Source organism: Pteropus medius, unplaced genomic scaffold, assembly GCF_902729225.1.
Source record: "Pteropus medius unplaced genomic scaffold, Ma_sr-lr_union100, whole genome shotgun sequence".
Classification (NCBI taxonomy): Eukaryota; Metazoa; Chordata; class Mammalia; order Chiroptera; family Pteropodidae; genus Pteropus; species Pteropus medius.
The window spans coordinates 413,999-484,033 of NW_024356336.1; the positions used below are offsets into that span (position 1 = coordinate 413,999).

At 48.9% G+C, this 70,035-nt stretch overlaps 3 protein-coding genes across 7 annotated transcripts in view; 1 reads left to right on the top strand and 2 right to left on the bottom strand.

Moving 5' to 3' along the window:
- Positions 1–7,591: 7,591 nt before the first annotated feature.
- Positions 7,592–27,160, bottom strand: MVK (mevalonate kinase). Of its 3 annotated transcripts, XM_039861961.1 has the most exons (11): positions 26,925–27,160; positions 26,142–26,233; positions 25,247–25,394; positions 22,346–22,490; positions 20,741–20,896; positions 18,039–18,142; positions 17,387–17,432; positions 13,002–13,092; positions 12,507–12,626; positions 9,459–9,612; positions 7,592–8,387 (listed from the first exon to the last, which is right to left on the bottom strand). In XM_039861961.1, the coding sequence occupies exons 2-11, from the start codon at positions 26,217–26,219 to the stop codon at positions 8,236–8,238; spliced, it is 1,194 nt and encodes a 397-aa protein (XP_039717895.1). In that variant the 5' UTR covers positions 26,220–26,233; positions 26,925–27,160; the 3' UTR covers positions 7,592–8,235. The 3 variants fall into 3 exon arrangements, with proteins under 3 accessions (XP_039717895.1, XP_039717896.1, XP_039717897.1); XM_039861962.1 differs by lacking the exon at positions 26,142–26,233; XM_039861963.1 differs by lacking the exons at positions 17,387–17,432; positions 18,039–18,142.
- A 226-nt stretch (positions 27,161–27,386) lies between these two features.
- Positions 27,387–40,597, top strand: MMAB (metabolism of cobalamin associated B). Of its 3 annotated transcripts, XR_005652609.1 has the most exons (10): positions 27,391–27,647; positions 28,844–28,905; positions 30,776–30,869; positions 32,635–32,692; positions 34,774–34,846; positions 35,092–35,189; positions 35,509–35,573; positions 37,313–37,372; positions 39,236–39,604; positions 40,062–40,597. XR_005652609.1 is itself a non-coding variant. In XM_039861966.1 (9 exons), the coding sequence occupies exons 1-9, from the start codon at positions 27,538–27,540 to the stop codon at positions 39,314–39,316; spliced, it is 675 nt and encodes a 224-aa protein (XP_039717900.1). In that variant the 5' UTR covers positions 27,387–27,537; the 3' UTR covers positions 39,317–39,670. The 3 variants fall into 3 exon arrangements, 2 of the variants coding, with proteins under 2 accessions (XP_039717900.1, XP_039717899.1); XM_039861966.1 differs by lacking the exon at positions 40,062–40,597 and having other exon boundaries at positions 27,387–27,647; positions 39,262–39,670; XM_039861965.1 differs by lacking the exon at positions 40,062–40,597 and having other exon boundaries at positions 39,236–39,670.
- A 13,503-nt stretch (positions 40,598–54,100) lies between these two features.
- The window catches only part of UBE3B (ubiquitin protein ligase E3B), a 51,071-nt gene continuing 35,136 nt past the window's right edge, over positions 54,101–70,035 (bottom strand). Inside the window, 9 exon segments of the mRNA XM_039861868.1 lie at positions 54,101–56,331; positions 57,336–57,428; positions 59,018–59,129; positions 59,608–59,790; positions 62,256–62,314; positions 64,075–64,140; positions 64,475–64,612; positions 67,206–67,316; positions 67,431–67,607. Of these exon segments, the coding sequence (XP_039717802.1) occupies positions 56,140–56,331; positions 57,336–57,428; positions 59,018–59,129; positions 59,608–59,790; positions 62,256–62,314; positions 64,075–64,140; positions 64,475–64,612; positions 67,206–67,316; positions 67,431–67,607 (1,131 nt within the window). The 3' untranslated portion in view covers positions 54,101–56,139.

Here is a 70,035-nt window from a genome sequence, read left to right on the forward strand (position 1 = left end):
CAGCTCTAATCCCCTGTCAGTTAAACTGGATATCAGAGGAGACAAGCTTCCGAGCGGGGAGGCCTAATTGAATCGAATTGAAAAGGCGGAATGGGTGGCAGGGCTGAGGAGGCGGGATGCCAGGGAGCAGGCAGGCGCGGCAGGGCAGCTGTCTGGGCCTCCCCTGTGTCCTGGTCTGGGGGCGCTCCAGCCCCCCGCCACGGGGAGCCGGCCATCGGAGGGCACCCCAGCCAGAGCACTCCGCCCCCTCTGGCCTCGCCTTTATCTGCTGGCTCTGCCATTTTCTCTCCATCGCTGACCCTTTTTCTGTTCCCTCTGTTATCTCAAATAATGTCACTGCCTCTTTAGAATCTATTCATCAGAGCAGAAAGAAGCCAATGCTGACACTGATAAAAAAAAAATACCATCTGTGCCTCACGGGGAAGAGCTCTCAACCCAACCTCTGGCGCCCCCGCCGCCCCCACCACCCGCCTGCCTGCCATTTCACGGGGTGCCCAGGGGTAATCAGATTCCACTGGGGGCGGGATGCCCTCCCACAGGTGGCGCCCCCACTCCCTCTCTCACTCTCCAGAGCCAAGGGCAGACGGGCTCTGAAAGAGGTCTCAACCCCACGCAGTTTTCCATTTGCAGAAGAGCTTCATTTGGCCATTTGGTTTTTTTTTTTTAAATTGATTTTTCTTTATTGGTTAACAATATTGAAAAAACAGGGTACTTGAGCAAAATATTCAGATTTCTGAATTCCCTTTTAATACTAGATAGAAAGGCTGGGTGACAGTGGGTCCTACAGGGCGACAACTGGCTGGAGCTTTGCGGGGGCGGGGTGGGGGTGGGTGGCACTGATTCCTCCCCCAAGCCTGACTCCTGAAGGCCTGTGAGTGTGAATCCCTGAGTGGGTGGGGTTCCTCAGAGTGGTGCTGACCACAGCCCCAGGGCACTTTTATGGAGCTGGAAATAATCTCCTCAGAAACAACGGGAGACCGAGGCCCAGAGAAGGGAAGCCACTAGCCTGTCACAGAGCATTTCAGAAATCTCCCAATTACTGGATGGTGCTCTCCTCAGCCACACAAGGCAGGTGGAGAGATGGGGCCGGGGCGTGGGGGTCCTGACTCTGGCACTGCCTCGCCTCACCTCCCTGCTCCCCATCAAAGCTATTAAGATTCCCGGACCTGTGTGCCATCACCCCTTCAGGGAGCAGACTACGGTCAAAGCTCCCTAGGGGCATCTAAAGAGGAACGAACATCTCCAGGGCAATCAGAGACAGTCAGCAGCCCTTCTTTCTCCTTGCATTGCCCCAGCTCAACCTAGTGCCCTCAGCTCGTCACAAGCGTGAACCCCAGCACTGCCATAAACATGTTGTGTGACCACAGGCAGGTTGCTTTCCTTTTCTGTGCCTCAGTTTCCCCATCCACAGAGTGTAGGTCATTGTAGCACAATCAGGGAGTGCTCTAGATGGAAGGACATCTCTTCTTAAATGGTGGACTGGCCTCTCTGAGGCAGATAGCAGCATATGGGAACCTGGGGGTAAAAAAGAGCCCTCTGATGCCCACCAAGGACAAGGCCAGCCGTGTGCACTTAGGGGTGCCAACGTGAGCTTGTGAGAGGGCCATTATATGCACTCCTTACCAGCCCTAGCCCAGCTGTGGCCATCTTGGCAACAGAAGGCAGGTGTCAAGTCCCAGGAGCTTCTTCCACCAGCGTCACATCTCCCAACTCCCAGACCCGTGATAATCACTGGCTGGCACCATGGACTTGGAGACCAGTGTCTGAGGCAGCTCGGCCAAATCCCCCTGGGCACCCCAAGTCCTGCCCTATCTTATTCTTGGGCTGGATGAATGTGTCAGCAAAACCTAGCCTCTCCTGCTAAGGAGAAGGGAGGGAGGCCCAGGCTTTGGACCCGGATGTTGCTGGGTTCCAATCCCAGCTCGGACCCCAAAGCCCACAAGATAGTGATCACTGGGAAGACGAAATGAGGGCTTGAGGACAAAGCTTCTGGCACAGGGAATGGGCACCATTATTTCTAAGGACGGAGAAACCAAGGCCCAGAGATGGCAAGAGACTCCTTTTGGTTTTCCCCCCATAGCTTGGGTGCCACAGGGCGAGCACTGTACCTGGAGTCCAGAGACACATCTCAGGGCCTAGCCTCCGCACTTGCTGACTGTGTGGTCTGGAGCATGGACTCCCCTTTGGGCTTCAGTTTCCTTATCTGTCAAATGGGGCTTACCACACTTCGCTCATGGGCTTGCTGTGGGTGTGGGTGTGGGTGGAGAGAAGGGATGTGAGGGCACCAGAGCACAGGCCAGTGTGCCCACAAGCGTCAGAGCAGCCCTATCGGTCACCTCACCTCCCGAGGGCCCACGCCAGTTCCTGGCATGTAGTAAGTGCACATTTAATATTTGCTGAATTAATAGTGTCCATGAGCTGAGGGGTCAGGATCTGCTTGCAGACCCTGGCAAATGTGGGGAGGAGGGCAGCAGTTCCTCTCCGGGCAGAGAGGACACCCAGAAGGTCCTAGGTGGCCAAGCGCATCCTAGCAAAGCCTCCATGGCAGTCAGCATTCAGGGGGATACCTTGGCCTCAGCCAATGCATTATGCAAATGCCTTAAAATGGATGTTTTCCTTATCAGATTTAAACATTGTGGAAGAACAGATCCAGTTAATCTCCCAAGCCAGGGGGGTTTGGCAGAGCAGCCTGTAAAAGAGGCCAAATTCCCGTCTCTTCCCCTGTGTGTGTAATTAGGCAGCTGTCCCCTCTGATGCATTTGGGCCTCCCCACTCCTTCCCACTGTTTGGAGGGAGTGGAGAGGGGGTGGCCCAGGACAGGGAGGCCCCTTCTCCCTCCCTCAGGCTGTGGGCCCCCCTATTCCTCCCCCAGTTTGCAGGAAGAAGCAAATCCCCAAGAGGGCCCAGCAGCTGGAGGTGTGGGGCAATCACTGAGCCATCTTCCTACAGTCTCGCTTGTCACATTACAAGCTTGAGGGTTAGAAAAAAAAATAAGATGGATGATTCTGATTTGACTTACGAATTCGAGCCAGTGTACCCAGGGCCTGCCGCCCTTTGCTTTCAGCCTGCACTCTGCGGGACAGCGTCCAGCCTCAACTGGCCAGTGCAGAGCCTTCCTAACGCAATGGGCAAAGATGGGCCCTGGTCAGCCCCTGCAGCATGGGAAGTCGTGTCCAGCCTCATAGATGGGGTTCAAGCCTGGGTTTCACCCTTCTTAGCTCCATGGCCTGGGGTGAGTCACTGAACTTCTCTGAGCAGCATCTGTCTGCTTCTCTGTAAAACAGGAGGATCATTCAGGCCCACAATCCAAGACACTCTGAAACCCAGAAGCTGGCACCGAAACTCATTTGGCAGCAAATGCAACATGGGGTGGTATATACTATGGAAGATCTTTACTCTTCATACCTTTCACTGCAGAGTCTGGGGCGGTGCTACCCCAGACGACAGAAGGGAACAGAGAGCGTCTATCCCTAAAACTGCAACTTCTGAATTCCAAATCACGGCTGACCCCCAGGTTTCAGGTAAGAGATTTTGGTTCTGTCCCAGCTGGATCACAGACTTGTGACAGTGCCTGAGGGGTTTAGTGCCCTGCCTGGCATTTTACTTTTGAGGAAACTGAGGTCCGTGGGAGAGCTCCTGCTCCAGGACAGTCAGCAGAAGCTAGGTCCTGAGTCAGATCTCTGGACTCCAAGCACCGTGCTCTTTCTGTGACACCCTGGCTGTGAGGAGAAAACCCAAAGGTGGCTTGTTGTGTGACCTTAGGCAGGTCTCTCGCCCTCCTTGGGCCTGGGTTTCCCCATCGACAGCAAATGAGACACTGGACTATGATTTCCGAGGGTCCTTCTGAACTTGATGCTTTTGGATTCTAATTACAAGCAACTGAAACATCCATCTGGTTGACTTTGGAGCCTATTGTCCTGGTCCATTTCAGTTTTGAGAAGACTCAGGGTGTGATGCTTATTCAACCCAGTGCCCAGGTTTTTGTTTGAAGTGGGGAGACAATGGCTTTGGGCAATTGGATCAGTTTGCCCATTTGTTGTGTTGGGAGGGCCATGGGGGGGCGGTCCCAAGGTGTGGACAGCAATGAGGGCCAAAGGGGCAAGAGGGGTGAGCTGGGCGGGCACCGCTGGGACGGATGTGATAACTCAGTTATGTCAATTAGGCAGGGATTGGAAGAGGGGGCTTTGGGAGGTCACTAGTTATCTCCCAAGTAGTACAATATAATGAGAGCCAAGTTCTGAAGTTGCACAGACCTGGGTTCAAATCCCACTCTGCCACTTGCTTGCTTGTGACCTTGGACAAGTCCCTTCCCTAGGCCTCAGTTTACTCATCAACAGAATGGGCATCAGAACAATACCTATCTCACTGAACTGAGTGGATTCATGGGGATAAGGCACACAAAGCACTTGGTGCCATGCTGGGCACGTAGCAGGTGCTCAGGAAGTTTGGCTGTTAGCAATTCGGGAGATGCCAAAGCCACGGGGAGGGCTTTGACTGAATGACCAATGCAAGAGATGGGACATTCTACAGGATGATTGGCAGGTCTCTTGAGTAAGCCACATAATGGAGAAAGAAACACGTGTATGCATATGTGCGTATGTAGGGTCGCTGTGCTAGATTAAAAGAGAATTTAGGGCTATAACAGCCAGATGTATGGTCCTGAACATGATTTTGGACATTTGGAGGCCAGCTGGGAGGAAATGTGACTCTGGCCTGGGCATTAGAGATGAAAACATATTGTAGGCATGTTGCTTAACTTCTTTGGGCCTCAGTTTCCTCATCTAAGACAATGACTGGGAATGGCACACAGTAGGTGCTAAGAGACAGCCAAGGAGCTGGTCCAAAATTAGCTGGAAGCCTGAAAGGGCCGGGAAAGGGGGTGCCTGCTAGGTCCTGGACACCAAGCTAGGTGCCTTACAAAAATCTCTTGCAGGTGAGAATGAAAACAGAGACCTTGAGAGGCAAAGGGACCGGCCCAAGCACACTCAGATAGCAGAGCCGACCCCAACCACATCTACTGACCTGCAGCCAGCTGGCAAACTCAACAGGCTGCCGTGGCCCATGGGAGATATTCCTGGGGAGAAAAATCCTCACCAACAGAAAGAACATTGGTGCGACTGCAGCAGCTTCTCTGGTGTGAATCACAATATTTGCTGCCTGTGTCTACAAGAGGCCTCAGCCAGACTGGGGAAATTTTCTGCAAATTTCAGGCTGTGAGGGTGGGTGTTAAATCCACAATCAGCTGCAGAGGCTGGGAGCAGCTCCAAATGCTGACTTGAAGAATTGCTGTCCTCTGCTGGCAAAGAGGGCACCAAGACTATGTGGCCACCTCTTCGGAGAGGAAGCTAAGAGGGTGGATAGCCAGCTGGCATTAGCTGTTTCTTGAACAGCAACCCCAGGGATATCAACCTAAGAGGTTTGGACAAACTGGGCTAGAAACTTCTAACCAGCTCTGTGCACCATCCTGAAATTTCTGGGCTCTGAAAGACATTTAATTGTTTAGCACAGGACAGTTATAATAATGAGAATTTATTGAGTGCTAACTATGTATGAGGCACTGTGTCAAGACCTTTATGTGCATTTTCTCATTTAATCATCACGAGATCTCTATAAGGTGGGTATTATTATTTTCATCTTCTGGATGAAGACTGTGGCCTCCAGAGGTGGATTGGCTTGCCCAAGGTCACATGGCTAGTGGGTTGGAGAGCCGAATGGGAGCCCAGGCAGAGGTGAGCTCTCAAGCACCATGATGACATGCAGAAATGACCTTAGGAGTCATCTGTGTCCTCAGCCCTGACCACAGGTTAGAATCACCCGGGAGCTTCAGAAAACTACCTCTGAAGGAATTCTGCTGAAATCAGTTAAATCAGAATATCTGGGGGTGGCACCAGGCATTCAGGGGTGGTTTTGATGTGCAGCTAGAACCACTGAGGCAGGCAATGAGAAAGGGTGACGCTGCAAATGCAGATTGTCTGGAAATGTAATATCAAGGATGGGTGGTCCATATGGTAGCCAGTGGTGGTAGCTAAGGTGAGAGGCGGCACTGGCCAAGGCATGCAGGTGGCTGCTTCATTGGGGCAAGAGTAATGGTGGGCTTCTGCTCCAGGAGTAATACCTGGTCCCCAGGGAGTGAGGAATAGGGCAAGTCTCAGTGAGCAGGTAGGTTCTGGGGGCCTGAATCCTCTGGACACCCACTCTCTTGGATTCCACACCTGCCATGGGCACCTGTGGGAGCCCCAGGGAGGCTCCTAGGCCCACTTCCCCCACAAGCTGGAAACACTCTGAAACAATACCTTTCAGCCCTGGCTGCTCATTCAAATCATGTCAGGAACTTCTGGAAAATGCCCAGGCCCAAGACCCACTCCGACCCAGTACATCAGAAGCCAGAGGAAATGCCGAGCCCAAGCATGGAAATCAGCAAGAATCGCAACAAAGCCCCGTCTACGCAGAAGCTCATCAGAGCTGAGGGGAGACACTGGAATCAGAACATCTGAGTTGGAATCCTGCCTCTGATGCTGATTGGCGGATTAGCCTTAGGCGAGTTACTCAACCTCTCTGAGCTTCGGTTTCAGGATCTGTAAAATGGGGTTGAGACTAGCAATTATGATCCAAGGCTGGGGCAGATTAAAAGAGATGATGTATACATCATGCTTAGAAGAGTGCCTAACACATGTTAAGTGCTCAGTATTAATATTGTTTTATGCATTGTTTTGTTTAAACGGCGGGGGCAGGGAACTCTCCATTAGTGATGCTGGGGCCATTTTTACAAGTTAAGCTGGGTCAGGTGTCTTTCCTATCACCATCATGTTCCTGGCAGTGACCCCAGGCAGAGCCCAAGAGAGGCCTGGTGTAGGGTGGGCAGAGCTCAGAACCTGCTCTTCAGGTCAGCTCCCACTCACCTTCTCTGTCAAGATGCTGGGAAAGATGCCAGCTGCCCCCTAGTGGCCAAGGGCAGAAGTGCACTAAGCCATTTTAACCAAATCCTGAAACCCCCGCCCTAGCCCCGCTTCCTGCCCTGCCTCTTACAGGTCCCGGGCTCCAGGAGTTTCTGTTGGCAACGTGCTAGCTACAAAGGTTTTCGATGAATTCTGCCATTTCAGAAAGAGCCTTGCTTGATTAATAATATAAAGTTCAAATGAGGCCAGGCAGGTGTCAGGCCCTGGGCTATAAACACTTGAGTTGGTTTTCTCTTCCCGGATAGCTAGTTTCAAAAAGAAAGGAATACTCCAAGACCTACGGCAGGTTTTTGTCTCCAAGGCTTATCAGTCTGAATTAATGGGTGCTCATGATTCTAGGAGCTAGGAAGCTTTAACTTCACCTTTTTGGAAAAGCAGGCTGGAGCTGTGCTGCTGGGTGGAGGGCCTAGTGTCCTGGCCACCCTCTTTCCAGCCAGGGCCATCTGGGAAAATGTCGCCCCATCCCTGAGACATACAACCAAGTGACCCAGAGCCCTTCCTTCCTTCAATTTCTGAAGAGCTCCCCTGAGAAAGTGGCTGGAGAAGGGACAAGGACATGGGAGGCAGGTGTAGGGGAGCTGGAGACTACCAGACCAGACCCTCACCCTTTTTTCCAGACACAGAGGGAAGCACTGTTTACTCAAGAGCTTTTTATTCCCCCTTTGCCATATTTTCTGCAAACCCCTCAGATACAGACTGGAAGAAACTGCACATCGACCCCGCTTTCAGTCAACCTTTGGGCCGCAGGACAGAAGGAAAGACCACCGGCCCAACACTAGACTATGAGGAAGCCCACAGTCTAGAGCAGGCCATGCAAATTGCTGAAGGTTTCAAAAAGACTGCAGGTGTGAAGGAAGAAAGGAGGAACAAGGGGCACCCTGCGAGTGATCAGAGGTTTCCTGAGAGACAGGTGGAAAAGCAGAGATGGAGTAGAGAGAAGGCACGCTGCTCCAGGAACCTGACCCCTGCATCTGAGCATCCTGCCGGGCTGGCCAGGAGTCTGAGGTAAAGGCAGAGCCCCAAAGTGAATGGGTCTGGCAGAGCCACCGAGAGGACAGGAAAGAGCACATCATGTCTCAGGTCTGCAGTCTCCATGGACCCACATGGCCCCACTGTCCAGCTGGCTCGGGAGAAGGCAGAATACAGACCATGTCTTCTGGGCAGCCCAGCCCACAGCAAGTTGCAGGTCCCACCACTGGGGCTGGAGGGGCATGGGCAGAAGGAGGGACATCAAAGGAGGCTGGAGCTTCTCTGTTGGTGTCAGCAGCATGGGCTCATTTCAGAGGCCATCCAGAGCTTGCCGGACCGGGGCATCCAGGGAGGAAGATGAGTGGATGGAGATGCCAGGGGCACCAAGGCTGGTTTCCCAGCAGTCAAACCCATAACTGATCAGCGCCTGCTTTGCAGCCTCCACCTTTGGACCCTCCAGATCTGTGGGGAGGGAAAGCAGCAGGTCACCCCTGACAACTGTCCACTCTCTTGGAGAACGTTTGTCCCAATTCAAGGAACAGGTGGGCTCTCAAGTCACCTGGCTTTGTCACATACCAGCTACAGGGACTCAAACAAGTGACTTCTCTCTGAGCCTCAGTCTCCTCATCTGGTAATGGGGCTGATAATGTTATCTACTCCCCAAGGGTCACTGTGAGGATTATATGGGTCAGTGCAGGTAAAGTGCCTGGCACAACACCGGGTACACCGTACGTGCTTAAGAAATGTTCTCTCTCTCACCATTGTCATCGACTCTGAACTAGCAACCAGTGGTCAAGGCCTGCTGAAGTTAGGATGTGATGACTTCCTGAAGCCTGGGAGTCCCACTGGGGGTAAGGGGAGGTCTCTGGGGCCACTGTGGGCTAACTGCAAAGTGAAGGAGAAAGGCAAAAAAGAAAGGAGGTACAAGAGAGATTGAGAGAAAGGAGACCAGAAGGAGTGGGCAAAAAATACAGAAGGAAATGGAGGTGGGCAGGAGCATTTAGTTCCAGGTCATGATGGCAGTGTGGTATGTTAGTGACTGAAGACTACTAGGAGCCCCTTGCTGTCCCTGGGCCTTGCTCTTTCCCCAAAGACTAAGGGGGAAAGAAACCCCTTTGTTTCAAAGCAGGTTAGTCCCCATCCTGGCCACATCAAGAAGTGACAGTAGGGGGTTTGAGGCTGACATGGGTGGTGACAATGTCTTGGTTATTTCTCGAGCTTGTTGGAGGCTTGGCAGGTAAGAAGGTGGTAGAAACAGCCACCAAAATACGAGCTTTTACCACAGTCCAGCCCTGTGCCAGGCTCTCTCAAAGTATTTTTTCTCCTTGAATCTGGACAATAATCTTATAAACTAGATGTCAGCATCCTTAGTTTACCAATGCGGCAACAAAATCCCAGAGAGATAAATTACCTTGCCCGAGGCCACAGAGCAGAGGCAGGACTTGTTTACAGGCCTCTTCCTCCTGTCACAGGAAATGCCCAGGTAGAACTTCTGTAGAACCTAGGCTGGCAACCCTACCCACCCCCAAGTACCTGGCCTGAGGAGTGTGATGCCACAGCCACCACGACCAGCACCAGTGAGCTTGCTGTGCAGTCCATGGGCCATGGTCATTTGGCAGAGCTGGTCCAGGGAGGTGTGGCCCATACCAAGGGCGTTCAGAAGGTGCTGGTTCATGTCAATCAGCTCCTGGAGGAGAAGATTCAGTCTGTTCTCTCCCGGCATGAGGCCGAGGTCCTGTGCTCGCCCTGTCCATCTGACAGCCGTTGATTAGGGACAGCAAATGGCTTTGACCACTTAGCATAGGGCCCCTCTCTGTTGGTAAAAGAACCTCTCCTTCCTGTAGGACTTTCCATAGGGCTGAGATGGGGCTGGCCACAGAAGCCTCTGGCCATGGTGACTGGTCAGGGATGGGCATGTGGGCCAATCAGGGCCCTCCCAAAGTTTTCTCTGCCTCTTTCCACTAAAGTTGTCACACCTGGTTGACTTCAGAGGTAAGCTGCCAGAGTTATCTACTTTGCACAAGGTCAAAGATTACATAGAAGACGAAGAGATTTCAGATCAGGTTGTCTTGGCCCCTAGATTAAGCTATGACTGAAGCTATTCCCTCTGGTGTTCTCAGTGATGAGCCGATAAATTCCTTTTCTGGTTGGGATGGATTTCTGTCATTTACAGCTGCCTCAGGTACCAATATTCAGAATAAAACCTGGTTTGCAGTTCCAGCAAGGTCACACACAAGTAGGGGAAACAGTTCAGGTTTCTTTGATTATGCATAAAATTCATTCTCTTCTGAGGATCAAATGTTGATGAAGTAACAAAACTAAGAGCTGCCACGGCCCAGGCATCCGCCTATTTACATTTCATTTACTCCATCATTGCTTGCCAAATACCTACAACGTGCCCGGCTGTGGTTCCTGCCATCGAGAAGTTAGAATGTGGGATCTGGAGTCAGGTGGGCCTGGGTTTGAGTCTCAGCTTGGCCACTTCATGGCTGTGTGTCCGTGGGCACGGTCTTTCACTCTGAGCCCCAGTTTCCCCCCTTGTAAAACAGGGATGGTAAGAGGAAACGCCTCATTGCCATGAGGCAAATGAGGTGAGTCTTCCATGCAACACCTGGCAAGAGGTCAGTGCTAGGCAATAGCAGCTGCTATTATTAGTAATTTTATGATTATACCATTGTCTCCACTTTACAAAAGAGGAAACTGAGGCTCAGAGAGAAAAGGTACTTGCCTAAGGTCACTGAATTAGTAAGGAACTGAGCTGGCACTGGAAGCTGGGTCTGCCTGACGGGAAGCCTGTGACTACCCTGCCTCCAAGAGTGCCCTCGGCATCCTGCTGCCACCCATCTGCACTGTTCAGCATGACAGCACACAGCTCTGCTCCAGGGTGCTGGGAGTGCCTGTGCGCCATGAGGACTGCCAATCACCAGCTGTCCGCAGAAGCCGACCTGGTTCTCCTGACCAGGGAGCTGGGCAGGGTGGGGTCAGCCCTTCCCTGCAGCCTGTCTCATATACACTCCGGCACTTCTGACAAAAGAGCAGACAAGCATGATGGCCCAATGGCAGCCCCATGTGCCTTTCAGTGGGCCCGAGGGCTGGATGTGAGGGAAAACTTCTGGGGGCCTGTCTCTGCACTTGAGCGCCAGGTGTCACATTGCCAAGGCAGGTTCCAGACACCTGTCACATTCTGATCCAAAATCTGTCAAGGATCGGATGACAGGTTGTGACATAGGAGAACAGCTCGCTGGTTTGAGTGCAAAGCTGTCCGGGAGTCGAGCTGCACATTTCAGCGGCTGCCACAGCCAAAAATACACACAATGTATAATCAACGAGCTGTTCTGGGGTATTCTCCGGGGGCTTAACAGGGTGTATTTTAGGCAGTCCTCTATCATTATTAATTTCCTACTCAGGAGGACTGTGTTCCTTCCTTCCTACGTGAAGGGAATTGAGAGCCAGCAAGGCAAAGGCTGGGTCAAAGAGAGCAAAACGCAGGAATTGGGTGGAGTCTCTGCACCTGGCTCAGAGTAGGTGCTCATTAAAGACTTATTGACTACAGGAATAAGTCAGTTTGACCCCTGGCTCAGCCACTCACTAGCTGGAAAACGTTGGAGAAAGTTGCTCTCTTTAGACCTCAGTTTTTAGATCTATAAAATGGGGCAACATACCTATTTCACAGGTAGGGATCAAATGCGAAATCATTTGTGAAAAGACAGAGAGTAGCAGCTTCCATTCATTACAGGGGCTGTAGACTCGAATGCCTACAGTGGGAGAGGGAGACACCAGGCAAAGACTGTACTGGCTGTGGGTAATATGTAGGAAGTGGTGGGGACTGAGGAGAAATAATGGACACCACAGGAGGCCCCTTGTGCACTTTCTAATAGACTGCCACTGCATGGCCACGTCGGCTGGGGCTACCCGATCCTGTGATTCATTCAAGAGAAGCCACATGACTTTTTAATGTCAGCTCACCAGGCCAGATGGACCACATCTGAGGATGAGGCGCTCTGGCTTACTGAGCTGGCATTTCCTCAGGCATTGTGCTTATGCATTACCCACGGGACCTCACTGCGTTCTTAAGACACTCCAGGGTATGAGGCCAGAATTAAATCCAAAGCATGAGGTCTCAGGCTCTACACTAGAATCATGCAAAGGGTGGTGGCTGGGGTAACGATGATGAAAGCACAATTTTGGACTATGTCTGATCCAAAGCGTGTGGGTGATAAATAGTTACTGAATGAACACACAGTTAGCAAAAAGAGCAGGGAAGAGGCTGCCAGGTAAGAAATCATCCCTGGACTCATGGAAGACTAAGTCAGCAATAACCCGGTGCTCCTTCCACGTGTGACCCCAAACCCGGTCCGTCATGCTTAGCTCGTACTAGGCACCGCCCTCAGCGCTTTCCATGTATCCTCTCACTTAATCACTCCAATCCCCTAGGAAGAGGCTTAAAAATAAGGCACACTTGCTTGTGTGCATACACACAGGACCTCGGGTCCAGGCCTGGCCCCTGGAGATTCTCAGTGTAGTCAGACTAGACATCCCTTGCCTCAGACAGTGGTGCGGGTGAGTGACCCTGGGTCTTACTTCCAGCATGAAGTAGTGTTCCAGGGCTGGGGCCACCGTTGCCATCTCTCCCAGCACTCGCTCGCACTCCAAAGAAATGGCATTTATGGAGGTCAGGAGGGGTGCCACGATCTCTGGGAACTGGAGGGAAAGGAGCAAAGACCTGTGAAACCTAGGAGCAGGCAGGCGCTGGGCAGCTGCCCTGGAAATGGGGTGGAGGGAGGAGGTATCCCCAAGGCCCACACCCACCCTGAGGAAACGTCCTCTCCTTCCGGCCTGGTCTCTGCCTGGTCCAGATGCCCAACATACATAGGGGATGCTTGCTGCAAAGCTGGCATGTCTAATGACCCGTCCCACCTCCCAGCTAGAGTATGAACAGACGGCACCTCTTTTTCTGCCCAAACTGCCTCCCCATCCCACCCCTCCACTAACGCATGGGGCAGGGGGAGAGCTCCAACTCGCACACATGACTGTCATGACTCGTGAGACACCAGCCCAGGGATAGGCAGGAAGCACCTTGAGTAGCCTGTTGCTGATGCTGGCTATGATAGCCTTGGTGCTGCGAGAGACTTTGGTGTTGGTCAGCAGGATCTTCAGAGATTGGGGCCTGCAGGGTGAAGAAGGTCCACAGTGAGCTTAGGATGGAGGAGCTGGGTCAGGGCTGGGGCTAGAAACAGTTCGGAGGGGCAAAGGCTCGTGACACTGAGCCCAATGTGCCTGCAGCCAACCACAGCTGTCTCTGCTTTAGCCCTGAGGTGGATGATCACTCGGCTCATCATTCACTCATTCATTTTTGACTGGGCACCTATATGTGCTGGGCACATGTGAGGGCCTAGCCTTGCCTGGGGGTGATAGAGCATGGCATATTCACGGAGTAAGAAGTTCAAAGTCTCTGCAGTGAAGAGTACAAGAAGGGGCTGAGGTTCTGTCATGTGAGCTGCCCCAGAGAACTGGAGTGGAGGGTGCTATATATTTAGAAAGAAAAAGCAACAGGCCCTGGATGGATCGCAGAGAGGGCGTGCGGGGAGGGAAGACACCCAGGTTAGCTGGCGCACTCAACACAGGAGCTCGAGGGAGGGCAGGCTTGCAGAGGAGTCAGGTCCCCAGCACACTGAGCCCATTCTGCTCCAAAACCAGATGTGGTAAGAGGGAGTCAGCTGTCCTCGCCGGGATGCCCCAGGTAAGAGAACAAAGGGTCAGGGAGGCCACATTAAGCCGGCTCTCCGGCAGGGCCCCATTGTCCTCATCTGCCCTCTGAGCTTTAATCCCTCCTAAAGCCACAATCCCAATTGTCCCTGTGGTTAACTGTCTTTGGGGACTCAAGCCTCTTTTTCTTGTCATCTCGATTTGCCTTTCAGAGGGCTACTAGCAGGGACAGAGGGTGGAGACTTTAGACGAGCTCTGGCCTGAGACTGCTGGGGATAGGCAGACCCTTTGATACCTTTATTCGCTTTTCTTTTCACAGCTCAAGATTGTAAAATCCAATAGGGCTGGAAAAGGCTGCCAGAAACCTGCTTGATCTCACCGCCCATAAACCCATGAAATTAATATCGATTCTCAGTCTTGGAGGCCAGCTCTTTTTTTTTTTTTTTTTTAACTTTACAAAAGATGAACATTCTATTTGGCTTTTCTCTTCCCTTTAAAGACAAGTCGTTTCTCAAAAGAGCAGTGTTCTGGGAGGCCGCATCTTGATCCACTTTGCAAACAATGCATTTATTTTATAGAGAAGCACCATGCATGGAGCCCTTACGAAAGGGCTTCTCCATAAGCCACTGGCGGGATTAATGTGGTCTGGCCTCTGTTTCTCAGAGAATCCACCATCTGCTCACCGCGGGGCCCTGCAGCCAGCAGCAAAGGTCAGTTTGCTCTGTTCCCATGCATTGGGGCGGGAGGAGTTTGGGTACTGCCTCTTCGTCTTTTTTAGATAAGTCCTCTGCCACAGGCCTCCTGCCAGGTCCACAAAACCCTGGGCTCCTATGACATCCTGTGACCATCACCTTGGGCTATGCCCCCTTGTGTGTGTACTCCACCTGGCTACCACCCCAGCCTCATCTATCTCCGCCTTCCCTGGGTGCTTGCTCCACTCAGCCACCCTGGCCTCCTGGCTGCTGCCCAGAAGGCCAAGCACACTCTTGCCCAGGGCCTTTGCACTTGAGTTTTCCTCTGCCCAGGACCCACCCCCATCCTCAATAGCCCCATGACTCACTCTTGTATTTCATTCAGGTCTCTGTTCAGAGGCCTCTACTGATCATCCCATCCAACTAGCTCCCTCCTTCACCTTGAGCCCCGTGCCCTGCTTTGTTTCCTAAAGGCACCTAGGACTGCCTGACATGCTCTTAAAGAGCAATTTATTTGTTGATTGTCTCCTCTCAGAAAATGTGAATTCTCTGATGGCCAGGACCTTTTGTTCCCTGCTGAGGCCCTAGCACCCAGTACTTGCTCAATAATATTTCTGGAACAATGAATAAACTTGGTCAGCAAAGAACTAAGAACTTTATAGACACCATTTATTTCATGCTCAAGATCCCCACTGTATAAATGAGATGGAAGCCTCAACAGTGACTCATCCAAGGGTACCTGGCTGGCAAGTGGCAGAGCTAGGCTCAAACCCAGGCCTACAGTCCCCAGGGCCTCTGTCTACACCACCACAAACCAGCCCCTGAGCATGCCTCAGGGCCTCTCCCCATCCCCCCAGCCTTGGAAACCCTCCATAATTCATTTCTTAATTCCCCCTGGGAGACTGCACGTGCCCAGGCCCCATCTTAATTGGTTTTCTATCCCAGGGGACCCAGTTCAATGCTTAGGATACAACTAGCTCTCAGGAAAAACTGAACGAATGAAATGCCACTGCCTCTATGAAGCACCCCCAAATCTGCTGCCTGACTTATGACGCCCCTCACTGTCATCGAGCAGACTGAGAACTCTTTGAATGCCTTCCTTCTGAAGGTTACAGTTGTGACTGCCACCTCCCAAAGACCGTTAGTCTAAGGGCGGGCCTGGGCCCAGACATTTCGGAATCTGCTCACTCCTGCACATGGATTCAGTATAACTGGCAGAGCCAGCTCCCACTTGGGCCTTGAAGCTCCACTGCCATCGACTCCACAGGCAGCCAGAGGAAACTGTGCCGCACTCCTAAACGGCTCTGCCTCCCCATCTGTGTCAAGCAGAGGTAGTCACCCAGGGGGATTTTGCCCTCTAGGGGACATATAGCGATGTCTCGAGATATTTTTGGTCATTACAAATGGAAGATGGGGACAGGTGCTACTACTGGTATCTAGTGGGTAGAGCCCAGGGATACCGCACAAGACAGCCCACTATAAAGAATTATCCAGCCCATGATATTAATAGTGTGAGATTAAGAAACCCCAGCTCTTCCCATAAACAGCCCCTAAGTGACCTCTGAAAATGGTTCACTATTCACTTGACCCAGAAAACCCCACAAAATCATGCAAATCAAGAGGTTCAAATCTTCATGTTCACTTTAAGAATACTTAAAACTGCCCAGGCCATCAAGGGTATGCATATCCAAAAGCCACCAAGTATCTGAAGGACATCACTTTACAAAAGCAACGTGTACCATTCTGTCATTACAATGTTGGAGCTGGTAGGTGTGCCCAGGCCAAACTACGGGGGCTAGATGCAGGGTCAGTGGCCCAAAGAGTGCTGCATCTTTGCTGCACATGTTTAAAAACGCAGAGAGGAATGCTGAACTTATGGATTTAGATGTAGATTCTCTGGTCATTGAGCACAAAGCTCCCAAGATGCGGCTCAGAACCTACAGAGCTCGTGGGTGGGTTAACCCCTACATGAGCACGCTCTTCCATATTGAGACGATCCCCGCTGAAAAAGAGCAGACTGTTCCTAACCCAGAAGAGGAGGTTGCACAGAAGAAAAAAACTGAAGAAACAAAAACTTATAGCCCGGAAGTAAATTCAGCATCAATAAATGCTAATAAAAGTAAACAAAACAAAACAATGAAGAGCCTCAGAAAGGCAGGCTTGGCTCCTGGAAGCCAACATAGCTGGGACAGGAAGATCCCAGAGGTACGAGGGTGCAGCACCATGTCATCCCAGGTCACTGAGGTACGGCGCAGGCCAGGATCTGCTGTCCATCCTCAAAGACAGCCCTGGGACCTGTACAGCTATAGAAAGGCCCACAGTAGTGACAAAGTGCCCTGAGACAAACACCATCACTTGACGTGATCGAGGACTCAGGGAACAGCCAAAAAGCACCCACTCCTGCTTGCCCCATTCTTCATTCCCCGCATCTGACATTTCCACTCTGAGTACAAACAGAATAGAAGATACTGAAATTTAATATGCATGTTTGTAATTCCAGTTACAACAAAGGGAGGAGGTAAAGAAAACATGTAAAACAGGTCGAAAGTTGCCAAATGTCACCTCTGTTCTAAGCCTTTCTCAAGCTTCCCTTGGTCTCCCATCCCGGTTCTGCCTTCCGTGCCCTCATTACAGCAACTCTCATATTGTCTTGTGGTGGCTTTTGTGTGCATGTCTGTCTCCACCCACCCAAAACTGTGTCTAAGATTTATCTTTATATCCCTAGTTCCTAGTACAGTGTCATCAGGAACACATAAGATATCAATTCTTGTTTGCTGAATGAATAACTAAATGAGCAGCCACGGGTCTGGGGGGAAAGCCACAATCTACAAGGTGAATGGCACAGCCATGCATGACTTCCCCTTTAATCTCTTGACAATTTAAGAGCTGAAGTGCAGAAGGATAGAGCAGGGCAGGGCTTCCTCACTGCCAATGGCCTATGAGGGTGACATCCAGTGAGAGCAAAGCCCAGGGGCACCTGGCCCACATGTTACAGAATAAAGAAACACAGCTCCCCGACTGGACACAGCCAGGCTGGAAGGTGCTGCTCCACCCTAGAATTACCTCTTTAAGGATGAAATCTTTCCTTGTTGGTATCGGAGTGCTCCTCCTAAAGAGAAAAACCAGCGGGTCAGAAAAGCTACAGATCTTTGCCTCTTGGGATTGGATTCTGGGGTCGGTTTGAGTTTCACACCATCCAGGGAACAGACGGCAACTACCATCTCAGCTTCAGCTACAAAAGGCTCAGGAAGGCACCAAGGCATTCCATGTTCTGCCAGGGAGTGCTCACCAGCACTCAGGTTCTAGGGTCACTCCCTTCCCTCCAGGCTGTCTGGCTCCACATGGTGAAGTGACAAAGGTGGGGCCCAGGACCATGCCTAGGTCCAATAAGAAAGCACCCCCACCATAGGGAAGCTCAACTTGTGCGGTCTGCAAACGCCATAGCAGTGGTTCTACAGCTTTACTTACCGACTTCCCTGGGGAGCTCCCTAGCACTGTAGCTTTCCAGGCCTCAGCCCCACCCCACCCTACCCCATCCCACCTAAGATCCAGGTACAGGAAGTGTGAGGCTGAGATCTCATCCATTCCCTTTAAAACAGAAAAATGCTATTTTTCTCAGAATCCATTGTTTCTGTTCATCCCAAATCAACAGAACCTGGGCATCTAAGAATCTTAATAATAAAAATAAAGAAAACAAGCCTGAGGCAGCACCTACCCCACGTGCTGACAGAGTTGTCCACTCCAGAGGGGTTGCCATGAATCACCCTCTCCCCCTGGAAGGCCCACTTGTTAATTAATTCCAAATCTTCCGCTGCCCACCTGAAGAAGACAGAGAAACTCATCTTTATCACAGTGGTGAGTGGGGGCCAGTGGTCCCCTTGAGCAGCAGAGGCAGGGGCCCTGGATAGGCTTGATGGAAACCAAAAGGCCATGGGGCGTGGGCCCTCAAACTCAGATAGAGAAAACAGCTTGGAACCTCTCCAGCGAAACCACAAACCATACCTTCTCTTCCCTCCAAAACCTCCCTGCCTGGCACTGTGGAGCGAGCCCCAGCTTTGGGATCACAAGGTCCTAGTTTGCCTCTTACTGGCTGAGTGACTCTAAGCCTGTTACCTAACCTTTCTGAATCCCACTCTCATCTGTAAATGGTTAACTCCAAACTCTACCCTCTTCAAAGGCTAGTGGCAAGGTGTCCACGAGCAGCAGGCAGGAGCTATTACTATAACAGACCCTTACAGAAGCATCCACTCCTGAACCAAGCCAGCCCTGAAGAGCAAGCAGAGGGATGACTGTTTCCCAAAGCCCTGCCAATAGGCCAAATGCACAATCATTACGAATTATAATTCCAGACAACCTTGGTGAGCCAGGTTTGCTCCAGCCATCTCTGGATCTCTCCCACACAGCCACTCTGCCTTCCTTGGAAGAGGTGTGGGCTCATTGACAGTTTTAAGCAAATAGACCCCAAATACGTGAGTATCTAATGAGGACAATCAACCCCAATCCCCTATCCTTTTCTCTCGGCTTCTGTTTCCTTTCTGTTGATTCCCTTCCCTATGAAACAGCAGAAGGCAATGGTGGTTTGGCAGTCTCTGCTAGTGCCACAGGAGTCTTCACAGGAGACTGGATTCCAGCGCCTTCTGATTCGGAAATGCTGGGGGTGGGGGTTGGGACCTGCTCTCCCCCAAAGGTTCTGAAAAGGAACGACTGGGTCTTTAGGGAAGGTAGAGAACTAATGGAAAGGAAGCAGCCTGAAAAAGCCCACGCACACACACAGACACACAACACAAACGAGTCACCCTCTGCTTTCTAGTCTGTTGGCCTGTCGGTAGGTATCTATTCAAGGGACCCAGGCAACCAAGCCTTCACTCATCTGTGTTATAGTCAGCGATTAGTGCATAGTGATGAGCAGCTGCCACAGAATCAAGGCTGGAAAGCCCCCCAAGGGACCATCTAGTGTAGCCCTGCACTTTGAGAGGAGGAAACGGGAGCCCCAAAGAGAAAAAGGGGTTGCCCGAGGCCACACAGCAAGTTAGCAGGCAAACCAGACCGAAATTCCTGAAAACCATCACCTCCCATTACCTACAGCTGCAGTCTCATTACCTACTGGATTCTGCCCCTGACCAAAAACTCCCTACCCCACCCCTCCTTCGCTCTATGCACAGGAACCATTCAAAGTGACTCGGGAATGATGACGAGACCCACTGTATCCACGAAGACCAAAGCAACCTTTGGGCTTAGTCTGAATTCAACTATATTTTAACCTCTATGTCTCAAAAGAAGAATTACTGACGGTGACAGAACTTTAAAAGGGCACGCACCAGGGCCTGAGAAAACAGAAAAGCACAGCGTTTTCAGGGCAGAGAAAGAAAACCTCAATTCAAAGCCAAACTCAGGAAGGGGACGGGGCCCCTCAGCCACAGGCCAGCGCCCCATGTTCTTTGGGGTGCCTCAGCAGCAGACACAGAGGGCACAAGAGGAGTCTCTGGGCGGAAACACAGCTGCTCCCACTCTGGCAGCCAGCACTGTCTGAGCAGCCTTCTCTTCTGCTGGTTACACGGATGAGGCCAGCAGTCCACCCAACACAGCACGGCTGGGCTCCACGTGGCTGGGACTAAAGGATCCCCATGGGAGGGCTCCCCCAAGCCATCTAGATCAAGGGACAGGCCTCACTACAAAGCTGCCAAGCTGGCTTCTGAGGCCTCATTCACAACTCCTGGGGTGAGGCCCAAGGCAAATTGCATAACCTCTGTACTCAGGGTGGTGTTCTCAAGGAGTAGCCTCCAAGCGACAGAAACTCTGCCAGCAACCCTGTACTGACAAGCCTCACTAATCACAGTGAGAACTGCACAGAAGTACACTCCCTCTGTAGAGACAGGTCAACGACCTAAAGGAGGGGAGGTGCCCTTATCTGACAGACACACCTCCTGTGCTTATTTCTGGGCACATCATAATTCTTTTCATAACCATCTGGTATGACCTGGCAATATCCACACCAATGTTAGTACTACAATTTACAGAGGAGCCAAGGGGTGCAGCAGCTCGGCCGTGGTCCCACAGCGAGTCAATGGCAAAGCTGAGCCCAATGCCTCATCTAACCTGTTGCCCTCTACATCTGGGCTCAGGTTCTCTCTACCATACCACAAGCACTTGAACCCAAAAGAAGCAAGGTGGAGGTGAGAGGTGGGGGTCTGGGGAACTAACCTGGTTAGTGTAGGAGGAAATGACTGGGTTCAAATCGCACTCTGCCATCACTAGTTGTGTGGCCTGGGCCAGCCTTTGGCCTCTCTGTCCCTCGGCTTCTTCTGTAAAATGACCACGTGACACCTCACAGGACGGTGGTCAGCTCTCAGTGCGAGAACCCACGCTCAGATCATGGACCACAGGAAGGACGACGAGCAGGGAAAGGGCCATGATTACCTGCTGGCACCCTCCTCTTCTTTCAGCGGGTTTGGGATCTCCTCGCAAGCAGTCAGGAGGGCAGCTGCCAAACACACGGAGTAAGCGGCACTGGAGCCCAAGCCGGCCCCGGTGGGCAGCTCTGACCATACTGTGATGTCCAGGCTGGGCAGGGCCCTGAAACACAGAAGGGCACAGAGTGACTCTCTGGAAGGGCAGTGAGGTGCCACAGTTGAACCAGTAGCCCAGGCCCAGGAGTGGACATTGGCGGGGCCTGACTCTAAGTGTCTGGCCCAGTTTTCTGAACTAGAGGCGATTTCCTGAATCCAAAAGCATCCCTATCAGGAACTTGTGAAATTAGACAACTTGAAAACAGTAGAGTCATTTAAATTGCTGTGTTGTCCAACCAGTGCTCTTCCTAAAAGTGCCTCTGTGAAGCACACCAGACAGTTTTGCATCTCTTTCTACCCTGGGGAAATTCCTACCCATCCTGCGAGAACCTTCTCAGATGTTGTTCCCACTGACATTTCCCATGACTACCCAGAGGCCGTTCCCAGCCCCTTCCCACCACACACATGGCGCTGGGCACCCAGTGCCTGCTTAACTAGCGTCTGCTGTACAAGTGAAGGGCTGCCCCCTGAGCTTTCCCTTTGGATTCTGGACCAAAAAATCATAGTGATGACTCACTGTGAGCCAGTTCACATACAGCTGACCCTAGAACAATGGGGGTATTAGGGGCACTGACCCTGACCTGCAGTTGAAAATCCAAGTGTAACTTAAGTCGGCCTTCTGCATCCCCAGATGTGAAACCTGAGGGATGACTGTATAGTTATGGAAAAAGAACCCATGAATAAGTAAACCCACATAGTTAAAAACCAGAGTTATTCAAGAGTCAACTGTATAATATTTCTAATTCTCCAACAGTTTTGAGGAAAATAATAACTACAACAATAATGGCTAATATTTATGCCATTATTTGGTTCAGACCCCAGCACGTGGCCATGCTGGGGTCTGAACCAAAGCAGCCTGACTTTCAGCACATGTTCTCTATCACTGTGTTACACCGCCTCAACAGGACCGTCACCGTCTAGCAGCTGGCTTTCTCAGATCCTATCGTAAGGAGTGAAGTGGTTACAGGCTTCACTCTGCTAATTGCAGCATTTCCCCAGGGCCTGTGGGAACAAGGGTGCCTCCATGGGCATGGTGTAGGAGAAGCCACAGTGAATTCAAGAATGGAATCTGGCTTGGGTTCTTCTGAATCGAAGAGGGAAGAGGAGGCAAAGTGAGGTTAAGAATGTCAGCGTAAGGATTAAAGTGAACTGAGTTGATCCCCAGCTCTACTACTAGCTAGCTGCATGACCTTAAGTGACCTTATCTGTGTCTCAGTTTCTCCCTGTGCAAAATGAGATCAATGCCTCTCTCATAGGGTTGCTGTGAATATTATAAACAGACCATATATAAAGTGCCTAGTATGGTGCCTGACACATCGTGAGACTGCTGGTGGCTGCTGTTATTAGAAACCTGGAAGGGAGCGTGTGCATTCTTCAGCAGTTAAAACTAGAGAAACCCTTGCCCATTTTCCAACGAAGGCTGAACCGAAACTCTGCGCCCAGACCACACACACACCTCTGCTTCCGGCAGATGGACAGGTACAGGTAAAGGAAGGCCAGCACAGCCAGGCGCTCGTGGTTAGCACAGTCCTCAGGGAAGCCTGCCACCTCCTTTAGCTTTTCCACTTGCTCTTCGGTCAGCACTGTGAAGTCACCTTGCTCTGTCACACAGGGAAACAAGCATGCATGGGTGGGTGAGAGCCTCGGGTGCTTTTACAGACAACAGAATACAAAGAGCAACCATGGGAATCGGAATCTGGATGGACATGGACTCACTGACCCAGCACCACAGCAGAAGTCCTTCAGTGGACTTTAGGCGTTGGAGGCATGCAGACTTGGGTTTGGGTCATGACTGTGATACTGACTGGCTTTGTGGCCTTGAGCAGGTGACTTAACCTCTCTGAACCTCTGTTTCCCTCTTTGGTAAACAGAAATAACGACAGTAACTCCTCTCACAAGGTTGTCATGACGATAAAGTTAAATAAGGTACATAAATCCTTAAACATCTCTGGGCACGTAGTAAGTGCTTAATTAACAATAGTTTAACAACACATACACACACAAAGTGAATGCCAGCTCAATCACCAAAGGCCTGTGTTTGACTTCCATGATAAAAAACCAATACCAAAAGCAGTATTACATCATTCCCCAAATACTTCCCTTTCTCAAAACATAATTAGCAAGAACAAGACATCCCAATAAAACCAATGAACATGAAATGTGGAGATCTGTTTGGGCAGGAGGGAAAGGCCAGGTAGCAGTTTCTCTTCCAATGCATGTAAGAGGTTGGAGCACCTTCACCTGAGAGGCTGAGGAGGCAGAGCAAGTCTGACCAGTTTACCTTCACAAATCACTCCCTGAATCCCATGTCAAATTCTAAAGGGACATGAAATTGAGCTGGGTGTACCTGTGTTGGGAGACTTCAGGGTAGGGCATGTATTAAGTGCTATGTTTTGACTAAATTAATGATACAGTAAAAGGCACCCAAGCCAATGACAGTATTACCGAGAGTCTAGACATTTCAGAGCTCTGTGATGGAAATGGAATGGTTCTTTAAGAACCTGGGCTCTGTAGTTTAGAAAGATCTCGGTCTGAATCCTTTCTGTATCACCAACAAGCTATAGAACCTGAGACACCTGGCTCCTGAACCTTAATTTTCTCAGACATAAAATGGGGATGAATAACACCACTTGCTTCCAGGGAAGGCTGGAGAATTCTAAAAGTGCTAGCATAGACAACATAGCAGTTCAGTGCCTGAAATACTTAAATGTCCAATAAATGTTCACTATTTATTACTATTAGGAGGGAACCAAAGAACACTGAAAGAAAAAAAATGGCAGATTCTTGCAACCAAATAGAAAACATTAGTCTCCAAAAGGCTCAGATACCGTTTGTCTCCTTGGAGAACTGATGTGCCCTCATGTATGTACTACCTTCTGCATCACAGCCCTAGGCCTACCTCCAATCCTGTTGGATCCTCACTGCCACCCTCTCAGGCAACACAACTCTGCTCACACAGGCTCAGAGAATTAAGTGACCTGCCTGCCCAGGCTCACATAGCCATGACCCATCACACCTGGGTGCTTCCATCCATGCTACAGACATACAGAAGCAGCAGCCAGTTCTCAGGGAATATTTCTGGCCTGGTCCAGAAAGCAAGGTCTGGGTTGCTCTGGACAGATATTTTCTGAGGCATGCTCCAAATCAGTGGCTCTTAACTGAGAGGTCCCAGGGGAACCCTTTCAAAATATACCTCCCCATCCCTACCACCACTTCTGATTCTCAATAAGAGAAGGGCAGCATCAGGAATTCATCTATATTGTTACGAACGACAACAACAAACCTCCCCAGGGATTCTCAAGGCAGGACTGAGGCTGAAAATGGTAGCTTGAAAACAGGGCTTTTCCACTCTTACTCCATATTCCTATAGTATTTGGGAGTGGCTTGCTGTGGACTGATTCTTATAGGGGACAGGGAACAGTTTGGGATAAAACCCTGGAGGATTCTAACTTGCCCCACTATGGCTGAGAAACACTGTACCAAACAATGAGAAGAGACAGCAACAGAACCCACATTTCAGCTCTGATGCAGGTGATGACTCCGCTGATGGAAAAACTTTGCCTGCAGATAAGTGGACATAATATTCTCAAAGCTATCAAAAATTAGCACAGAGGTCTTTATTCATTGGAAGACAATCTTGATATACCGAAGAAGAAAAAGAGACTCATACAGTTCTGAAGTTTATATGGACTGACCCAATTTTCGTTAAAAAATAAGATACTCCCTATCTCAATCAATCTATCTATAGAAAATAATTTAGGAGGATTAACACCAAAATGCTTAAGAGTTGTCATGAGGGATGGGGGAGTGGGAAATAATAATAGGTCATTCCTTTTACTCAAAATGTTCCAGTATTGACTGTATTTTCCAATAATACACATACTTTTAAATACCTTTTAATTATACAAAATGTCAATACGTTCTCCTTGTTAAAACAACACCATAGGAAGAAGGCTCCCTTCGTCCACTCCTGGACCTTAGGACCCTCCCAGACATCACTAATCACCATTGTCAGTTGGATACATATCTTCCCAGCCTTTTCCAATGCATTTACACACATACTGATACTTAACCTGTGTATACCTGCTATTGCGCATCTTGTTTTTTACTCAACAGTAGGCCTTGATAATCTCCACAATAGCCCACATAGATCTAAGGCATCGTCTTACGGTTATACATTTAAAAAAATTAATAAATAAGCAAAGCTAATTTTATGGGGTCAGGAGAGAAAACACCCCAAGAGTGGCTGGCCTCTGGCTCCCTCAGGATAGGCTGGAATAACTACTCGGCCACTTTTTTTGCCCCTTACTCAGGGCCCAGGCTCTTTCCACATCGGGTTCCTCCTCCCTACACTTACCCAGAAAGCTTGTGTCCAGCAGCTGAAGCCTAGCCACATCCCAGGTCCGCTTGATACCAATGTTTGGTAGGTTGAGGTCCAATTTCCCGTTGCCTTGGGGTTGAAGACGGAGGAATGTTCTCATATTCAAGGCCGCAGCCAGTGCTACCTATAGAACAAAAGGCAAAAGCAGCTAGCCTGAGTGTGGGTGGCCACAAGCCTGACATTGCTAATCAACTGTGGGACACTTTCTCACAACCTCTACCTATCAATTAGAGGTTTATATCTACTTATATTTGCTTTCCCCATGCAAAACTTTAGAGGTTCCCAACACCAAGGAGTGGCTTCCCCATAATCACCATGTTTTCAAAGATAAATATAAGTAAAGAACACAAAGAATGACAGAGAGGAGTGGGAAAAGCATGAGCTTTGGATTCAGACAGACCTAGGTTCACTCCTAGCTCTACCAAGGTGTATGGGACCTTGGTCAAGTTACCAATCCTCTCCAGAGTCTAAACTACCACATCAGTAAAATAGGACTAAAAGTTTAACCTCAGAGGCAGTTGTAAGAGTTAAATGAAATAATATATGTTTCAGACTCATCTCCCCGACTTCTAAATGGTGAAGTACCCCAAATTCGGTCCTCAAACCTCTTTTTTTTCCTCTACTGAAGCTCACTTCCTAGGTGATCTCAATCCAATTGTGGGGCCTTGCCTATCAACTTTTTTATATCTTACTGAGTGGGTCAGAGCAGCCCTTCAGTAGGCATAAGATCTGTCTTTTCCTTATCTGGCTAGGGAGAAACTAACCTCCTCTCTGCTCTACTCCCAGGCTATGCCTCAAGTCTTTCTTTTGGCTTCCTTTAATATTAGCATCAGGGAGAAGTGGTGCCCAATCCGTGAAGGGGGCCTTTTACCTTGCCATGGACCACAGCACACTCTCCATGAAGGATGACTTTCCCTGGAGCAGAGACCAGCAGGACTCGTGACAACATGGCTCCTGGGAACCCTGAAATGGAAAGCCAGAGAGAGGATAGAAGTTCCCCAGACCTTAAAGATCTCAGAAAATGCTTAGTTCAAGCTCTTCATTATAATAGAAAATGGCAGCTACCATTTAGCACTTGCTATGTGCTCAAAAGGCAGTGCCGTGCAGTGCAGCAGCGAACTAGACACATCAAAAGATCTGGGTTCAAACCCCAGCTCTTCTACTCTCCAGTGATGTCATCTTAGCTAACTCGCTTAAAGGGCTATGAATTCCAGTTTCCTCACATGTTATATGGCGACAATAACTGTACTTACCTCAATAGGTTTCGGGAAGGTTAAATTAAATAGTGCAAGGGAAACACTAAGCAGTGTCTGGTACATTGTAATCACTTGATTACTGATAGCTGCTTATTACTAGATCTGTTCTTCGTTCCAGCTTTTATTATTACTACTATTATTAAAGGTAGAAATTTAAGTGAAATCACGGACCAGAAAGCACTCTTTCCTGTTTAGACTGTTTCCAATGTGTCACAATTATAAAAAGGCCACAGAAAATAGCTTTACATGGGGGGGGGGGAGGGAGGCAGGAAGGGGGTGGCCCAGGAGACCCAAGCGTTCTAAAAAGCCACTTGCTGGGTCTACGAGTGTGCGCATTTTAGATTTTTACAAATGATGCAAAATTACCCTCCATTTAAGGCTCTAAGTGCATTAATTACCTGAGTATAATATGACCTGAACTTCACGATAAGTACTACCGTGACCTCCTTTTCTTAGCGCGGAAACCTATTGCTTGTTCGAAGATCAAAATCACGTCTGTCAGATTCGAAGTCGCCGGCCCCTCAGGTCGGATTCTCGAGTTGGGGAAACTGAGCCTGAGAAGCCGGGAGCCTGGTTTGGGGTTGTCCTGAATCTCGGCTGAGACCTCGCGCCACCCGACCCCAAGACCCCGCCCTCTCACCTGACGCTACCGCCAACCCAAGGAGCTGGAGCGCGAGCCGTTCCCGACCTCATCCCAGCCCGGGAGAGAGCGGCCTTTCCTTCCTCCCAGCCAATCAGAGCGCGAGATTCGGAAGTCCCTTTACCAATTGGCTTGAGTATTGGCCAATATATGTTGCCAACCAAGAAAATCGACACGAGTTTCCCCGCCCAGCTCCTTCCGGAAATCAATGGGAAACAAGCCCCTGGGAGTGTCCCGCCCTGGGCTGAGAGCCACGGACCAATGGAAAATGGCGGCTGAGCGGTGGGGCGACCGGCTGTAGGTGGAGTCATCCCGGGACCTGGACGGGAGCCTGGCAGGGTCAACCCCGAAAAGGGGCAAGGCGCTTGGCTATGTGGCGCCTGGGAGGCCGTGTTGGCCTTCGCGGGTGCATTGGCGCCGGCAGGCTACTTTGTTCCCGTTTCCAGAGTCGCGGGTCCCCGGGAGTAGAAGACGGGGACAGGTGAGTGCCTGGCTGGGAGATTAACTCAAACACCTGCCCTGTATTATGTTATCGTCATAGTTACGTCACCTAGTTGAGAGGTCACTATGGCACCCGCCAGGTGACTTCTCAGTCCTGACGTCACCATGGCAACGTGGGCACCGTGGAAGCCAGAGACCAAGATTTCTTTGTACTAGTAGAACGAAGCTCAGCTGTCATCCAACACGACAGGGTATATGCCATATGAGCCGGGAGGGGCGTCTTACCTGACCTCACTCCGGAAGACGGGCTTCAATTCAAATTTTGACCTATCGCCAAAGCAGTTTATACCTTCAGACACAGAGATACACCACAAGATCTAAAGATGGTTGTCATATACCTTGAAACCTGCACACTATTCCCAGACCCCAGAACCTGTAGAGTACCATGAATAATGGAGTCATGTATTTTATATATCCAGTAATTTAACCTTTGAATAACCTTGTAATGTCACGTTTTCATGTTGAAGTCTATATTAAAGGTGTTATGTTGCTATTTGAAAATGCCGATTTTAGAACTTGTTTTGCCAATTCCTTATTTCTAAGTATACTTGAAGTTTCATAGAATGGAAGTGGCCCCGGTTTCTCTCCCTCCAGGAGGCCCTTACTAGGTGAATAGAGGTTAAGAGTTTGGGTTAGGGTTAAAGCAACATTTTGGGTAGGGTAGAAGTAACATTTTGGGGTCTGGAGTAAGACGGTCTTGGATATGAATCCTGGCCCTACCTCGTCCTCCCTGGGTGACCTTGGAAGGTGAGTCTCATCGTGTGAACTACAGTTTCCTCACCAGTAAAATGAAGGTCATAGTTAGTGCCTACCCGTGGTGCTGTGGGAAGATTCTAGGGATCATTGCAGGATATAATGCCAGTAAATCACTTAGCACAGTGCTGAGACGATGGAAAGTGATAGATAAATTCTTTCAGCAAATATTTATTGAACTTCTGCATTGAGCAATGCACCACATCAGCTACTCTGCAGATATAGATGTGAGCAAGACAAAGCTTGCCCACAAGGGGCTTAAAACTAAGAGGGATGGAGGGGAAAGAAGTCAACAAGAAATTTAAGCAGAGGGAGGTAAATGCCTCTGAGGCTATGAGCAGCAAGCTGGGACCCACGGAAAGAGGTGCCCCACTGAATAAGCCACCTCTACTCACCATCTCTTGATGTCTGTTTTCTCATTAGGTCACAGCCTTCCTCAAAGACACCCAAGATCCCCAAGATTTACACCAAAACAGGAGACAAAGGTAGGGTGGGGATAGGTAAAAAATACAAAGAGAGACACGGCAGACTCCTTTTTAAAGTTCTTCTAAATTCTTTGCAGCCATTAAAAAGTATGTAGCATATGTCAGTATATATCACCAAAATGTGATGTGATATGAAAGATGCCCAAACAATATTAAGTGATAAAAGCAAGTTGTGAGACAATCCAGATACCTAAAATCATTTGGATAAAAGTGTGCGTGCATGAGTGCATGTGTGTGTGTGTGTGTGTGTGTGTGTGTGTGTGTATCTATGTTCAGGTATGCGTAGAACAGTCCGAAAGGTTACACCTTGGACTATTACCTGGGAGAGGGATTGAGTTGTGGGAGAGGGGAATGGACAGAAGGGCTTTCATTGTTTACTGTACATATCTTTATTATTTTTTGGAATGAGTGTATATTACCTTGATAATATAAAAAAATAGCAGAGCATAATGTTGTACAGAAAAAAGTAAGATGCAGGAGAATATATCAGTATGATACCATTTTCTGAAGTTTAAAATATGCAGATCACTAGCATATATTGATTTTTGGATACGTATCAGGTCCTTAAATAACGCCATTTGTTTCAATGTCATTTCATTATAATGTTGATGAGATGCAATAGGAACTTAACTCTTGTTTATATCAATTAACCTATGGTAAAATTGATATATGTCACAATTCCAAGAATTTATCAACAATATTAAGTGAGAACTTACTGTATGTCTATATAGTAAAAGTATAAAAATATGCATAGGATGTACTTGATGCCACTGAACTATACACTTAAAAATGGTTAAAAATGGTAAATTTTATATTACATGTATGTCACCAAAATTAAAAAGTATATATGCATAGGAGTGACAAACAGAAGGTAGTATTAATACCCTCCAGCCAAAGACCTCCAGAGTCAACCTAGTCAAATAAAGTCGTGTCATTGAGCTCATTACAACTAGGAAGATGGTGCACCATGGGGACCATGAGGCAGCTCAGTAAGAGGATGCTGGAAAGGACTTATAGGATCGGGCTTATGTTAGGTGATTTGGGGCTTTCTCTGGATTGGATGATGTCAGAGCAGGGATAATTCTGTAACTGAGTATCTTAATCATTTTTGTCTAGAAGGGGAGAGGAACAAATTGGGGCTAAAGCTGTAATTGATAAAGAAGCAGCAGTCAGTCACATTAGCCAGGAAAGGGGGATGCTTGGCCATTTTTATAGTTTGGACAGTGTTCTGTGCTCAGACATGACTAGGAGCGGTCTCATTTTGATCTTGATCTGTCACCATCACAGAGTGGCCCATCTGATGGTGTTTTGTGAAATCATTTACATTCAACAGGAGAACACTGCAAGCTACCTGTGGGTGCCAGGCCCACACCTCACAGCACCAAAGCCTGTCTGATAGTGTTAGGCCTGCTCCTGGTTGTCAGGAGTGGGTTTTCTCTCTCTCAGTGGTTGGGGGAGAAAGGTGGAAAATGTGACCTAGGAAGAGATACAGAATATTTTGATTTTATATGAAATATAATGTATACGTCATATGTACAAGTATCTCTTATTTCTTTAACAGGATAGTTAGTACATGATTTTTTACATTTGAAATAAAAGTATATCAGGAAAGAAGTGAGGATAGTGGTTACCCTTGAAGGATAGCAACTGAAAGAGGGTGCATGGAGCTTCTAGGGTGCTACTCATGTTCTGTTTCTTGATCTGGGTGCTGAATACAGATGCATATTCAGTTAGTAGCAATTCATCACAATTGTACACTTATGATCTGAGCACTTCTCTGTGTATGTTATACTTCAAGTAGAAAGTTTTCTAAAAAGTGCATATCAGAAGAATAAAATCTTATTTTGGACGGCTAACCATTTTTTCACAGGGTTTTCTAGCACCTTCACTGGAGAAAGGAGACCCAAAGATGACCAAGTGTTTGAAGCCTTGGGAACTACAGATGAATTAAGTTCAGCCATTGGGTAAGGGAGACGGGATTGGCCTTGAGGTTGAGTTTGAATTGGGCATCAGTAAATGTAAATAATATGAAGCTCTTGAGAGTGCTTGCTAGTCCTGGAGGCTGCCAACCCTTAATGAACCTGCCTCAGCCTGGAAGCAAAGGCACATCTGGTCAGCTCCAAGGCTGCGGGGCTGCAGACACCTTTGCATTCTGGCACTGCCTGCTCTTGCACTGGCATGTGTTCCATGCCATGTGAAGCTGCTCTGCCCGTGCCCCCCCATCCCTGGCTTTCTCACTCTTGAGGTGTGTACATGTGTGCTGTTGAGGTGCACATATTAAGTGAAAGAGGTGAGTTGAGCACAGTATACCATGCATCAGATGCGGTCCCTTTTGTGAGCCTTGTCTAAGTATATAGACAGAGTTTAGAAAATGGACTCAGGGAATTAGTCAGGATTGGCCAGGTCATGCTGTGGTAACAGACAACTGCCAGATCTCATGGCTTACAACACCAAAGGCGTGTTTTGTGCTCTTACTTCAAGCCCATCATTTTAGGTCCCAGACTGACAGGACAGCTTCTGTCTGGAATAACACCAGTAATTGTGAAAGAGAGAAAAGATATCATGCTAAAGCCCACACTGGCTCTTAAAGTTTCCGTGAAGTGACAGATCACATCTGCTCACATTTCACTGCCAAGAGTCAGTCACATGGACACACCTGACAACATTGCAGTAGGAGGGGCAGCATATATTTGAGAACAATCATCCAGTCCACCAAACTCAGCAAGCTGTTGACAGTGTAAGTCACAGTTATCTCAAGGGCTATTCAGGAGCTCTGATGTGGCCCTGTGGGTGAAGGTCATGGGAATCAGACAGACCTGGCTTCAAATTCTCTACCACTGCTGATTGGCTGTGTGCCTTCAGGCAAATCACCTGGCCTCTCTGAGCCTCAGTTTCCTGTTCTATCATATGATCATAGTAATAGTGTCTATCACTTTAGGTTCTTGTGAGGATTGAATGAGAGAATTCCATGTTTCACCCTTCATACTAGACAGTGCCGAGCGCAAATAATAAAATTGTCAGCTAATAATGTCAGGCTCCTGCTTTTGCTTATCTTTGCCATCTGTTGTCAGTTTCTATAACTCTTCCCATGCTCTGATAATAGTCCCTTTGCGAAGCTTTCCTCTAGGACTCCTTTGAAAGCACCATGGTACAGAAGTGGAGTGCCAAGTTCTGAGGGAGGCCATAGCCAGGGTCCTGACCTGCATCCGGGGCACTGTGCGTTCCTTGCCCCACCCCACCCCTCCAGAAAACTCCTACTCAGCCTATAAAGTCCCAACCCCAGCATCACTTCCTCCAAGAAACGCCCTCTGAACCCTAGCCCAGGCCAGGTTTCCCAGGAATCTAGCCCTTTCCGTCAGAGCAATGACCACACTTTGCAAGTTCACCTTCAGTCATGTGATATTTAATTCAGGTCTTCATCTGCTGCTGAACAGAGCGTGTGCCACCTCTGCTCACCACTGAATTACCTGGACCTGGCCAGAGTAGGCACTGAGAAAGGAATTGTTGACTGGATGAGGAATGAGTATAAGAAGAAACATTTTGAGAAACAAATACCCTGAACCAAATGGAGGATTATGATGTTCTTATTGTCAGCAAGAAAAAGAACACAGTGGCTACTAGAGCCAAATTAGTTTAATGGTCTATTACCTGAGAATCTGTTGCATTGCAGAAAGACAGGTCCTGGGGATGTTATGCTAGAGGCAAATTCCTTTTCCTTTTTCCTCATAGGTTTGCTATGGAATTAGCTATGGAAAAGGGCCACTCATTTGCTGAAGAGCTTGAGAAAGTGAGTAACGTTGTCTCACCCCAAGCTGGGATTTTTTTTACCCCAGAGGCCTGGTAGCCATAACTGGATTTGCCCTCTGACCATCGCTTCCTCTCCGTGACACCTGGGACTAGTCACTCTTCCTCTGTGAGCCTCAGTTTCTCCATCTGTATAATGGAGACATGCAGAAATATTCCTCCGTCACAGGCATGTGGTGAGAATTGCACAAAGAGAGAAAAGTGTAAAAGTGCGGTGGGCTCAACCTGGGGCAGTTCTGCCCCGCAGGGGACATTTGGCAATGTCTGGAAACATTCTTGGTTATCACAACTGGCAGCGGAGGTGCTACTGGCATCTAGTGGGTAGAGGCCACGAATGCCGCTAAACATCCTACACTGCACAGGACAGCACTACAAAGAATGACCCACAGAGAGGACTCCAGGACTGGTGACAAGGACTCCCCTCTTAGAACACACAGGATGTGCTTAAAGTTTCAGTCCACAGGTTGACCTGAGTCTTTAGGAACTGCTCCCTGGAGGGCTGGCCCTCAGCCTGTTTCAGTCCTTCAGGCCACGCTGGAGCCCACTTGGGCTCCTGGGAAAAGATGAAGGGCAGTGAGAGGGCTGCAGAAGGATGGGAGGCCTCAACTGCTGGAATATCTGTGAAGGAGGCACCTCCTGTGTGACGGGGTTGGTTTTCAGCCTCGTAATGAGAAACCGTTCAGGTCCACAGGGGTACTTTCTATCTGCCGTGTTCATCTCTGAGTGGAGTTTGCAGAGGGAGAGCTGAGGTACTGACATGATGAGCCTCCTGTGCTTTAGGCCTCCGTCCTGTAGTTCACAGCTTCAACCTCACCTCTGCCAGGGGTCTTCCCTGGCTACCCCCACTTTCAGCTGGGTTGGGCACCTCTCCCAGGTTTCCACAGCTCCCCTCGAATAGCAGGTATCACCAAGAGTGTCAAACTGCCCAGTCCCCTGTCTTTCTCCCTACCTGCCTGGGGCCCCTCGAGTGTACGGACTGTGACTTGTTCACCTGGGGACCCAGTGTGGCCCCAGAGGCTGCTCACTGGGCCTGTGGAAGATTGCCAGGCAGCCCGTTTGCCACTCTCCTCACATCACCCCATTTGATCCTCGCAGAAGCCTAGAAAAGGTAATTTGCCCAAGACCCTACAGCCACAGGTCAGTGGAGCCAGGATCCAGCATTACCTGGGGTGATTGCTGCAGTTGCCTACCAACGGGCAGTATTGTTACTCCCCATTCACCGGAAGCCACAGACACCAGACAGCCAGTGACTCACCCAGGGTCTGCTGGTCTGTGGCCCAGGGAGCATTTAGTCCACTGCTGGGCGGGGAGCCTCTGCGCTCATCCACTGTGTCCTCCTCCTGGCATGCAGTCCCAATGGCCATCTTATCAGGGGTCACAGACCTCCACTCTCCCCACGGCTCACCATCCAGCTCGAGTGGACCCAACTGGGCACAAAGTCAGAGACAGTGTTTGTAGGTCTCATCAGCACAGGATCCCTTGGTCATTTGTCAAGCAGGAGTGTGGAGCCCTGTGAGCCGAGTTCAATAGGCCACTCTGTTTTAAGCAAACCTCCTAGCTCCTGCCCCTCAGGCACAAGCCATGCTTCCTGACACTGGATCACTCCACACATCTCAGCTGACCATGTTCTCATAGATCCTGTCCTTTATAATTGAGAAAGCACTGTCATGTGTGCTCTTGGCCCAACTGTTACAGGTTAGAAAAACAAAGCTGTCAGTTTAGAGGAAAAAAAAAAACCTCATAGGGCCCAGGCTCATGGGAGACAAGGGTTGAGACAGAAGATTCCTCTTGACTGTCATTGAGCACTTGATATTTACTTTCTGTATAACCCCACTGTCCCCAAGGGAGCCATGTCACCTCTCAACGGGGCTGGTGTCCAGCATGCTGAAGGCTCAGACAGTTTGCTAATTAGCCTGTAAATGCCAGGTAATTAAAGTTCTGACAGTCCCCGACAGGCCAGCCCCCACATGCCTGGCTAGTGTGTCAAGCGGCACCTCTGCACGTGCAAACACGTTATCTCCGCTTGGCCCACCATGAGTAGATCTTCATTCGTTGCTTCCCCAGGTCCAGTGCTTGCTGCAGGACATCGGCTCTGCCCTGGCAACACCGCGCTCCTCGGCCAGGGAGGCTCACTTAAGTAATTCTCTCTCTGAAGCTGCTGTGTGTGCTCTGAGGGCTCTGTGGGAACTGGGCCCAAAAGGAGAGGGGGGACTCTCAGGTGTCACCTGGGGCCCATCGGCCCAGCCTATAGACCCTGAGAGGGAAGGAACCTTCCAAGACAGTGAAAGTGGTTTGGAGGGCACCGGGCAGAAGGGACACAGGCGGTTTCCTCGATGATCTGGTGGGTGATGGGCCTCATGGTCACGTCCTTCTGCTCCTCAGGACACACCGCATTTGAGGCGAGGCCCATCCAGGAGCTGGAGCAGTGGATTGACAAATACTCCAGCCAGCTACCCCCTCTCACTGCTTTCATTCTGCCTGTAGGTACGGGGTGGGGGTGGGGGATGGGGCTGCAGGCCAAGTGTCTTAACAAAAACACAAGTATTGAATACATTAATTTTTAACAGTGACAGACGTGGTCCCCTAAGTCCCCTCCAGACCCTCACCGGTCCATCCCCAGCTCTGCCCACTCTGGAGGCGGTTGCCCAGTGGGTGCGCCCCAGCAGGGCCCCGTGGAGGCAGAACATTGCCCACGCAGGGGCTGGGCCCGCGTGTCTGTCCATCCGTCCGAGGCGCTCCCTCTCTGCAGTGGGTGCACCCGCCCACCCGCTGCTCCAGCAACGCTCTTTCTCTTTTCAGTCGGGAGGCAAGAGCAGCTCTGCACTGCATTTCTGTCGGGCCGTGTGTCGCCGAGCTGAGAGACGGTGAGGAGCCTGGTCAGAGCAGGAGGCAGGCTGGCGGGGTCGGCCCCATGCTGTCCAGCCACCTGTCAGCAGACCTTCTCCTGGCACCTTCACCATGCCAGGTGGACACCAAGCCAGACCAAGTCCCTGTCCTCAGAGCACTACATTGTCCTCAGAGCACAGTAATCCATGACCAGACAAATGACAGATGACGTAACTACACATCAAGATCAGAGCTCATGGAGAAACAAGTGGTTAGGGAGAAGGTCTTAGTGGGTTTTGTTGGTTATTTATAACACATGGTATGAAATTCAAAAAAGTACTTGTGAAAATGCCTGTGCCCCAGCTGCCCCATTCCTCGGGGTTAATTTAAGTGAGACAGTCTGAGCGGAGCAGAAATGACTAAGAGCCCACACTGAAAAGGGCTGTGAGGGGGGCGGTGGGGTACCAGGGTGACCCAGCCCGGGCACAGGAAGGGTCTCCAGTCATCCTGTGGGAGCCAAGAGGGGAAGGATTAGCATGGGGAGGCGGGGGGTAGAACAGTTTCCTGGGCAAGGGCAGAGGCAGCAGTCCACGCCGAAAGGACAGCAAAGAGGCCGAGTGTCTGGATCCAGAGGTGGGGGCAGGGTGCATGTTGAGGCCAGAGGCTGAGCCGAGGCCAGGCTGGGCAGGGCTTCTTGTAGGCCCAGAGGGGTCTACCTTTATCCCGAAAGCAACAGGAAGCCATTGATGGGCTTTAGGCCATGGGGTGACCCGAAAGGGCCCTCCTGGCTGCTGGGTAGAGCTGGGCCCAGAGAGACCCACATGAAAGCCCTGATGGAAGTGGTCAATAGACTGGCCACTCGCTGCCCCAGCCGCCTAACTCCAAGGGACATGAGGGATCCCCAAAACCTGCTGACAGCCTTTAAAAGAAACTTTAAAAGAGTAACTGCAAAATCTTCATTTACACCACTTATAGACCAGGCTGCCATCCAGCTTTACAGATAAGTAGAAATAAAGCTGTACTTTGATGTAACAGGCAGGGCTGTGCTAGATACTTTATAGTCATTATTTCATTGATTCCTCACGATGACTCTGGGAGAGAGGTGATGGTAGCCCTCACTTTATAGGAGTCAGAAAATTGAGGCCAAGAGAGGTGATATTGTGGCCATGGTCACCCAAGTAGCCTATGGCAGAGTCTGGATTTCAGCTCCGGTCTGTCTAGAACCCCAGCTCTGTCCATGGCCCCACATCATTAAATTTTCATCCTTCATGAAAAGCTCTTGGGCCCAAGTGGTTCCTAAAGGGATCCTGGGTAACAGAAAGAGCTTTGGCTTCAAAAGAAAAAGTCATTTGTACAAAGCCAGTAATGTCAGCCATGCTCATAATAACAAAAAATTAGAGACAACCCAAAGGCCCAATAGTGGGAAATGGCCGAGCAGAGGATGAGCCCTCAGTCCACCAGACAAGGAGGTAGAGAAGTACACATGGGACGCTAATGGGTGAAAAAGTCCCTTGGGCAGGGGACACAAACCCAGAGCTTCAGTCTTTTGGGCAGAGCATCTCCTGGCAAGGGTTATGTGCACGAAGGGCTTAGCAAGGGCCTGCCCGGTCACTGTTGCCCAGCAGACAGCAGGCCACTGTCTAGAACATCCACATAGACAGGCAAGAACACTGGGTTAGGCTGTAGCAGCCGGACCTGCTGGCTTGGACGCAGCCCTGGGTCCTGCAGTGTGTCGATTTCGTAATGTAATGTGATGCTCTGTGTCTTCCCTTTCCAGTGTGGTGCCTCTTATCCAGATGGGTGAGACGGATGCAAACGTGGCCAAGTTCTTAAACAGGTACTTAGATGGAATTAGGAGAGTGTCTCTTCTCTGAAAAACGAGGCACATTGTGGGAAGTAACAGCACTGAAATGGGCCTTACTCATCCATTCGCTTTGTTTTCCCTGAGAGCCTGCTGTGTGCCAGGCAGGGGGATGCAGCTTAGAATAAGGCAGGTACCATCCCTGACCCTGGTGAGGTGAAGATCTTGTTGAGAGAGGCTGCTGTAAAAACCAGCCAAGAGAAAAATCAGAACCAAGGGACAGTGTAGTAGCCAGGGGCCCCCATTGAAGCTGGGTAACCATGGAGGCCATGGAAGGTGTCATGTGGTGACTGACCAGGGAGCCCAGTCAGGAGTCAGACCCTCTCTCAGCAGGCCCCCTCCCCACGAGGCCCCTGGGCAGTGTGAGCTGAGAGGAGACAGCGAGACAAAGCGAGCTCAGGACCATCTAGGCCCAGGCACGGGACCCAATGAGCTGGTTGGCCCAGGAAGAGCCTGCAGCCCCACACTCAGCCTCCAAGGCCAGGGCCACAGCTGGCCCAAGGCCTGTTCTACCAGACTCTGCCCTAGCTTTGGTTCAGGCAGTTCCTGAATGGGCAATGCCAGTGCCCAGGGACGGTCCAATTGCTGAGGGATCCCTCTTGCTGTCCTAGATGTCAAGAAAGTGATCTCACAACTGAGATTTGGGTCACTTTTTCCCACTGGAATATAGACTGGGCTTCGATGGGTGCTGACCCATGCCTTTTCTCCTAGGAGGTGAGAGGGAGTGAGGAGCGTTCCATTCATCCTCAGCATTGACCCCTAGGGATACCCTGACAGTCCTCTCTGTTGTGAGGGCCCAGTCAGTTCATTCCCTCAGCAAGGAAGGTGTCACTGAGTGGATGAGAAACTAACATGGGCCGTCTGGCGTTAGGAGGAAGGGGACCTGATCCCGGGAGCGGCAGGGGTAGGGAAGGTTCCCGCAGGACCTGGCGTAGAGCTGGCTTCAGAGGATAGGAGTGGAGCAGGGGCAGATGGAGGAATTGGTGGTCAGTTCTCAGCGTGAAAACCGGAAGTGCAGGAGGCTTAGAGGTGGAGAGCTTCATGGACTCACTACAAGCACCTTACAGTTAGGCTCAGTGTCTCCTCGGTGTAGCTCTCTGCCCCAGCTCCTGCCCAGGGGCCCCATCCCTGGGGGCTCAAAGAAATAAATGAGAGTGAGAAGTCAAGCCACCAGAATACTCCAGGCCAGTGCTTCTCAACTAGGACCTGCAGTGTCTGGAGACATGTTTGGTTGGCACAGCTGGGTGGGGGTGTTACTGGCAGCAAATGGGTGGAGACCAAGGATACTGCCCAATGTCCTACAGTGCATGGTCAGCCCTCTGTCCCCCATCAGAGAATGATCCAAAATGTTAGTAGTGCCAAGTTGAGAACCCCCTATTCAAAGCAGGTAATCAAACCAGTAATGCCAGCATCACCTGGGCTCAGGTTAGACTTGCAGAATCCCCACCCCAAATCAGAATCTGCATGTTACCGGGATCCCCAGGTGACTTGTATGCATGCTTCTGTTTGGGAGGCACCAGTCCTTGTCACTGGGAGGTGCAGAAATCAGCCCAGGGAGTGGCCCAAGATCACTGGCCCTGTGAGGTTGGGCTGGGGTCGCAGCCTTGTCCTGTCGGGGCCACCCCAGCTATGGCGCCAGAGTCAGGTGCTTGCCTCTCACGGAAGCCGGCTCTGAGCACCATCCATCAAGCCCAACTTGACCGAGCACCCGCTGTCCTGCCTGATGCTCCTGGGGGCATGTGATTTATATTTTCTCCTTGAAGGCTAATATGGGAAGGACCCAGTTAGCATTGATTGCTCGTTTCAGATTATTCCGTCTGCTTCTCTCTGCCCCTCCAGACTCAGCGACTATCTCTTTACATTAGCCAGATATGCAGCCTTGAAGGAAGGGAATCAAGAAAAAATATACAAGAAAAATGACCCGTCGGACCGAACCTGAGGCATTTGGAAATAATGGAAAGGGGGAGCTTTGCAGACCCCTCAGTGGTGACAACAGTGAAAAGAAGAGTTTGCCCTTTGTGTACTGATTCCTGAAGACTTCACGCAGAGGGGCTGGAAGCTGGCCTCTTATCCAGACTCAGCTACCTTTCAGACCCCCTGCCACTTCCGTCAAAGAGCTGTGGCTGCTGAAGAATTCTGCCCCTGCTCCCCCAGGCTCTCCTTGGTCTTAGAGGAAGTACGAATGAATTCAGTATTGCAGAAAGAAAGGTAAAGTGATCGTTGCAATGAGCAGGAGCCACACAGAATAAAGAATTAAAGTGGGAAAGGCTTGAACCGAGTGTGCGTGTGTGTGTGTGTGTGTGTGTGTGTGTGTGCACGCGTGTGTGCGTGCGTGCACATGCGTGTAAAAGAAGAGAGAGAGCGAGCGCTCTTCCACTGCCAGCTTGGCTTGTTCAAGGATTTGGAGTGGTACCAGAGGCCCGTGGAAATGTAATCGTAATTTACCTGTGCCAAAGGGGCTTTAAATGTCACATTTATAAAGGGAAAGGCAGATAGGATTTGGAAGTTTAGTCACCTCTGAGCCACCCATCACTGTCTAAATGTGGGGGCAGGACAGCTGCAGATTGACAGGGGAGCCTCAAAAACGCTCTGCTGGGTTGTATTGTGCATGGTGGGGGTGCAGCCTGGAGAGTCCTCTCTCACTGGGGAGCCTTCCTTCATCCAGGGATGGAGGCCCTGGTGAGAGAGAAACACCAGCGCCTAGAGGAGGGCACGTCCTGCCCAGGCAGATGGCGTCAAGGGACTGAGGTGCAGCGTGTTCAGCTCAAGACAGTAAGATCTTCAGTTTCCAACAAGGCCGACACAGAAGAGACTTATTTCTCTGATGTTGTTGCACTTGGCTGGTTTATGCCTCTGAGATTCATGCCTTGGCTGTATTTTATTTCCGTTGTCACCACTGCTCCCTCCCGCTATGAAACAACACTGCCAGTGCCAGCTGTGTCCTTGGGCAGGATATATTTATGAAGGGCGAGGAGGCAGCCCTGAGAACCTGAAGATTCCATGCTGCTAATTGCAGAAAATGACTTCAGAAGGGCAGGCTCGTGCTAACTGCCAGGGCTGAAATGCCTGGTGAACTCCATGCAGCAATCATTTATTTACCGAGTGCCTGCTTAGCATGAGGCACCAGTGAGGCTCGGAAAGCTGGTCACTCTGTTGTCCTTGCCGGCAGATCAGCCAACATTAAAACCATCAGTCATATGTGTATTTTTGCTTTCACTCTCATCACCTTGCCTGCTAATTTTGCTGGAGGAACAAGTACATTTCATCCCTTCTGGGTCCTTTCATTCCCAGCAGGCTGTTCTTAAGCTTCGGGCAGAGTGGCCTAGGTGCAGGTGACCCTGAGTGAAAGTGAAAATCCTCCTGGATGTGGCCATGTAGGGTGCCTCCCTAGGGGCCAGTGGTTAGCGCCAGGTCTGGTACATAGCCGGTCCTCAGTGTTTGTGAACAGAACTGAAAATAGTAAAAGCACGAGTGTTTCAGGAGCAACTGCCCCACGGTGCAGGCAGTGAGGCTGGGCCAGGGAGGGGTTTGCTCCAGGAGCTTGCAGTCAACTGCTGTGCACTCAGTTCTGCCCCCTCCTCTCTTCCGGGAAGGAGCAGGATGTGTATAGTAAAACAACAGCCCTGCGCTCCTAGCCACGCTGAAACACCCTACAAAGGACGAGAAGTTCTTTGAGTAAATATAGCATCCTAAAGTGACGCTTTTTGAAACAAGGCAATTTGCCTGTTGCCAAATGCCGTCCCCACCAGCTCTTGCTGGGAGGGGCTGTCGCAAGCCAGATGTTAACCCAGGTCCCCAGGCTCCCCTCTGCATCTGCATCTGCATCTGCCCTTCACCAGCAAACATTCCCTGAGAGATGGCCCAGGTACTGGGCAGACTTGGCATCTCTGGTGTTGTGTCCTGTGCCATCAACCTGAGAAAAACAGGAATTCCGCTTCGGGGGCCCAGAAGATGAGCTGGTTTGAAACGTCTGCTCTTCTGCATTGCCTTACAAAGCCACATTGGAGCCTGAGGCAAAAGGCAAACTGTGCACCCCATACACACTTAGCAAGACATCTTCCCACGTCTTTGACCCAGTCAGAAAAGTTAATGAAAGTTCCACAATCAAAACACAAGACTCTATAAAGCTCCACATTGCCCTGTCTGTTTGCACACCACTGTCAATCTTCATAAATGATTGTCCCCATTGCACAGTAATATGGAATTGGAAAAGAAACAGCAGATTCTTATTTAAAGTTGTGATACCTTGTTGATCATAGATTTTTTTTTTGAATAATTTTGATTTTTAAAAATATTGTGTGAAAGTTCTATTTATCTTGATGACTAGAGACTTGCATACATTTTGGCATTCTCGTACATTCTGCACCCAAGGAAGTACCTTGCCTGCCTCACCTTAGTCCAGGTCTAGCTATCAGAAACACATCTGGTACCACTGCCAGAGGCGAGCTGGTGGCTGGACATCCCATCGGAGAGAACCTCACCATAATACCACCACCAGCCAGCATCATGCCTGGCCCCACAGACTTCATCTTTAAACCTCACAGCGACCCTGAAGGAGGCACTCTCTATGTGTACTCTCACTTTGCAGGTGAGGAAACTGAGGCTAGAGGAACCATCTTGTCTCGGGGACTCAGCACCAAGATGTGAGCCCAGGATGTGGCCTTGTGACTCCTGGCTCAGTGCTCCTTATCTCCCCCCAGCTGCCACCTGACAGTCATTTTAATCACGACTTGGGCCGCCGAGAACAATGTCAGGCGCTAATAGATTCTGCTGTCTCATTTCTCAACCTAGTTTCCCTTAACTGATATTTCATGGCTATTGTTAATGTGCATTTTTCACCGAGTAATTTTCACAGCCCGAACTTGTAACACATCCCAATGACAAACGTCCCCCGTTCTCTAGCCCCCCGTCAGCTGCAATGTCACCCTCACCTCCTCCCCAGCACCTTCCTCCGACAGCCCATGCAGTTTTATGATCGCTCTGTCCCAGTTATCACTACTGAACCTTTAAGAATCCAGACGCATTTCAAGTTTAATTGAATAAAATTCTTTGTATAATAAATTCTGCATGAATGTTACATAAATCAGTGCCTGGAAGGATTTGTGGCTCATCTCTCCCATCAGACCAGGCCCAGGAATCTCACTGGCAATACTGGACCCAGGCTGGTTCAATCTTCTTTATCAAGGGGACTAAATTCACCTTTGTAGCTCAACTGAGAATACAGTTTTCATTTGCCTTGGCCTGTCGCTTTTCTTCTCTGGGGGTTCCTCATGGAAGAACCTCAGCAGAGGCAGAGAACGGTCAGGTTGGGGACACCCGGAAACTTTGGGGATGTCCCTTGTGTTCTCCCACTCTACAGAATCAGAAACTTCTGATGAAGGCTACACTCTCCCTAGATAGACCCACACACATGCCCACAGTTTGCACGCAATTTGAGGAAGCCAGTGGAAGCCCTAGGTAAAAATCTGTTCCAGGATAACTAGTGCCAGCCCCTCTTCAGGAGCGAATTGGACCAACAAGGCTGCCTGCTGCAGCAGCCTCTTTGTGGGGTGTGTGAGGAGCATTTGGGTTTTGGCCAGGGAGGCTGGTGAATGACCTTTGATGCTTGCAAGGCCGTGCAGGGCAGTAAACGACAGTCGATGCACAATTTGGGCGATGGCCTCTGGCAGACTCAGGTTCAAGACCAGCTCTGTCCCTTCCCAGCTTCATGACTCTGGGCCAGTCATTCCATCTTCCTCAGAGCTTGCGTCTTCATCTGTAAAATGGGAATGATAATATAGCAGTCCCCCTCATCCATGGGGTATACGTTCCAAGCCCCCAGAGGATGTCTGAAACTGCGGATAGTACCGAGTCATACACACACACACACACACAGTTTTTTTCCTACACACACATACCTATGATAAAGTTGAATTTATAAATTAGGTGCAGTAAGAGATTAACAATAATAAGTACTATAACAACAATTATAATAATATACTGTAATAAAAAGTATGCGAATGTGGTCTCTCTCTGGTAATGGAGACGGCTACTCGGTGACTCATAGGAGAGGAGCAGGATACGCTGGACAAAGGGATGATTCACGTCCAAGTGGGGCAGACGAGGCAGCATGAGATTTCATCACGTTACTCAGAATAGTGCACAATTTGAAACTCAGTAATTATATCTGGAATTTCTCATTTAATATTTTTGGACCATGGTTGACCACAGGTAACTAAAACCACAAAAAGCAAAACTGCAGATAAGGGGGTACTGCTGTAATATCTACCCAAATGGGCTATTGGGAAAATTTAATGAGGCAATATTTGAAAGGTCTTAGCACTCCCCCTGGCATATGTGAGCTATTTATTATTATTTATTATTATTATTACATTATTATTATATCATTATTATTATTATTATATTATATTTTATCTTATTTTATTATTTGAATTCAAGTGCTGGCCCTGCCACTTAGTTGACTCACCTTGAGTAAATTGTTTAACCACTCTGAGCCTCGGTCCTCACTTTTTATAACGGGATGATACCAACTTCCAAGGGTTCAGGAAATAAGTCCATGGGCCTGGCATGTGGTAGCAGCTCAAAAAAAAAAAAATGTAACTATTGTTGAATCATGTTTTATCCTTCACAAAACACTTTCCAAGAGGTCAGGCCCAGATGAAGCGCAGAAGACCACTGAGCAGCGCCTCTGGTTTGTTTGCTGAGGGCAGGGGAGACAGATGGCCTCCTTGGGTCTGGTGCCAGTCAGACAGGAGGACATGGTTCCAGGAATACCATGCCAGAGTGAAAGGGAGAGGTGACTGGGTCACAGAGCAATGAGAGTCCAAAAGGATCTTAGAGACCACCGCCCCATTTTACAGATGAGAGAACTGAGTCCCAGAGAGGAGAACTTAGTAAGATAATATTCATAATGTCCAAAAATTGAGCACTGGTTGTGTCTGGGCATCTTGCTAAGCACTTTATATGCAATAGTTCATTTTATTCTTTCAACAGGCCACGAAGGTGTTACTACTATTATTATCATCCCCAACTTACAGATGAGGAAACTGAGGCCTAGAGAGGAAACATGACTTTCTCAAGGTCACATGGCTCTAGGAAGAAGAGCTAGACTTTAAATCAGGGCTCTATGCCTCCAAACCTCACAACTGGCATTTACTCAACCTTTGGCTACATGCTCGACTGTGCCACAATGCCAGGTTTTTTATGTGTCTTCTTAGTTCTCAGAACCCTAAAAAGTATGTATAAGTTATTCTCCCCATTTCACAAGTGAGGAAACTGAGGTTCAGGGGGATGAATTCACTTGCTCAGAATCACAAAGTGTCCACTGGGGTGATCGATGGTTATAATTACATCATAATAAACAGCTAACATTTATTGAGCTCCTCTTACATGCAGAGTTTAAAAAATTGCTATGATGCGTCATAGCAATACGAAAGCACTTAGCATTTACTCCCACAGCAGCCCCATCAGGTAGTGTCTCTTGTATTAGTGTCTCTGTTTCAGATACAGGCACAGAAACTGAGGCACAGGAAGAGGGCACCTTGCCCAGTGTCACACAGTGAGTAAGAGGCTAAAACTCGGATTTGAACTCAGATCTGTCTACCTCCAGCACATTCTTGCCTCTCCATGGTGACACATGCTATCCAAGGTCTCCGTATAGGTAGCAGCAGAGCCAAGACAAGAACCCCGGTCTTCAGATTTCCTCGGGGGCCATCCTGGGACATTGTTGAGAAAAATGCGATAGACAGTTAAGTGGGGCAGGGGAGGAGAAGAGGGTACAGTAAACCTGGGAGGACTCCCTGGCCTGGCTACGAGCTACCTCCCCGAGGAGGGGCGAGAGACACGCACCAGTTTTGGGTGGCACAGGGCGAAGGCAGCCTGGAGAACTGATTGAATAAATGGAAGAAAGGCATCCAGCTGACTCAGGACCTGGGGGTGGTTGGAGGACCAGGCTCTCCACACCAGACACTCCCAAGACACGAATCCTTCGGCCCACATTCCTCCCCAGTGAGCAGGTGCCTTTATTTACGATCACCTTGGAAGGGTCGAGCAGACATATGTTGCTAAGGGTCGTTTATTCTTGTTTATAAAATTTATGGCTTCACCTCGATTACACACTGTCAAAACGGGAAGGATTGGCCCCAAAGTCTCTTGCCGCATGACTGCCTCAGACGTGGGTACATCTGTTAACTCTGTAGGAGCTGTAGAGGGAAATAAGGTTGATGATAACTCAAAAGCTCGCTGTCCCATCACAGGTGTGGGTGGCAGGCCTCAAGAAAAGACATCCAGGCATCTTCGTGGGAACGGAGGATGTTAGGGTCTGCAAGTGCCGCCCCAGGTGGCATCGGGACCCTGCCCGCATCTGGCAATGGACTCTCTCAGGGCACTTTGGGTTGGTCAGTGAGAGTGGAGGATCTTGATTCCGACGGCCCTCAGGAGTCCTGCCACAGGACCTGGCAGCTGGAGAGAGTTTCCGAGCCTGTGGCTCTCCACCTGCAGACTTCAGCGGGGAGAAAGGAATGTTGATTCTCCATTGTTTGGGGGACTGGAGATAGGTACGACCCTTCAGGAGGGCAATTTGGCAATGCAGACAGAAGTGCATCCTTATGGCCCAGCAATTCCACAGCTAAGAATTTCTCTGAAGCAAATAGATAGATACATCGGTGGAGCCATAAGTGTTTTTTTCCAGTGCTGTGCTGCTCATTACAGTGAAAATTTGGAAATAAATGTCCAGTAATAGGGAGCTATTAAATAAGTAAAATATTTAACAATAAGGGACTATATGAAATATCATAAAACTACTGAAGATGATGATACCTATATATTTATTACTATGGAAAGTGTTTACAACTTTAAGTGAAAAAAACCACCAAGTTATAAAATGGTATGTATAGAATGATCCAAACCCTGTAAAAGAAATATACGTGTGTGTATATATACCACAGAAAAGAGTGCACAGAGCCGTTCCGTATTTTAATAATACTTATCTCTAAGTCATGGGATTAGGGGTAGTTTTAACTTTCATTTTTGTTTGGATTTTCCAATTTTTTTTTACGTGTTTGGGTTGGATTTGACAAAGGCTTACTGTGTAATAAACATAAGTAAAACAGAGAAAAGAAACTGACAACTGCTTTCCCTGCCTGTAATAAGTCATCTCCCTCCCTTGGGAGGTTTGAAGCCAAGAAGAGGATGCCCCGCAGTATCCAAAGCTACGGGGCCCCTCCAAAGTCTAGAAGCCTGGAGAATATGCCCTGTGTTTGTTCCGCTGAAGACAGCTGGCTATTGGAACTGCAGCCCCCTTACAGCCTGAATGTGGACGCCTGGCCTCCATTCTAGCGCAACAGAGGAGAAAAGAAAAATGATCACGGCCCCACGGAGGTGCCCCCGGGGGAAGTCATGCCAGCTTTTCACAGGATGTTGAGGATGCTGGCATTCTTCTCTCTGCTCTCTTGGCTACCGCATCTTTAACTTGTGTAGAGTTTGAGAGTAGACAAAGAACTTTCATACTTAGGATCTTGCATGGATTTTAATCCTGGATTACCACCCTAATTTTACCTAGACAAAGTAGTGCCCCATTGGGTAGAGTCTTGAGTCCAGCATACCATAGTCAGCAAGCGGCAAAACTAGCACTCAACCCAAGCCTTCTGAATCAACATCCAGCTTCCTTTCCCAACTGTTCTGCTAAGACACGGGGAGGGCTTTATCCCTGGGATGTGAAAGAAATGCCAATTCCAGTTGATTGGGAGGAGCTGCCTGGAGAGCTGTGCTGAGAAGGAGTCTGAGGCTGGATCCAGGTTCAGCAGGGTGGAGTTTAGGTAATTCATTAGTAATGCCTGCCATGGCTTCCAATGGATGGATGTAGTGGAACAAATGGTGGGTATTTGACACTCCTGGACTCCTAGGCTAAAGTCCTCACAGATTTCAAAAGGGTGGCAACTTCAGAGGCAGGTATAGTCTTCAGGCTGCCTGAGAGTGGTGAGGCTGTCCCTCTAAGCCTGCCCAAAAAGTAGCATTCCCAGCTCCCCAAGAGAGCCAACTGGCAGGACTGATTTTTCAGAGCTTTGAAGTGACATATCAGGGTCATAGATCGAGAACCAAATGCTTATAAATCTGACTAATTGATTAGTCAGCCCTGATGTGCTCACCACTATAATTCATAATCTATAATTACATTTCGCATTCAAGCACGCAAAGTTAAGATTAAAGCCAGTGAGAAATGGCGTGACAATTCCTGCCCCCAGCCCACCTCCAATCTCTGCCACCATCGTCCGATCTGCTCCTGCCAGCAAGCAGGGCTCTGAGGCCAGTAGCTGTAGTTCCTGAAGCCCCTTCTTTTGGCTGCTTTTTCTCTCAGGTCCTTCTGGTGCTGTTTCCTGCTGTGCTAGGCACCAGCTCCGGCTCCCCTCCCTGAGGCGCTGTATTTAGTTGAGGCACTTTATTGAGGGGACATTTTGGGGTTTATGGTTCATAATGCCCTCCCAATGAAGCCTGCACAGGTAGCAGGCTGACCGTCTGGTTGCAACGAGGGAGTGTACACAGCACAGGAAACTTTGGGGTGGTCCCGGGAGAGGGTGTTAGAAAGAAATTGGCTTGTGTTAGGTGCTTTGGGGGAAGTTCAAGGAAGCAAGGTGGTTCTATGATTAGGTATCTTAATAAATCTTGTTTAGAAGGATGGAGGGATGAATGAAGCTGAAGCTGGAATGAAATACACTGGAGGGTCAGGCAGGCATAGCCCCCAATATCAAGGGCCTGGCTTGGGCGACCCACTTCGCACACACACACACGCATGCACACACACACACACACAATGTCATCAAGTACTTGGTATGGGAAGTGACCTGAGTGCTCACTTATGTTCTAGGCACTACGTGCATGACCTCATCTGACCTCACGGCAACGCTACATGGGAAGAATTATCGCCCATTTTGCAGGCCTGGAGAGGTTAGGTGACTTGCTCAGGTCACGGTGAGGAAATGGCCAAGGCTTGATTTGAATTTTAGTCTGTCTATTTCCAGAACCTGAATCCCTGCCAGTGCCCTGGCCCCCAGGGCAGGCTTTGGAAGCCCTGAAAATGGCAGGGCTTTTCTCGTAGATATTTGATGGGTGGGGACCCATCATCCAGTCCCTCCTCTCTTGATGGCCAAGCCTCCATTCCTTTTAGAGACTGAAGTATACCCACAGGATACAGCCTCCACTGGGGCTCTCTGTCTTATTTTCAACACATCAGAAATGATCTTATTGGTTTCCTATTTCATGTCTTTCTCTCCCAAAGCAGACTGTATCCCAGTGCCTAGAATAGTGCTTGGCACATAGCAGGTGCCCAAGAATATTTACTGAATGACTAAATGAAAGAATGACGTCAGTATCTTGCCAATCTACTGTCTCTCTCTGAACTTTCTCTGAATTTCCTGGAAGACTCCTGCAGGATCCGAATGAGGATAGGTTCCTGGTTGGAGCTGAGTCATTCATGCCTACAGAGTCCTGAAGAGACTCAGCTGCCATCTCTGCTCTACATGCCCTGTCAACTGCCCTGACTCCAGCTGTGCCTCGGGCCTGGTCCTCCAGCCCTGTGTCAGGATTATTAATTCCACGTGAGGCAGAGCTGGCTTCTGTTGCTTGCAGCTCCAGAACTCTAGCTGATGGTGGTAGAGGAGAGTGTTTTCCAATCTTCCAGCTTCGCAGTGTTGAACACCTGCTAGGACAAGCCACTCAGCTTGTTCACCTGGGGCCACTGTCATAGCACATCAAGAGGGGAAGACCAAAGAATTCTGGCCATTGCTGCAGAAGTAGCAGCAAGTTCATCATCATTATTAAGATGTTTCTGGGGGGCCAAGTGACAAGGCTTTCATGAAGACACCATGGTTCTGAATGGATCATGTTCCCAGACGCACGGAGGATCCGCTTCTGGAGTGGACACCGATCTTGTCCTGCCTGGGTCCTTCTCTGCCTCAGCTGTGAGGGAGAGGTGACAGGAGTGATGAGTTAAGGATACAGTGAAGATCCTGAAGTTCTTGCAGCCTCCCTCCACCTGTGGAGTTTCGATGGGGTGGGGGGCAGGAGTGGGGAGATGATAATACAGCAGAGCAAGTCACCTTTTGCTCAGATACACCCTCAAATTCAACTCTGCCTTTCAGCTCTGTAGCGGGGACCAGTGCTGTTCTACTGATTGTTACTCTCCTGGTTTGCCAGGACTTGGGGAGAAAAGGAGCTTGGGGATCCTCGGCAAGTCCTTAAAAATGCTGCAGGCCCTTACTTGCAAAGTTGGTGCAACTTTGTCTCTTTCCAGCTGCCCCCACAAGGGTAGGTCAGACAGGCATGAGCGCATGCAGCAGGCTCTGGATTTGGGACAGAACAGCCTTTAGGGTTTTGCTCAGGCTTGGCCCCTTTGCCTAGAAGGCTCTCTTGCTCCTCTTCTGCCTGCTCAAACTGAGTAAGAGCTCACGTGTGGCAGACCAGGGTTTGAATCTTGGCTCTACCACTCATGACTCCGGGGTCTTGGACAAGAGGCTTACCATCTGGGAGCCTCCGTTTTCCCAGCTATGAAGTAGGCATCCTAATAGTGTCGCACTGGGCACGGGGGGTAATTGATCATACATCTTCTCCTTAGATTAGTTCTGCCTCTTCCTCACCCCCTCGTCCTCTTAGCAAGCTCTGCACGGCAGAATGGTATCCATATTCTTCCCTCCTGTACCCCCAGGACTCAGCACAGCCTGGAACATAGGTAGGTCCTTTGTGTCTATTTGTTGGATGAATGAACATGAGCCCGTACTCCCTGGCAGTCTGGCTTCCTGGGCTGGTTCCTGGCTGGGGCACCTAACAGCTGCCAGGCCCATCTGGCACCATCTGTGATGGTGACAAAGCCATCCAGGCCGCATGGAAGACTCCATGCGGCACCTCTCTGCCCCATGAGGGCTGATACTCCCTTCCCCGGACAGGGTCCGTGGGTGGAACATAAGTAGGTCAGGGAGTCAGTGGGGCCAGCCCCTGTGGGGAAATGATCACGGAGTCCGACATCTGGTACAGGTGCCCAGAGCAAGCAAAACTGTCAAGAGGACAAAGTATCACTGTGTACCTGTCCCCACCTCTTTGCGCCCAACTTCAGACTCTCCTGCTTCCCTTGGAGACACACCTCTCCTGTAGCCGCCCCCGCTTCCCCCAATCTGTTTACACTCAATGACCTCTAGTCCTCCCCACTGCACAAGACATCCAGCACAGACCTCTTCCCATGGCAGCAAAGCTAGTGGAGGTTGAAGGGGGACCACTGGAGTCACACAGACCCAGAGCTGACTTCCAGCTCTAGCCCTTTCAAGCTGTGTGGTCTTGTGCAAGCTAATCCACCTCTCTGAACCTCTGGGTTCTCATTTACGGAATAGAAAGCTACACTTCTAGTGCCCAGGGTCCCTGCATGGATTAAATGTGATCTCTGTGCAGAAAGCCGAGCACAGTGCTTGGCTCAGGGCAAAAAGGCCTCAGGGATGGCCGCTACTGCTGTTACCATTTACGGCATGACGCCCCGCTCTTATCCTTGGTGACAGGTGTGTTCTAATTCCCACCGTTCACCACCTCCACACCTTTGCTCTGGCTGCTTCCTCTGCCCAGAATGCCTTCCTTCCCATCTCCAAAGTGGAAATCCTCTTTCCAGGTGAAAATAAAAGAACACCTTTCTTGGCTCCCTTCTCCCTAAGCAGATGGGACCTCTCTTCTTTGGCCCCTATGCACTACTTGTTCCATTATCATGAAGATGCTTTTTAAGGTGTGGCTCACTATGTCCATTTCTCAGATGAGAGCGAGTCCTGGAGAGGTGGCCAAAGCTCCAACAGCCAGTGAGCGGCTGGGCCGGGCTTGGCACCCACGTGTCTGACCCCACAGGCTGTGTCTCCACCCCGGCCTCAAGTCGTTTGGGAGGTAATCAGGACAGGCATTGCTACTATTAGGATGATTTTACTGATAAGGAAAGAAGGTTCAGAGAGCTGAAAAAACATGCCCAGGGTCACTCAGCTGCCCTAAGCCCATTTTTGATGCCAAGTTCAGACTCTTATCCCACCTACTGGAACGCTGGGCCTGGCAGACATGTTCTAACCCTTACTCCTCAGAATGTGTTCTGCGGTGCAGTGTGAGCCTGTCAGGAACACGGGGTCCTGGGCCCACAGGACTTGCTGAATCAGGATCCCCCTGGTGATCTGGCAGTGGCGTGCATGCAAACATTTGAGAAGCTCTGATTTGAGGTTTCCTTACGCTTTTGGTTTCCTCCGCAGACTGCTCTGGGGTCAGAGATATGGGGCTCATCTTCGGTGAGCTACTTCTGTTGTCACCAATGGATTCTTGTAACCTGGCTCTCTTGGTGAAGGGGCTGTAAGCTGATACAGACCCTGCCCCAGTCTGCCCTACAGCTCAGAAACACCTAATTGTTAATGGCTGAGAAAACCAGGAAGGGAATGCAGCTACTGGTCCCAGGTAGGGAAGATGCTGTGCCAAGTGCACAGTTGGGGCTCAGGGTCTGGTGAGAACTTAGGCAAAGAAGGAGACAAAACCCTGGGGTTGAAGGTGAAGGCCAGCAGCTCTTTGGGATGTCTTGCGAATGTCAGTGGACGCCTCCTAGTGAGGAGTCTGAAAAACAAAGAGAACTCCAGAGAGGCGTCAATTAAGTCCCTAGAATAGAATAATGACAGTTGTAACAGTCATGAGTCACCGACTGTCCCTAGGGGAACCAGCACAGGATGGGGTTTTTCAGGCAACATTGCATGCTGGGTGCTGCTATCCTTATTTCATGGAAGAGAAAAACATAGCCCAGAGAGGCAAAGGGCCTGGACCCTGGACTGACAGCTAGTGAGCGGTGGAGCTGAGTCATGAACCCAGTTCTAGATGCTCCAAACCCCTTGCTCTCTCCAGCGCCCTCGGTTAGATCCATGAGTACTCAGCTTGGGCCCTGAAGTCAGTTGCAATCTAAGCACGTGCTTGCAACAAATGTTAGCTATCATGGTTAGAATGATTAGAATGAGGAAGCTGTTTCATTTATACTCCAACTCCAAAGGCTGGAGAGAACAGTGAACCCCATCTGGGCCTCAATGCAGCCTTTTCTATACCACAGTCTCTCTGTCTCTCTCTCACACACACACACACGGAGAGGGAGTGATAGGTATAGGTTGTAGGGCACATAAGTTCCACAGGGCTCACAGATGACCATTCGCCGTATAATTTCTCATGGCCCTTCTGTGACTGTTGGAGTCAACAGAAGCTACTCTGGAAACTTGGCTAAAACCTGATCAACAGGTCGTGGGCAGTCCCGTGTTCTTAAAGTGAAAGGTAAGGAAATGTAGAAAGAACATCTGCGTGCTGATTCGGTGCCAGGAACTGAGCTGTGTGCACTTCACCCATTTATTGAACTCTCACTAGAGTAGGCATGGAGACTCTCAGGAAACACCTGCAGAGGCCGACGCTGTGCGACTCAGAGCCCAGAAGTGAGGCTACTGGGTTTGAACCTGGCACTCCACAGTCCACGGCCCTTGCTCCGCTTCTTGGAAAGTACACTGAGTGAACCATTTTCCAGTTTTTCAGCCCCTCTTACCAATTTATGAAGTTCCAGGAAAATAAGCCTGAGGCCTAAGGGAGCCCTGGATCCACAATTAACCACTTAGAGATAATCCATCTGTCCATACCCTATCACACACTTAGCAGTGTGATATCTGCTAAATAAACAGGACAAAGGTAGGCAATGGCTTTGCTGCAGTCAGAAACACAGGAGAGACCAGTGTTTCTCAAACTGTTTTTCACCTAAACATTCTTAGGCATTTCCAAGTTCTGTCAGTGTATTAAATGTCTTCATTTTAATTGTATTTTTCCTAGTTATAAAGACAAACATCCCCTTTGCAGTAGTAACTTGTAATTAAAAACCAAAATGTCACAGAATAAGGCTTTAGATTTTGAGGTGAGGATGTCTCACACTGGAGGCTACTAATGTATTTGGGGGACTCTGCAGTTATTTTTTTCCTTTTATGGTATAAACACTCCATGTGAGAAAGCCAATTCCGCTTGGGTGCCCAGGCTTGGTTCCAACTGTTGTCAAGGGGCCTCTCAGGCTTTTAACACATCTTTCCTCAGTCCCTGCACTTCCACAGGCCAGAGTTACGTTCTGATCCACAGGTGCCCCCAGGACAGGGAAGGCAGCCAGAATTCAGGGTACAGGGACAAGCCACCCAAGGTAGAATGGAAAAAACGGACAGAGATTTCTGCTGAGTGTGAAACTAGCTTGTTTAACAGAATGACAGGACTGTGTGCCCCACATTACTCAGGGAGAAGAGCCGAATATGCCCAGACGTAGCTGTAGAATTTTACTCCATACGCTTCTGAACTGTCTGGATTCTTTTCACAAGCATCTATCGCTTTTATACGTTACTGTGTAAAACATGTGATCCAGGGTCATGGCTGCCTCTGGGAAGTGGCTGAGAGGGACGGGTGCAGAAGGTGACTTTAGTTTTACCTCAAATGTGTGACTTCTTAAAACAAAATCGGAAGCAAATATGACAAACTGTCAACTGTTATTAACTCTGGTTAGGCAGTGAGACTTGGATGTCTGTCGTTTTATCCGCTGTATCTTCTTTCCACTGTGGGAGCCTATGTGCTTAAGCCTTGGCCACTCCATCTTGAGCTAACCAGGCACGTGGCTGGAAAGCGCTTCTTCTCAGGATAAAAAGCAGAAAACGGCCATCGTGTGCTGAAGTACAAATTTAATAAAGCCTTTGGATCATGTTTTAATCCATAAGTTATCTATGAAAACAATAAAACCCCAACTTTTAGAGCCATCAAGAGCCATCAAGGTGTCACTGAACACCAGCTATAAAAGTACAGATTTAGTGTTTTAAGATAGTGCAATATTTCCGGCTGTTGAAGAGAAAAATTTAAATGAAATTACAAACTACCCCTCCTCATCAAAAAAATCAAAGTTGATGTTGGTGCTTAGAAACCACTCTCTCCCCAATCCCACACAGGCTGAGTATCAGGTAATAAAAATCAAAATGGAATCAAACTTCTTTGTGCAGGTTGACAATTATGTAGGCTTCAGCATAAATGTACAGACCTGCTCAGTGCACATACACGTTCAAAAGAGATCTTCAAAGGAATTGAGCATTTAAAGGCGGCAAATCCATACAATCAGAGGTTACTACCAAATCTTAAAACAATGAATTCATTTGTCTTTAAATTTCTGGCCGTCTTTCCATAAAATAAACACACACGCTCTGTTCTCCAGAAGCCAGGGGCTCTAACACGGCTTAGAAACCCTCTGATGGAGGCCATGAAGACAGGTCTTGCCCTCTTTGCTGCCAATATCAAGGTTCTTGCTGGAAGGTGTTAAGCTGCTTGGAAAAGAGCTGGAAGGGCAAAGCCCCTCCACAGAGCAGAGGAGGGACCGGGCACTCCTGGCTTTTATTCTGGCTTCAGTCTCGGTGGTGGGGAAGTACAAGGGGCATGATGAGGTGAGCAAGGGTGGGTGGCTGTCAACACAGACCATTAACAAGGCCTTTGTCTCAACTCCCTGGATCCAGAGTAAAGTTCTTATGATAACGGCGAAGAATGAGGGCAGAGGGTGAAGAATGAGGGCAGAGGAGCACAATGGGTTGGAAGAGAAAACAAAGTAAAAAAAAACAAAAACAAAAACAAAAACAACCAGAAGATACATGAGTTTCCTCAGCCTCGTGAGCTGAATCAGTGCAAAGGGCTCCCGGGTTCTTGTCCGTCTTGTGCAAGACGGACGCAAGATCCAAGTTTCTTGGGATTTTAAAATCTATGGAGTACAGCCACTGCCCAGACAGGTCAGGTACCTTCGGCTAGGTTTGTTTCTCACTAGATAACAAGCGACGCAAACAAGTAGGAGAAAGGCAGCTGCTCCTTGGGAATCGGTGGGCTTTGGGTAACAACCAGACCTTCTAGAAATGGAGATGCTCTTAGGGCTAACAGGTTTTTTCTCGTCAACTCAGGATGCCAGTGTGAATACACGAGATGGGAACAGAGGAGGACGAAGAGCATCTGAGGCTCTGAGTGGGGAAGGTGGCTTCCCTCCCCCACTGAGTGTAGAATGCGTGGCTTCCAGGTAGGAGCAGCGCCCTGAACTTCCTGTGCTCTATGGCCTCCCGAGCAGGCACCTCTGCTTCCCTGGGGAGCAGGTGGGCCTGGCTGTCTGGAGAGAGCCTGCTGTGGATGGGATGGAGGCAGAGATTTTGTTGAGTGCATAGAGGCTTGGCAAGGCCTTACCTGAGTAGAGTTTTCAGAAACAGAAGGAGAGCATATCACGCGTAGTAGGCTTCATGCACTCAGGCCCACATCAAGAAAACCACTCTGGAGCCTTGGAGTGCTCGGGATTTGTTCATGCACAGCTCACTCAGAAAGTTAAGGAAAGAAAAAGACTCACAAAAAGACCAAACTATAAAAAAGAGAAGTCCCTCTGCGATCACAGGCCTGGGCTTCGGGCCACGGGGAAGTAGGAAAAAAGGAGCAATGCTGGCAGAATCTAGAGGTTTACTTCTAACACTCTCTTCCCATCAGTGTCACCTATAGGGCTTTGTGTAGTGTCATCATGTGCGTCCAAAGTTCTTGAGGCCACAGGGGAGTCTCGTGGCTATAGAGAGGGTCTGGAGGCCGCTGTCACCTGGCATGGTCTCGCTCCCAAGGGAATGCCACCCTTCTGGAGCTGAAGGTCCCTGGCAGGCCAGGAATCCATAAAGGCAGGCAGCTGGGTCTGGGGCCGGGAGCTAAGACAGCTCAAAGCCCGTGTTCATGCTGATGGCGTAGCGCAGCTTCTCCCGGAGGACACTTTTCTTGCTATAGTTGGGCAGCTTGAGCAGGTTGAAGCAGGTGGAGGAGGTGGGCAGACGGCCCCCTGGCTCCCGTTTGCGGATGGTGAAGAAGCCCCGGAGGACGCTGCCCAGGGTGTCACCGGTGTCCTGCAAGCTCACAACACGGCCTGGGGTTAGGAGGTGTGGCATGGGAGCCTGGGCAAGTGCCAAAATAGGAGGCCTGGGGAGAGGACCTGGCCAGCCCCTGGGTGCTGAGGCTGAGCAGAGTACGGTGCATCGCTCTGGCATGGCTCAGCTCTTGAGTGCATACACTGCTGCCCGAGGCCAGCCCCCAAACTGAGGACAACTGGCCTTGAGTGGTGAGTACACAGTAGGTGTCCCCCACTCCTCAGGCTTTGCACAGGAGAATCCTGTATTAAGGAAGCACTCAGAAATGGGGCCCTCTGGTTAACTAATTATTGGTTAACTAATTTTCAGAACCAGAATACAGTAAAAATACTTTAGGTACCAAAACATTTCTGAATGCAGCCTAACATTTCCTCCCTGACCTCGCCAGTGCTGTGGCTCAGGCAGACTGTAACTTGGGGCAGCCTTCCTTAAGTAAGGGGGCTAGTGTCACACAAAAGGAATCTGGAGCCCAGACTGTAGCATCCTGAAAGGCAGCGATACTCAGAATCTACCGGGTTTTTTGGGGGGAAGGGGGCAGAAGGAGACACTTTTAATAACATATACTATTTGAGCACCACCCCCCACGACCTCAATAACCCCTAAGGCATTCGTTTTCCCTTTACAGATGAGGAAATGAAGTAGCTTGCCGAGATGTGTAGCTAGCAGGTAAAGGAGCTGTGCCAGCCCAATCCCTAAATAAGCCCATGTCCTCAACCCTCTCCCACACTGCCTCTCAGCCTGGAGCCCTGGCCAGACCTGCAGCTACTAAAAAGTACCCCTAACTACTCCCTCGAGTAAAGAGGAAGGGACCAAAAGGGCTGAGGCCCAGAGAAGCCTGAGTCCATGGGTGCCTTCTGCAAGGCCAGACTGCTCTCCAGCTGGAGAACTGTGGAACCGTCTCATGTGGCTCTGAAGAGCCCAGCTGCTTGCCCCACAATGGGCAGACAACGGAGAGGGGCCGACTTTTCCCCAACCAATGGTACCTGATCATCTGACACTTCGACACAGCGGATGGAGAAAGGAGGCTTGAGGTAGGCGAATCCCAAGAGCGGGGGCCTGGAGCAGCTGGTCACAAACTGCAACACAAGGCGGGGTCAGGGGACAGTGGGGCTTGCGCTCCCTCAAAAATGGACCCCTCAGAGTCAGCTGTGCTCTTTTGCCTTCTCCAGTCACTGTATCATTAACTCTTACCCAGCCGGCAGCACAGGTGACAGAGGGAGAGCGCATTTGGCCCAAGAACATCTCTCCTGAGGGCACTGCTCTCGGGGGCTAAAACATGTGAAATCCAGTGGACATGACCAATCCTTTGTGGTAGTGGACCCAGGGGCTGGTGGAGAGTGTGTGGCTGAAGAATTCAGGAAGAAGGTAAACTCCTCACCAGGGAACCGATGTCCAGAGGGACTGCCATGCAGGCAGTAGGAATCACTGCTGACTGACACCCTTCCTTAGAGAACGTGCAGTGAGGGCACCAAAGAACAGAGGGTGCGGGAGAAGCTAAGAGCAGCACAGGAGACGGGGCTGAGTCAAGAGCTGAGGGCCTGCAGCCAGGGTGCGGGGAGCCGTGGTGTGGGTCACACCTAAGAATCAACCACTGGAATCAATTCTACCTGCCCACCCCCAAGTCCCCCAAGACCTGTAGGAAGGGCCAGTGTGTGTCCACATCTGTGGACCACAGCAAGGACCTCCTCTATGGGAACAGACTCTCCTTAGAATGACAAACCAAGAAAAACGAGTCCACTGCCATTTCAGTTGGCGGTGATATGGTCCATGTTGCGTCAACAACTGAGGTCATGAGACCATTTTAGAAACCCAAATGTCTAAAAAAAATATTTCAGGGCACCTAAATTTACCCCCAGAATATGGCAAAATGTTCATGATGAAATACCAAATAGAAGAGTGGGTGGCAGTGACATGATTCCATTTTTTATAAAAATATACACATATAATACAGACAAGTGTGTCATCCAGGGTCCTATAAAACACTTTGCTGACATCAGTAACATAAAACAACACAGCGGCAATGGAGGAACATTTTAAACATTATGACTTTAAAGACACCAGTACAGGAGACCTGGTTAATGTCAGCCACCCTATTTGCAAAAATATACTTTAATATCCACCTACCCGATTGTGTGTGTTTTATCGGGACACTACGTGTGTGTTGTTGCATGTTCACATTACTGAGATAAAGGGTGCACAGAGGTAGTCCCTGGAGAGTAGGAATAGATTGTTTAAACCCTACAATGCAGGAACAGATTGTTTAAAAATTTGCCTGTCTATATTTTCTTAAGATAATAAACACTGTTTACTTCTACAGCAAAAAGAAAGCAAGAAACGAGATGTTAGCAAGGTCAGTGCCAGCAAAGGGGCAGATGGAGTGCTGAGCCCAACAAGCATGCCTGCCTGTGCAGGCCGGTCCCTGGAGAGGGTACGCAGCAGGCTCACAGGCTTATCAGACTCAGCCTTGTCTCACATTAAGCCCCTCCCAGGTTACTGCTTAGCCTACCAGCAAGGCCAGACTATGGGACAGGATATGCTGATGATACGAGGTCCTCTTGATAATTTTATTTTTTTTCCAGTGTAAATTATTATATCAACTGGCCTTCTGGGTTTATGAGAACATCTATGTACACATGAAGACATATATAGGTAACACACGAAATACCTTCAGAAACATGGCTCTCTCGTTGGGCGTGAAGTCGGAGGCCAGAATATCCCAGAGCCAGATAATGACCCTGTGACTTCCATGGAAACCACCGTAGTATACCGTGTGCTTCCTGAAAACAATCCAGACAATGGCTCAGCCACACATTATGATGGGTGCACGTACAGACACAGACAAGCACAAAATTTAGACAAGTTGCACCACTAACTTCTATTAAAGCCAGGAGTTCATGCCTTAACAACCCCATGTCCCTAGAAGTTAAATGTACAGAGAGTTCCAGAGCTGACCCTGCTGCTCCCAAGTAGAAGCCGATAGAAGAGCCTGCAATACTATTTCCTAGAACTCTCGAGGGCCCAGCAGTCCTCGAAATCTGCTTCCACTTCTGAGTCTCTATGCAGACAAGTGGTTGAACTTTTATCCCAAAGCAATTCACCCAGTGATCACGGAGGAGTACATTTGGAGATGGGCTCCTGAAACAACTCTCCAAAAGGAACTCAGCAAGGCAGCAAGCAGTTTGCTTTCTAGGAGGCCTAAGAATTTCACTTCCCTAACCCATCCCCTCCCCCGCCACCCCCACACTTGCTCCTTACTTTAAATCTTCCAGATCAATCTCAGCATTGTCACCGGAAATGAGACGCTGTAGTTCAGGGGTTGAGAACATCCGGATCCACTCAGGTTTGATAATGGAACGGAATCCGCTAATGAGGGCAGCTGTCTGGTTTTTGATTTGAGTGTGCATTCGAAAATGTGCCATCAGATGGATATAGCTAATTCTGTTGCCAACAAAAGGAAATAATGGAAATCAACAGGACAGGGCAGGCTGTTCCCAATGGGCTACAAAATGAGTCTAGTCATTTCTAAACCATTTTACAAAAAACAGAAATAGTACCAGAACATTTCACCAGAGCAACGTAGATGACAATGATGATAGCTCTGCTGAATGGTACCCTGTGTGCCACTGTGAATACTTTAAATGTTTAAGGGCATTACCTCATTTGCTCCTCCCCCTTCCCCCCAAAAAAAGTGGGTCACACATCAGGATAACACCCCACTGTGTCAAAAACCAAAGTGAGACATTCCCTAGGTAAGGAGAGGGCCCTTCTTGGGACAAACGGTACTTTTTGGACTTGTATTTAATTTCATCTGTTTGGACATATACCAATTAAGATATAATTCAGTCCTCCAATAATTTTTAAAGCAGAGAAAAACTGTCTTATGTTCAAACTTCAAAGTCTTGCTAATCCGGACCAAGTCCAGACCAAGGAAAGGTAAGCCTGCAGAAAGTTTCAACTAAATGCAGCTGGCTTACATTTAGTCTCGACTGGGAAATCAGAGGACTAGCAATGGTTCCAAGCAGACGGCCTTCCGGGTCTGCTTTCATGAACACGATGATTGCTTCTACAACCATATAACATACTACAACTCTTTCAAACAGGTTAAATACAATCCAACAGACAGGCTAGCATTACCAATCTCTTTGCAAACAATTCAGAGATGAAAGAACTTGAGCTCAGCCCAGGTACAACTTTCAAAATTCCAAATTAGTACAGTCCAAATAGATGTTTTACCCCACAATGTTCATATCTGAGTTACTGACCTTGAAAATAGCCCTTTTTAAAAATCATCTAGCAGCAAACTTACACATTAATCTACTTAAATATGACTTTTTATATTATTTACTCCTTTCTCATATATACTCTTCGAAGCAGGTTACTAATACTGTTCCATTTTACCAAAAGAGAGTGAGAATGACTTTCCCATTTAACACCCAGGAAGTACAAGATCAACTATCACCTCTAAGGATGGGGAAACTGGCATTGTTGGGCCTTTTAAGATAGTCTGCAGATTGAATACCCTTACCCTTACCCTTACCCTTACCCTTACCCTTACCCTTACCCTTACCCTGAGGTGTAAGAGTTTGTGAAATGACTTTCCACATAAAGTGGTTTTCAGGCAGGACAGGAATCTCACTCCCACACAGGCTGCACTGACCCACTTACTCTGGCTATACCTATCATCCTACCATCACCCCTGTGCCATCATGCCTTGCAAAAAAGACCACCAATCTAAGGGTGGCAGGCTGTATGTGACATATCACATATCCAGTGATGGTGATGATCACTGCTCTCATTTATTAAGGCTTTGCTTTGAGCTAGACATCCTGGAAAATATTTTATAAGTTTTAACTCCTGTGAAGCCCTCAGAAGGGATGGTTAGAGGGCATCTGGTAGGGCAGGAACAGGATCCACTCTTGCTCTCTGATCCCCCAAGGTAGTTCCTCCCAACCTGTGTTCTCTGTTCTTTCTCAGCTGTCGAACTAACATTCCATGGCCAAGAGTCAAACTGGTTTATTTCAATCATGATGAGAATCAAGTCTGTTCTTCTGACTATTCAGAGTCTGAATAAAAGCTCCCAAGGATGCAGACTGATTAAACGACCCAACCCAAGAGGGACATGATGCTTGGGAACACGGGGCTGTAATGTGCATCTGATCCGAATGACTCACCAGGTAGGACTGAGCTCTCACTTGTCATTGAAGAGTGACACTCAGATTAACAGTTCAGATGCTCAGCTGAGCCTGGCGGCAGGAGAAGATTGATAGAATGACAAAAGGGCCAATATCTACTCCTCATGCCAGGTTTTACTGTTTTAATTAGGTGAGAACAGGGCTGAGTGAAGACGGTGCATTGAGGGGTTTTGCTTCCAGGGGCCGGAGTTTGACATTTATGATAGATTTCTAAAAGCCTGTTACCTGTGACAATAGATACCAGGCCTCAGAATCTTCTCACTTCTAAGAACCTGTCTGCTGCATTTGAATTTGTCATTGTGTGTTCTCAAGAGCATGTTTTATACAACTGCCACATGCTATCATTCCAAAATGATCTGCCCCTCCAAGGTGTCTTTCTGCCTCTGTGCCCTCTGGGTTCAGTACTGCATGCCTGAATGGCTCAGAATCCATCTGTCTGCATCTAGAGCCGTCATTAAAATCCTAGGAACACCAGGGCCTGGGTGCCTCTGACCTTAGAAGTGCCACTGCAAAAAATAAATTGTCAATTCTTATTTTGCAAATCTAATTTAATACGATTTCGGCCTATGAACTGTAACCAGTAAATTCCATTATGATATTTATGGCTTCTTTCTACTTCAATCTATCTTAATAAATTCTCAAAGTAAGCCCAGAGAGCCAGAATGAAGTCTTTTCAAGTGATGACCTTAAAAATTGAATTGCTATACTCACTTATTTTCATTTGTAACAGGAATAGTCTTCCCTCCAGGAATCAGTTCATGGCAAACAAGCTGGGGTAGAAGATGGAGAGCAATTACTAGAGAGAATTCTAGTGGGAGAACAAAGCTTCCAGAAGATAAAAGGGCCCGACGCCAACGTCCACAATAATGACAGAATTAAGATGGGACACGTTTGGGAACAATCACTTTCACAAAAAGCCAGGGCTTAATTATCAGCAAGCAGACCCTGCATGATCAATATAAAAGGTTCCTTCTTATTCAATCCTTGTTCAAACATTTGTATTAAGGCTTCGGGATGCTGTGGAGGGAAATGTGTTAGCATTTAAGAGTATGATCAGATGGTTAAATAAATGTTGTTGCAATCATACCCTGGAATACCGTGCGACTATTAAAAAAATATGAAAATTTTTATTATTGAAAAGTGGGGGGAAAGCATGCATGATATGGTATCGTTTCTGCAAAAAAATTATATGCGTGCCCGGGGAGAAAAATCTGAAAGGACACAGGCCACACATTAACAGTCACCAGCATTATATGTGGTTTTCATTTTCATCTTTATGCTCATATTATAGCTGAATATTCGGTTAGAAGTTTGCATTATTTTTAGAGTCAGGAGAGAAAATTAAGAATGTCGGGAGGAAGACTCAAAATTTGATTAAAGATTTATTGGAAAACTACAGAATCAACTGCTTTCCTTGACTTGAAGAACTTTGATGGGTCACCTAAATATCAAAGAATACATAATTTTAAAGCTAATTTTAATAGAAATCCTATTATTACAACTCTAAAGACATAGAAAGTTTGAAAAACAGTGACCTATAGTCCCACTGCTGTCTACATCTTGGGGCACACCAGAGGATTTTAAAGCTAGAAGGGCCCTTAGAATCACCCAGCTTAGTGTTTCCCATGAGCTATTACATAGAGAATCATTCACGCTGTGAGATGGCATTCTCTCTTTCTCTGAAAGAGGAGGTCTGTGATCAAATGAGTTGAGGAAATTTGCGGTTAACATAACTATTCCAGGTTTCCTTCTCACAGTCTTCTCAGAACCCTAACATGCTGGCGTGCTTGGTAGCCTTTCAAGAGGGGGTTAGGGCATGCAGAGCGTCCAGTGCCACTGGTCCCAGAAGACTCACATTCAGCAAATGGTACTTTGAGAAACGAAACTGTGGCTTGGGTAGACCGAGTAACCTGAAGAGACACAGGCAGGGCTCTAAGCCAGCCCTGTACTCCTGAGCTCATGGCATGGTTTCTCCAGAGAGCCCTCAGACCACACGCACAGAGAGGATAATGCAGGTGTCCACTGGGACCAAACTAGAAGAAAAGCCAAAAGGAAAAACTCAAGGAGGAAACAATCTCTGCTGCCATGATTTCAAGACTTTTCTTTGTGCTCTGATCTTATGGTGAGTCCGAACAAAGACAGAATTCTGTAGAGCCACTTCTCAGTGGCTTCTTCCCCCTAAGTCACAATCCTCCATGTGTGACAGCTAATCCTCACCATGGTAACAAAAAGCAATGTTATAAACAGGGCGTTATGGCTTCCATCGGGAATGACCTAGAATGCGATTTCAGCAAAGTGGTGGGCAAGCAGGCAAAGGCCAGGTCAACCGGGAATGGAAGGGGGCACATCCTCCCTTCTGGCAAGGCGGCAGAAGGGGGATGGGCGAGAGATGGAGGGAAGAGAGGCCAGGCAGGCAGACCCTCCAGGTTTATGGACCTCCTGGGGAAAGCATGAAGAGTAGGGCAGGTAGAGTAGGGCACGAAGAGTAAGAGGGAGAGGAAGGAGAGCTCGGCCACAGTGGCCAACCTACCTGACCCATGACGTCCTCATCGTACGACAGCGTCAGGCCCAGGTCAGCGATGTCCCCATCATAGCGCTAATACAACAGAGAAGGGGAAAGTGTTGGGACCAAAGAGGGCTATATCCTTGAAGAATTTAACACTCCTGTCCTATGAGGTCGGCTTGGCCAGTAACTGCTGTGGCTGCTGTACAGCCTGAAGCAAAGGAGGAGGCCACTCATTACCCCAAGCAAGGAGGCTGTGGGCATCAGTGCTGAGCAAGCAGTGCCCTGAGGGCACATGGGGACCTGCGGTGGCTACAGGACGGGCCTCTTTATTGCAGCACATCTCGTTACACCACACTCTGCTGGGCTTCACTCCTCAGTGAGCTCTTGCTAGCTCAGCCAAGCCCTCCTGCCTTTCCACACTGACCTTAATGGAAGTGAGGTTTTTATAGAACTCGGAGTCCAGAGAAGGTAGTTCATCTACAGAGCTGTAGAAGATACTGTGGTGGTGCCCGAGCAGCTGGCTCAGGAAGAAGGATGCAAAGGGCACGTCTACCACAATTCCCTGGGAAAGAGGAGAGAGAAAAGCTTGCCATCCGATGGTCCAGGATTCGTTCTCAGTGATCTCATCAGGGGCAGCTCAGGATGCAAAGGAACACACTGCCGCTCCCCTCACCCCGCATGACATGGCACCAATGGCACCTCTAGACACTTTCTAATTTTCAATCTGAATAACAATATCTCCCCATCACTTAAACAATCAAGTACCACCTGGGGACTCAGAGCATAGTGGTCAAGGAAATCAGCTTTGGAGCTTATACTCTAATTGCACAGTTCAGAGATCAAATCCCAGCTCTGCTGCTGTCAAGCCACAGGGCCTCAGCTTTCCCACCTATACATGAGGAACAGCACAGCCTCTCAGTAATAAGAATTAAAGGAGCAGGGGGTGGAGGAGCATGGAGGACAGCCCCTCACCAGAGGCAGGGTGGGGGAAATTTCCAGGAAGAAGAGAAATCTAAACTACATCTAAAGGAACACAAGGCCTTTAGTATAAGACCCACAGGCATGCTCCCAGGACAGAATACAGATCTGTCTGGCCATAGCACAGAGTGAGACTGGAAGAGAGGTGAACAATGAGGCCAGAAAGGTAGGCAGGGCCAGATCAGAAAGGGCCTCATAAGCCGCCTGGAGTCTGGATCCTATCCTGAGGGCAGTGGAGAGTGCTGGGAGGGCTCAAAGCGGGGATGTGCCACATTTGTACTTTATGTAGAGAATAAACTAGAAGAGGAAGAAAGGAAGACAGGAGGTAGAGATACAGCACAGCCAGGAAGAACTGCATAACGCCAGGGAGAACTGCCAACAGGTTGTAGTAGAAAGGTAGAGCTGAAAGGATGGAGAGGGGTATGTGGATTGGAAAGATTAAGATAGAGTCAATCAAACTCAATGATGGCTTGTCGCAGAGGATGAGGGTTACATGAGTTAACAAGTGCTGCTTCTCACACAGGCCCACTGTGTCCTAATTTCTTTCATCTGTACTATTATTAGAGAGGAAGGAGACAGAGATGTGGCCCAGGAAATGGGGGAGGACATTCACAAAAGCTACGAAGTCATGCTTTTCAGATGGCCCAGACTCATCTTGATCTCATCACAGCTACACGTTTAAAGGAAAAACATGGCACGTGCCCAGGTAGGCCCTTGTGGGATTTTTTTTTTTTTTAAAAATGGAAATCAACAGAGAAATTGTCTCCATTTTGTAGACGTGAAAGCAAGCACAGAGAATGAGCCCAGGCTACTCAATCAGTCCAAAAGCAGGACTGGAGGGTGTCTGGGCAGAGACTCAGATGAGGCCCCTTACTTCATCTTGGTCAGGGACTGAGGCCATGGACAGAGGCTGTGTACACCGAGAGAATGATGGATTACCTAAGGGTCAAAGGATGTTTGCCCCACAGTGCCTCCTTCCTTCCACTTGCCTTGGCTTCTGGCTCGTTGCCTTTGGAAGGCATTTTGGCTTCTCCAGGGTTTGTGACAGTGTGTGAGATGAGTGCTGCTCAGGTGGTTCACCTCCTCGCTACCTAGGTGAGGAGCTTGGCAGAATCTGGGCTCTGGGGGAGGTCCCCTGCTGCTCTGGAGCCCACTGTGAAGGCCATGAAGACTGGCTACTGACAAGCTCGTGTTGCAGATTTACTTCCTTCCTGAGGAGCAGGACTCTCAGGGTGGAGGGGATCTCATGCCACCAGGAGGGCATTCTGCCAGTTGAGCTCTCAGTGGAGAGGGATTGGGAGCTGTGTGGGCCTCACAAAGCCTGCAGAAGTCCACACGCCCTGACTCCAGGAGACTGAGAAGAGGAAGTTCAGACACCTTTACTCTTAATAACGGTGAGGATGGCAGCTCTACTTCCTTTGCGACCAGGTGCCAGGCATCACAGAAGGTGTTTAACTCGTGTTTCCTCGTTTATCGTCTACAGTAACCCAATCACATAGCCTGTATTATCCCTACTTTACTGATGAGAACCTGAAGAAGAGACCTAAAGAAGGAAAGTGACTTGCACACAGTCACACAGCTGGCCAGGGAACACCAGTGTTGATTAGTTGCTATGGGCTATCCCCTACCTTCATGTTCTAGTCTGTAGACATCTCCCAGGTACCTCTGGCTCACTTTGAAGCACTCAAATAACAAAAGATATTAAAACAATTGTAACAACTATCAAACCCCACAAAATGCAGCCCTCCTACGACCTGGCCCAAGCTCCATGTGAAGCCCTGGTTCTGGCACACTACGCCTCACCTCTCAAAGAAGCAGAGGTCTGGTTTGGGACTCAGGCTGGCTTGGGTTCAAATTTGGATTCTATTGCTTAACTGGTGATGAGACTCTTGTTAAGAGACTTCTCGAAGCCTCAGGTCTCAGTTACATCCTTATGTAAACAGGGCAGCTGCAGCCATGCCACAGGACTGCTAAGATTAAATGAAATAACACACAGAAAGCACCAAGTATTTTTGTACAGTAATCTTAGTTCCTGACTCTCTTTCCTTGACTTTATTCTAATGACAAGTAGTTTACATGGCTGGGCCTGATCACATAAATGGATACAAAGTACCACACAAATGGTACTTCTCATATTTTATTCTCTGTTCCAGTTCAATGCTCCTCAACATGCCTACCTCATATACAGCCTTTCCCAGCATCTTGCCCACAAATTCGAAGAGCTGCAGGTAATTCTCATGAATATAAGATGTGGGCGAAGGGTAGAGTCTCTCGTCCCCACTGGTTGTCTGCAAAAGTGGCAGAGGTTAAAAGCCTTGTAACGAGCAAGCCCAGTCCTTCGTTTTTCATTTGTCATCTTGAAATGGGCTATTGTCGACCCCATGCTCACTCCCCTTAAATACCTTGAACAGATTGAGTGCCGGGTCAAATACTCTCTTGATGATCTCTTCCAAGAACTCCTTAAAAACACCATCTTGATCAATCCCGGCCTCGTCCACTCCAAAGTCATTAACAAACTTCACGCGGATCACACCCTTCATGGCGTGCTGGGAGAGCTGCCGAAGCTGCTCGTAGCCGTCCTGCCAAGGGCAGAATTACAGCCCATTAGGAACCCAAGGCCTTCTGCATGACTCAGGGCTCCCTCCTTGAGGCTCCTTCTCCCCTGTGTGAAGCTTTCCCAGTGTAATAAACATGTAAGTCAAGATGCATGGGTGCATGAAAAGAGCAATTCTCACCTGCATTTACATGAGAGCCTGTTAAAAAGAAAATTCATTTTTGGTAATGTGAATTTTACCACTCTTTGGCAAGGGGAGACTGCCCTCAAGAGGATACAGAGCAGCAAGACAGGAAATTAGACAAGATGAGTCACAACAAGCTCTCGGCCAGCAGACAAAAGATTGAAGAAACCTGGACAAGATCCCACTCTTTCTATTTTAACGCTGAGTATCTTTTAGCTCATGGTAAAAATCAATCAATGAAACTTACAGACCACTAGAAGACGAAAAATAAAAAATAACCTCCACTCTCAATCCCTGGTACCTTCCCCCAGATCATGAAAGGCCTTGTGATTCATGCTGAGAAATTTAAATTATATCCCACAGGCGACCGGGAGCCACAGAAGAGTTTAGGCAAGGAGCAACATGGCTGGCTTTCTGCTAGCAGCAGAGCAGATGGATGGCAGGGGACAAGGCAGAAAGCAGAGGGGATGGGGCACAGGAGTAATGTTGGGCCTGGATGAGGGCAGGAGCGGAGAGGAGAAACCTCAGCTCACTTCTGGCTTATATTCAGTTCTCTCAAGACACATAGTCATTCAGCACATATCTCCCCTATCCAGAACTCTGAGATACAACTTCAGAGTTCTGCTAAATGGTCTTATTTAGTTTGTCTCTTAATTCTAATCTGTTGAGGTTTTCCTGGCTCCTGATTCTGTCATCTAATATACTTCGGGCATGCGAACACTGAGAAGCAAGCCGCTTAAGTTTTCATTTCAGTAATTATAAAACAGTGCTGGACAGGACAGGACCCACAGAGGAGTCCTTGGCACAACATGAGGACATTCACCATGGTGAAACCTATGTCTTTATATAGTGTCGCATAACAAGTTGCAAATCAACTACAACATCCTACTCAGACCACCCTTCATTTCTCCCTCTCAGTCACAACTGTAGTGCTCTGACATTTTGCTGAAAAAGACCATCTCTGTAGCATCCACTCATCTGCACTCTGGTCCCTTGTCACAAAGCAAATGAGGCTAGTCTGGTAAGATCCATTTTGGGGAACCCTTGCTGCCTTCCTGTCAATCACATTTGCCTTGTGCTCACCTAGTAAGCCAAAGGACTGTCCTCTGGTGGTTCCCAATCTTATTCAGGCTTATGCTCCAAAGTTAATGAGCACGGAAAATATTATCTCTAAAGTCCCCTAGGTCATCTTAAGGAAAAGGAATACAATTTTGAGTGCTCAATCCTGAAAAGTACTTTTATGCACATAAAGTTTGAGAACCATTAAGTTAGTTGGAGAAACAGGAAGTCACCATGCAGCTGCTGCAGCATTTCATTTAAACCACCTAAATTTAAGATAATTATCTTGGCACTGAATCAGGGACCACTGGAGAATACAACGTGTTCCTGCTTGTCTGCAGGATTTCCTCCATTCTACCTTAAAATGTTAAAAAATGTTGCCTCCCTAAACAATACATGTTAGCAGGTGTCTGGGCCATGCAGATTCAATGAGAAGGTATATGTGAAAGCACTTAGCACGAGGCCAAGCACACAGCAGGTGCCCAAGGAGTATTTGCTGGACTCGAATCTCAATTTTGCTTGATGGACATCCCACATTAGCTTCCTCTTTGAAAAGCTGTAGAGAGGAATTTGCACCCTGCCTCCTCTGACATATTTCCTGTCACTGCATCCTGGGCACTGGTGTTGTTACCTGAGGATTAGATCTGTGCCCCTTAGGAAAGTGAGTAGGAATAGGGCGTTCCTCTTCTCTGCAGCATCTCAACAAACAGATGCAGAATCCTGACCTGGGGGCAGGAAATCTGGCTTTGTTTTTTGATGACTTCAAGGTCGGATATCGAGCGACCCTGACTGAGACTCTGAATTTCTTTGGCCTCAATTCTGCCACTGACAAGGCAAGGGGAAAGTATGTCAAAGATTCCTTCCAGTTCTGAAATGCTAGAGTTCCAGTCCCAGCTCATGCTCTGTGAGGAGAAGCCTTCCTGCAGGACTAACACCTGCATGCCTAATACAGAAGCATCTCCTTCAATACAAACCACAAAAAAGGAAACAAAAAAAAGGCTTGGATATCCCGTGAGTTTAATATCAGCTTATGATGCCCCCTGGTGTCCAAACTAAGTAAAGGCCACTGGGCTTTCATGTTCTAATAATCAAACCGCCAGATCTTAAACGCTGTGGTAACTGAATAAATGACCCTCTCCCCTTCCTAATTCACTAGGACTACCAGAGCCTAATTTCATGACAAGATATTTCTAATGGGACATAAAGAGGA

Excerpts from the sequence above, each read along its gene's own strand:
- MMAB (XM_039861965.1), top strand. The coding sequence starts at position 27,538 with ATGTGGCGCCTGGGAGGCCGTGTTGGCCTTCGCGGGTGCATTGGCGCC. Across the intron at positions 28,906-30,775 it reads CACCAAAACAGGAGACAAAG|GGTTTTCTAGCACCTTCACT; the intron begins GTAGGGTGGGGA and ends ATTTTTTCACAG. Across the intron at positions 35,190-35,508 it reads TCACTGCTTTCATTCTGCCT|TCGGGAGGCAAGAGCAGCTC; the intron begins GTAGGTACGGGG and ends TTCTCTTTTCAG.
- MVK (XM_039861961.1), bottom strand. The coding sequence starts at position 26,219 with ATGTTGTCACGAGTCCTGCTGGTCTCTGCTCCAGGGAAAGTCATCCTT. Across the intron at positions 13,093-17,386 it reads AAGATTTCATCCTTAAAGAG|GCCCCAATCTCTGAAGATCC; the intron begins GTAATTCTAGGG and ends TTCACCCTGCAG. Across the intron at positions 9,613-12,506 it reads AACACTACTTCATGCTGGAA|GAGCTGATTGACATGAACCA; the intron begins GTAAGACCCAGG and ends CTTCTCCTCCAG.